The following is a 72,089-nucleotide window of genomic DNA, read 5'->3' as shown; positions in this document are numbered from 1 at the left end:
ATAAGTGAGGGTAAGTAATAAAATAAGTAGACCGTTTTGCCTTTAAGGGATGATGAGTTGTATGAATAGTAAATTTCGAGTACGAAATTTTATAAGGAGGGGAGAATGTAATGACCCGAGGAATAATGGTATTTAAATAATAAAGAGGGAGGCAAATGGAAACAGTAACAAAAGGACACATTCGTCGACGACATTGCACTTTGGGAGTAATAATTGAGGAATTTAATCAAGGATTTGTCGACGAATATAGGGGATTTGTCGACGAGGATAATATAGGGTCTCGTCTTCGTCGATGCAAATATCGAGAGGATTTTTTGGGCGACTCTGAATTTCATTGACGAAGGAGAGAGTTCATCGACGAATTTTCTGTTGACCTCGTCAATGAGGTGACGTGGCTCGTCGACGAAGCCCCTAGTATAAATAGTGTGAAACTTGGTTTTAACGCAGACAAAAATCAGAAATCAACTCTCTCTCTCTCTCTCTCTCTCTCTCTCTCTCTCTCTCTACGGTTCCTCCCTTTTCTCTCTTCAATTTCGGCCCTGTTAGTCGCTAGATCAACGATCTGCGGCCACCACGACGCTCCTAGGGAAGTTCTCTCCAAATCTTCCAAAGTAAATCGTTGGAGGAAGCAAGTAGAAATTCATCCCTGAGTTTGGGTAAAACTTTTTATTCGAAATTTGGTCTTTTCACAGTTGAAGAAAATGAAGTTTAATTATGAGAGTTATCATTTTCAAGGTACTGCTCAGGGTTTCCTACGGGTGTAAAACCAGTATTATATAGGGGCTTTTCAGTTGCCTGGTAAGAGGATAAATTAAAATAGTTATTTTTTATTGAAATTACTATTATTTAAAAGTAGAATAATTTTCAGAAAGCATGTGATTATATATGAGTATAATTGAGAAAATGTAAGTTTGGGAAAATACTGCAATTGTACAGGAAATGTTATTTTAGAACGGAATATATGGTTTTATTCAATTCGTGTGGCGTGAATATATATATATATATATATATATATATATATTATACCATGTTAAATTAGATTTACAAAATAAAGCATGTTTATTCATGTTTTCGACTCGAGGTCGTAATTATTATGTTAATGTAGGATTCAGAAAATGCTATTATTTGATTTACAATAAATAGAATATGTTTATGTACTATATGTTATCAGAACTTGGATGTTAGTTTAGTTCAGTTTCAAGAGCATGGTACCGTAGCTTATAGATCAGATATCTATGTTCAGATTGGTGCTAACCACCCCACAAGGGGGTGGGAGATGGATAGTTGATGTGGCTTTCAGTGTAGAGTTGTAGACGTCCAATTGGCAGTCTAGACCAGGGTGTGGTGGGCCCATCGTACTTACAGACATTTTTGACTCGGTAGTGGTCGGCCAGCCATTGTCGGGTCCCGCCTTCAGGCTGCACAACCTATCATGGAGGGTAATACATGACATTAGTTAGTTATACATCTTGGGTAGTTTTCAGTATTATAGATTATATTAGATAATACATGATTAGTATGATTACTTGGAAGTATGAAATTATATGTTTATCTAACTATATTACGATTTATATTTTATGGTATGTGAAATGTAGTATATGTACTCTAGCATTAAATATTCACATTGCCACACAGTTGATTTTAATTTATCTACCCTTACTGAGAGGTGTCTCACGCTAAGTTTAAATTATTTCAGGAAACCCGGAGAGATTGGCAGGTCAAGGCTGCCGCTAACTGAGTTGAGCTTCCCTACTAGAAGGGTAAGTTTTGATCTAGGATCAAAAGATTTTTGTTATAAGATCCTAAGTTTATTTTGATATTTTGGAGATTGTATATAAATACAGTATCTTTGGGAATATAGTAGACTGGTATTATGAAATTTATGGTTGATGAATGTGATTTACATTTACTGCTGCCTAAGTTCCTCTGTGTATGACAGGTGTCCCCGCTACCCATGGGTTCGGGTTGACTATTTTATTTATTATGTTTTATTATATATTAAGATAAGCAGGTCGTTACAGCATATGTATTATAGTACTAAATATTCATGTTGCCACACAACTGTACTTATTTATTTTCCCTTATTGAGAGGTGTCTCACCCCCAACATTAAATAACTTTTTAAGAAATCCAGAAATAGGAAATCCAGAAAGACTGGCAGATCGAGGCCGCCGATGAGTTAGGTTGGTGTTACCCCGTTAGGAGGGTAAGTATTGAACTAGGATCAACAGATTTTTGTTGTAGGATCCTAGGAATACTTTTTGGTATTTTTGGATATTTTGGAGATTGTATATAAATACAGAAACGTAGTGGTTTATAGTTAACTTTGGTATTATGTTCTTTATGGTTTGATGAATGTAATTTATTTTACTGCTGCTTAGGTTTCCGCTGCGAATGTCAGAGGTGTCCCCGTTATCCTCAGGTTCGGGTTGACTTTATTATTAATTATGTTTTAATATATAATAAGATAAACAGGTCGTTACAGAGTGAGAAAAATTTAGAAACAGTGAATCTATCTTCTCTAAGTTAGCATACCTCTTTTATTACTCGACTCCTCTTCTCTTAACTACCTTTGAGACAAGGGCCTCCCCTTTTCTAGACGTGGTGGGGGTCGTAGTTTCTTCGCGAGAGTGGGAAGCTAATAGTCTGCAATAGGTAGGACAGTTTAGTTCCTCTCCTAAGAGGAATACCTCGATTATGGAGCCCATGTGGAAGTAGGTTAAGGCTCCAAGACAAGCACCCTGGTCATGGGGCCCATGTGGAGCTTGGATGTAATGACCCCAAAAATATATATACGATTAAAGCATAATAATAATAAAACAATAAAAATGATCATTAAATTAATATCAATACAGAGGTGCTTTTTCTATAGGATCCCTGATTCCATGTTTGATGCCTAAGAAAGACCTTGTCTTAGCGAGTCTTTAGAGACCATTGCGACCTCAGTCGCTCCTTGGAGGTCGGCTTGGTCAAAATGGAATTCCATAGGATAAACAAGGTAGACACTGCTTGTACACATAAATAAGTACATATAAATAAAATAATATTTTGACTGACATAATTTGTAAAAATATATGAAATAATAATAATAATAATAATAATAATAATAATAATAATAATAATAATAATAAAATAGGTATCCTATGCGGGGCTCACATGACCGTGTGGAGCCCATATGAGTCATGAAGCCGTGTGGGGTCTACATGAGTCCCGAAGTTGTGTAGGTCTCATAAGACCGTGTGAGGACTATTGGAGTTACATAGGACCCACTTGGGTCTTGAAATTGTGTGGGGCCCACAAGACCATATGGGGCCCACATGAGTTTTCGAAATTCAAACTTAATTCGTTTTTAAATATATATACTAAAAACATAGCTTAAAAATAATAACAAAGATAATAATAATGATTTCACAAAAATAATTAATTAATTAAGTAAATTAATTAAAAATTAATTACATGGGAGTGTCGGCAAGAACTCTTATTTTCCCCACATGTACGCTCATCCCCATCCCATGCCCCTCATCGCAAGCTCATCTCATGCCCATTCTTTGCCCATTCCTTTATTTAAAAAAAATTATAATTTCACCCCTCTCCCCACACTTTTACAAATTCTATTTTCTTCCCCAAAATTTTCTTATAAATAGGAAGCTCTCAACCTTCATTTTTCACAAAAAAAATTTCCAAAGGAAGATAAGTATTAGTGAGTGAAAGGATTAGTGGAGGAGCGAGAATTTTTATTATAATTAAAATTCTCACTCACCCACTCTTTCCGATCTCATTTTTTTAGAGATCTTCGTTGTGATCGTATCACAAGGTTAAGTAAGAGGTAAGTAAATTTGATTATGTTAGATTTTTATTTAAAATTTATATCCGAGTTTATTTGTAAGTAAATTTTGATTATCTTAGTTATTTTCATAAAATTCTCCTGAATTTATTTTTACGCATATTTAATTATACCAATTTTATCTTTAATATACTTGAGTTTATTTTTGAATTAAGAAATGTTCTAAACCCCTCGAATAATTTACAACATTAATTTCTATTTAAGAAAATATTTTTATCACAAAAATTGTGTGTCATGAGTTTATTTATACGTTGCATTTTTCACGAAAATATGAGTACAGATGACATAAGTTGATTTTTTAAGTTGCGTATTTCATGAAAATATGAGTAAAAATGAGATTTTCATGAAATTATTTTAATTGTACAAATTATATAATAAGATGTTTTCAAAATCCCTTATGGCTTAGACGATACAGAAAATTATGAATGCTCGGTACCGCAACTTAAAGTTTAAACGGATCAGAGTGCACTTACACTGTTTACATAGTGTTTATATAGAGAAGTGGATTTCTCTTGAGTACACATCTGGTTTCGGGTCAAAACTTAATAGGGAAAATCTTACTTGATGATTATGTACGTTGATTTAATTTGACCGGTTAGCCAGCTAAGTCCAGTTTTTGGACCGTACAACCCAGTAATGGTTGTAAACATAACTTACGGCTAATAGAAACATGATTTACGGATAACAGAAACATAACTTACAACTAACAGGCCTAAGGATGATTTTTATAATATATGTATATACATATTTAGTTACGTATATAAAGTTATTAATGATTTGAAAGAAAAGTATATGTTTATATGAATAGGGCCATTTTTGTGCTTAAATGATGATCTAAAGGAAACGTGTAAGGAAATATATATATATATATATATATATATATATATATATATATATATATCTATATAAATAAATATTATAGTTACAATTTTAAAGTTAAAAGTCTAATTTAACAATTTCAGTATATAATTATAGAATTTTACTGTTGTAGTTGATGGTAAAAGTTTTATGTTGAAAATTTTAAATTCATATTTATTTTAAAAGCAATTTTGAAGTTATAGTATTAAATATTATTTTACAAAAGTACAATATTATGAAAGCTCATTTTGGCCACACACTAATAATAATCTTATTTACTTACTGAGCATCGTTTCACCCCAATCGTTATTTAAAATTTCAGATAATTTTGAATAGTATACCAGAAATCTACGGTAGCAAGTGCATGAGTGAGAGTAGAAAGAGTAGAGTAGAATAAAAATTTAACATAATACAATTTAGGATATGTTTTTGTATTTTATAATTTTAGAAATTTTCATTTTAATAGTTGAGACATATATTTGTAATAAAACTAATTAGTGCACTGGTAATAAAAATAATTTAGATTTATGTGCGTCTGTTAAAAAATTTATATGTAAGAATCCACTCGGGTTCGGGTCCTTACAATTAGTACCAGAGAATAGGATATAGGACTTGCATACTCTAGCATATAGATTTTACCAAAACTTAGGCATAAAACATGATTTGGGTAGGTTGAGTAGTTTAGGATATTTCTTTTAGTCTGTTATATTATTATACGTTAACAATAGATTTATGATTTTAAAATAACATTTGATCATTGTTTAAGAAAGGATCCTAAAGATACTAACATTGGAGAAAATGAGATTAATGTGAAGACTCACAAGGATAGGTAACAATCCTATATTCTCTAAATAAAATGGTAATATTATTGAAGACACGTTAATTAATTTAAATATGTTATTTATGTTTGTGAAAACACGTATACATATTGATGATCCATAATTAATTTCTAGATTAGATGCATTAATAATTTAAAATTTCATATTCATAATCAAATATATAAACATAATAATATAATAATATCCGAGATTTATTTATTTTCGCTGTTATTATTTTCACAAAAAATATAAGAAGTAACACATTAGACACTAGAAGGTTTGGAGGTACTACACATATAAGTAGATATGAACAAACGGTCTATTCTGAAATCTGACTTTATCCAAAATTCCTTTGCGTGTACAAGTTGGATATGAATATATATTTTTACATTACATTTCAATTCTCATCAAAATATTCAAACTTCATTTAGGAATATAGATTTGACGAAATCTTTAATTTTAATTTTGTATTTGTTTATAAAGAATTTAATACAATTTAAATGTTACTATATTATATTTAAATTAAAAAAAAAATATTCAAGTTCATCATTCAATTAATGTAGATTTCTTCTTCCAAGATAGTTAAGGAGATTAACTAGTCCTGACTAGGGTTGTCTACAGTAGTATATATTAGAGTAGAGCTCCTTATACAAAAATGTATGTAAGTGACTTGAAGCAACTTAATAATAATAACTAAATAAATAAAATAGTCTCATGGGTGGGAATCATCAGTTGTAGCTCACTTACCCTCGAAGCAAGGCCAAGGCATAAGACCACTTGGGCATAGTGGGGACTCGAACTCGCGATCACATGGATACACGACCGGTTCCTTACCACTAGGCCATCCACCCAAGTGGTGACCTAAGGATGAGATTAATTATAGTTAAAACATTAATAAAGATGTAGAAACGTAAACAGAACCTTGAGTTCGAAAATTTTGCAATACGCATTGTTCTCTCTCGATTTCTGCAACACACATCGCTCTCCCTCGATTTTTGCAAAACGCATCACTCGCGGCACGCGTTGCTCACTCTCGATTTTCTTGACACACATTGATCTCCCTCGATTTTTGTAAAACGCGTCGCGCGCTCGATATCCACGGCACGCATCACTCTCTCTCAATTCTTACACTATACATCGCTCTCTCTCGATTTACAGGACACGCAGTCATTCCCCTATAAAAAGGGTCTGCCCTCCTCGAACTCTAAGCATCACAACTTTCACCATCTCGAACAACCACATTTTGGTTTGTAAAGATTAGCTCTTCCCAACTTTTCTCTTAGTTATCTCATTACTCGTTTCATTTAACTGAAAATGTTGTCAAATCACCCAACTTCCCATGTTGTTGAAAGCAGTACTAGATCGTCAATCCAAAGGTGGAAACCCAACAAGGAACAATTAGATATTTTAGAGGAGGCCTTCCACAGCAGTCGAAGGGAACTCCCTTATGTGAAGCGGTCTATCTTGCTTGCAGCATGATTCCGACGACATGGTCCAATCGAGCCAAAAAATGTACGCTTTTGGTTTGAAAACCGTAGGCGTAGGCGGGGATCAGTTGAAGAGACCACCATTTCAACTACTAGCCTACCAATTATCCATCTTACCTCCTCCACCACTACTGCCCCGAGCAGTGCCCCAACCATTTTTTCAACCACTCGTACTCTCATCCCTATTGACAATATTCCATCTATTCTGTCTATGAAGCTTACAACTAACATCACACCAATGAGCCTTACCCCTTACAATAGCAACATCACAATTACCACATTAAGGGTTTCTAATAATGCTAGCCTACTCCACCATTGCCAAGAGATCAAATACGCGTTGAGACTCATGTACGAGCCACTGATGGCTCGTTACGAGCATCCCCACCAAAGGGCACAAGGGGAAAAGGGTGGCTCTTCCTCTCTTGTCGAACAAATAGGCATTCTCTCCCTTTTTTCGATCCAAGCCGGCAGCATTACAAGAGTTCCAACGCCGCCAAGAAAGACCCCACACAGATAGCAGTGATACCACTAGCACTTCAATAGATGTTGACATTGAGCTAAGGCTCAAAGGCCGGATTTTAGTTCATTTTTATTTTATTGTAATTTATGAGATATGTATGTATATATATATATATATATATATATATATAAAATTTCGTTCAATCCTTTTCCATATTTTTTGAGTTCTTCCACTTCAACCCCTATTAGACCAACGATTCTCACTTGAGTCTTTTAGACAAATATTTTACCAAATTGGTCCTATAATAAGACAGCCAAATCTTTTAAACCAATAGCACAAATACAATACTCATTTTAAATTAACAAATTTCGAGGAAGAAATTTTTATAAGGAGGGGAGGATGTAATGACTCCAAAAATATATATACGATTAAAGCATAATAATAATAATAACAATAATAATAACAATAATAATAATAATAATAATAATAATAATAATAATAATAATAATAATAATAATAATAATAATCATTAAGTTAATATCAATATAGAGGTATTTTTCTGTAGGATCATTGATTCCATGTTTGATGCCTAAGAATGACCTTGTCTTAGCGAATGCTCAGAGACCATTGTAGTTTAGTCACTCCCTGAAGGTCGGCTTGGTCAAAATGAAATTCTATAGGATAAACAGGATAGACACTACTTATACACATAAATAAGTGCATATACTTAAAATAATGTTTTAACTGACATAATTTGTTCAAATTTATAATAATAATAATAATAATAATAATAATAATAATAATAATAATAATATAGGTATCCTATGTGGGGCCCCACATGACCGTGTGGGGGCTCATATGAGTCATGAAGCCATGTGGGGTCAACATGAGTCACGAAGTTGTGTAGGACCCACACGACCGTGTGAGGACTATTAGAGTTAAGTAGGACCCACGTAGGTCTCGAAGTTGTGTGGGCTCCACAAGACCATTTGGGCCCACATGAGTTTTCGAAATTCAAACTTAATTCGTTTATATACATATATATACTAAAACATAACTTAAAAATAATAACAATGATAATAATAATGATTTATAAATAAATAAATAAATAATTAATTAATTAAGTAAATTAATTAAATGGGAGTGTCGGCAAGCACTCCAATTTTTCCCACATTTACCCCATCCCCATCCCATACCTCTCATCCCAAGCTCATCCCATGCCCATTCCTTGCCTATTTCTTTATTTTAAAAAAAAATATAATTTCACCAATCTCCCAACACTTTATAAATTCCATTTTTTCCCCAAAATTTTCCTATAAATAGAAAGCTCTCAACCTTCATTTTTCACAAAAAAGTTTTTAAAGGAAGAGAATGATTCGTGAGTGAAAGAATTAGAGGCGGAGGGAGAATTTTTGTTATAATTAAAGTTCTCACTCCTCCACTCTTTTTGATCTTATTTTTTAAAAGATATTCGTTGTGCTCGTATCACAAGGTTAAGTAAGAGGTAAGTAAATTTGATTATGTTATATTTTTATTTAAAATTTATATCTGAGTTTATTTGTAAGTAAATTTTGATTATGTTAGTTATTTTCAAAAAATTCTCTCGAGTTTATTTTTATGCATATTTAATTATACCAATTTTATATTTAATATACTTGCGTTTATTTTTGAGTTAAGAAATGTTCTAAACCCCTCGTGTATTTTACAGTATTAATTTCTATTCAAAAAAAATATTTTTATCACAAAAATTGAATAGCATGAGTTTATTTATACGTTGCATATTTCATGAAAATACGAGTAAAGATGACATGAGTTAATTTTTTACGTTGCGCATTTCAAGAAAATATGAGTAAAAATGAGATTTTCATGATATTATTTTAATTATACAAATTATATAATAAGATGTTTTCAAAATCCCTTATGGCTCAGACAATATAGAAAATTACGAATGCTCGGTACCGCAACTTAAATTTAAACAAATCAGAGTGCACCCACAATGTTTAAAGAGTGGTTATATAGAGTAGTGGGTTTCTAGAGTAGTGAATTTCTTCTGAGTGCATAGCTAGTTCCGAGTGAGGACTTAATAGAGAAAATCTCACTTAATGATTATGTACGTTGATCTAGTTTGACTGACTAACTAGTTAAGTCTAGTCTTCGGACCGCACAACCCAGTCATGTGGGTAAACACGACTTACGGCTAACGGACATAAGGGTGGTTTTTACAAAATATGTATATACATATTTAATTACGTGTAGAGAGTTATTGATGATTTGAAGGAAAAATATATGTTTATATGAACATACCCAATTTTGTGCCTAAATGATAATCTAAAGGAAACGTGCTAGGAAAAATATATATGTATATAATTAAATATTATAGTTACAGTTTCAATGTTAAAACTTTAATTTAACAATTTCAGTATATGGTTATAAAATTTTACTGCTGTAGTTGATGGTTGATGGTAAAAGTTTTATGTAAAAATTTTTATATTCACATTTATTTTAATAGTTTTGAAGTTATAGTGTTAAATATTATTTTACGAAAGTATAATATTATGAAAGTTCATTTTGGTCACACACTAATAATAATCTTATTTACTTACTAAATGTCGTCTTACCCCAATCGTTATTTTACATTTCAGAAAATTTTAAAGAATATACCAAAAATCTGATGTAGCAAGTGCATGGGTAGGAGTAGAAAGAACATAGTAGAATAAAAATTTAGCATAATATAATTTAGAATATGTTTGCATATTTTAGAATTTTAGAAATTTTCATTTTAATAGTTAAGACATATATTTGTAATAAAACTAATTAGTGCACTGGTAATAAAAATAATTTAGATTTATATGCGTCCGCTAAAAAATTTATATATAAGAACTCACTCGGGTTCGGGTCCTTACACTGTACATGACTCCTAAATGTAGCACCTCAGTTGTGGGGCTCATGTGGAGGTCAGTTAAGGTTCCAAGAGGAGTACCACAATTGTGGGATTCACATGGAGGTAAGTACCACAATTGTGGGATTCACATGAAGGTTAGTTAATGATATGAACCCACAAGCTCCGATTGCACACTATGATCTGCATGTGCCAAGCGGACCCATCACAAGAGCTAGAACCAAGAAGGTCAAGGAGGCTATGCAAGGACTAATCGAGAAGTTGTTTGAGCAAGAGTCAATGAGGGCCATGGATACTAAAGAAAAAGACTTTCTTGAAGAGCCTAAGATGCTAAATTGTCTAAAGGCATGTGAAGCTAGAACGTTAAGTCAATAAGGGCTGTTTGGGAAATTTTTATGGATTAAGCATGACATGTGAGTCGCACATGTTTCATTAAATGACATGACACATGGCATGTGACTTGCACATGTTTCATTAAATGACACATGTCATGTGACTTGCACATGTTTCATTAAATGACATGACATGCTTAAGGTTATGTGGGATTATTTTATTGGCTAGATTGATGTCATAGCTTATTTTTATTGGCCGAACTAATGTCATGGGTTTCTTTTATTTTCTATAAGTAGTCAACTCTTTATTGTATTAAAGGATGATTATTTTTGTTGAATAGAATTACAAGTGAGGCTTATTTCTCTTCAAGTTCTTCATTAAACTTTCACTGAACTTATCAAAGGTGCGACCTTTGTGGCGTTCATCCATTAATTTGATATTCTTGGTTTGTGCTTCATATCAAGCAATAGGTCAAGGATCCTATACCATGTCGAATCTTATTTTGGGTTTGGGGTTTTGATAAATTTGATTTGGGGTCTCCATACGTTTATTCTTGGGGTTCCGTATCACCCACATCAAAAAAGGATAAATCAGAAACATTGAAAGTTTCATTGACCTTATAATCACCTGGTAGATCCAACTTGTATGCATTATCGTTGATCTTTTCTACCACTTGAAAAGGTCCATCACCCCTCGGGAGTAGCTTTGTTTTCCTTTTAGTAGGAAACCTCTCTTTTCTCATATGCACCCATACCCAATCTCCCGGTTCAAAAGTAACGAACTTGTGCCCCTTATTAGCTTGAGATGAATATTGTCGGTTCTTCTTTTCCATGTGCTGCCGTGCTTGTTCATGGATCCTCTTCACCAAGTCAGCCTTGCATCGGCCGTCTAAGCTAGCTATCTCATTCACAGGTAGCGGCATCAAATCCAATTGAGTCAAAGGATTAAAACCATAAACAATTTCAAATGGAGAAAAATTAGTAGAAGCATGCACAGTTCTATTATAAGCAAACTCAAAAAGTGGTATGCATTCTTCCCATGATTTTAAATTCCCTTGAATGACCGCACGCAATAAGGTTGCTAAAGTCCGATTAACTACTTCGGTTTGACCATCGGTTTGGGGATGACAAGTAGGAGAAAACAATAGCTTAGTTCCTAATTTTCCCCATAAAACCTTCCAAAAGTAGCTAAGGAATTTAACATCCCTGTCACTCACAATTGTCCTAGGAATGCCATGCAATCACACAATGTCCCTAAAAAATAAATTGGCTATATTTGTCGCATCATCAGTTTTATGGCAAGGAATAAAATGTGCCATTTTAGAAAATCTATCAACCACCACAAATATAGAGTCCCTACCCCCTTTGGACCTAGGCAAACCTAATATGAAATCCATTGAAATGTCTACCCAAGGTTCACTAGGTACAGGCAAAGGAGTATAAAGGCTATGAGGTAAGACCTTAGACTTAGCTTGTTTACATGAAATGCATCTAGAACACACTCTCTCTACATCTCTACGCATATGTGGCCAAAAGAAGTGTTCATGCAGAATATCTAAAGTCTTTTGTACCCCAAAATGTCCCATCAAACCGCCACTATGTGACTCTCGCATAAGCAATTCTCTTAGGGAGCAGTTAGGCACACAAAGTTTATTCTCCCTAAACAAATATCCATCATTCCTATAGAATTTATGAAACGCAACTTTATCACATGCCTCATACACATTAGCAAAATCAGAATCTTTAGCATATAAATCCTTTATGTACTCAAAACCCAATAGCTTAGTGCTAAGTGTAGCAATTAAGGCATACCTGCGAGAAAGCGCATCAGCCACGACATTTTCTTTCCCCTGCTTGTACTGAATGACATATGGGAAGGTTTCGATGAACTCTACCCATTTGGCGTGGCGGCGATTTAGCTTACCTTGCCCCTTCAAATGCTTTAATGATTCATGATCAGAGTGGATCACGAATTCTTTAGGTCACAAGTAGTGTTGCCACGTCTCCAATGCCTGCACCAAGGCATACAGTTCTTTATCATACGTGGAGTAGTTCAATGCTGCCCCATTGAGCTTTTCACTAAAATATGCAATGGGACGCTTATCCTGCATCAAAACAGCTCCAATACCAATCCCGGAGGCATCACATTCAATCTTAAAAGTTTTAATGAAATTAGGTAAAAGCAATAATGGAGCAGAACACAACCTATCTTTAAGCATTTTAAAGGAATGTTCTTGTGCAGTACCCCATTTAAACCCCACGTTCTTTTTTATTACTTCAGTTAAAGGTGTAGCAATGGTGCTAAAATCTCTCACAAACCGCCTATAAAAACTAGCCAACCCATGAAAACTACGTACATCAGTCACAGATTTAGGTGTTGGCCAATCTTTTATTGCTTTCACTTTTTCCTCATCCACTTCTACGCCTTTAGCACTCACCATATAACCCAAGAAAATAACTTTTTCCATGCAGAAATCACATTTCTTTAGGTTAGCAAACAAATTTTCTTTTTTAAGAACATCTAGTACACCTTTCAAATGATCCGGTGATCATCAAGATTCTTGCTATACACTAGGATGTCGTCAAAGTAGACAACAACAAATCTGCCTATAAATGAACGCAACACATGATTCATCAAGTGCATGAAAGTACTAGGTGCATTGGTCAGACCAAAGGGCATAACCATCCATTCATACAAACCGTACTTTGTCTTAAATGCAGTTTTTCATTCATCACCCGGTTTCATTCTTATTTGATGGTAGCCACTTTTTAAATCAATTTTAGAAAAGATGTAAGAGCCATGCAATTCATCTAACATGTCATCTAGTCTAGGGATAGGATGGCGATACTTTACAGTGATTTTATTGATGGCTCTACAGTCGACGCACATCCTCCGTGATCCATCTTTCTTCGGTACCAGTAGCACGAGTACTGCACACGGACTCATGCTCTCCCTCACATGCCCCTTGGCAAGCAGCTCCTTAACTTGTCTTTGAAGTTCCTTAGTCTCCTCGGGGCTGCTCCTATAGGCTAGACGGTTGGGAATCGTAGCCCCGGGGATGAAGTCAATGTAATGCTCAATTCCTCTAATTGGTGGCAAACCATTGGGCACGTCCACAGGAAAGACATCCTTGTATTCCTGCAGCAAAGAAACAACAGCACTAGGCAAGGAAGAGATGAGTTCGTTAGTGCTCAAATATGCCTCCTTGTACATGAGTACAACTAGAGGTCTTTGTGCATAAAAAGCTTTCATACACTCTTTTTCTTTTGCATACAAACTCACTTTTTCCTCTCTCGTTGTTTTTCTCTCATTTTTACCACTCTGTTTTTTTCTAATTTCATAGCTCTCTGCCTCTCCTTTTGTTTTATTCTCAGCCTCTTTTTTGTTTTTCTCATCATTTTCTCTTTTCAATCTCACTTGATCTTCATACACTTACTTAGGAGTCAATGGTACAAGGGTCACACTCCTCCCATCTTTTAGAAAAGAATACCTATTCTTGAACCCATCATGAGTGACACGTCGATCATATTGCCATGGCCTGTCCAATAAGATGTGACTAGCATGCATAGGGACCACATCACATAGAATCTCATCAGAATATTTTCCAATTGAAAATACAATCAACACTTGCTTATTCACCCTAACCTCCCCACACTCATTCAACCATTGAAGTTTGTAAGGCCTAGGATGTTTTATGCGTTGCAACCGCAACTTCTCTACTAATGTGGTACTAGCTACGTTAGTGCAGTTCCCTCCATAGATGATCATGCTACACACCTTATCATTGATGTAACATCGAGTATGAAATATATTCTCACGCTGCTCATCATTTTCATCTTTCACGACATGCATGTTTAAAGCTCTCCTAGTTACTAATGCCTCACCATGGACAACATACTCAACATCACTAGAATCTTCTAGTGAAGGCATGGACTAATGATCACTCTCTTCATCATCAGTCCCAATAGTACCATCATCTCTCATAATCATTGCTCTTTTGTTCGGGCATTGTGATGCAATATGGCCAATCCCCAAACACCTAAAACACTTGGTATTTCTGTACCTACTAGATTGAGAAGAAGTTATACCTTTTTCATGGTTGCCCACTTTGTCTTTGCCTTTCTCCTTCTCTTCCTTGGATTTGGAAACAACCATTTCTTCTTTTGATTTTCCCCAATTCGGTTTCCATGTGGAATGGGAAGCCGAAGTTGTTGTAGCATGCTTGTTTCCACCCTTGTGTTTGAGTTGCCTCTCTACTTTCATTGCCATATGCACCATGTCCTCTAACTCCACATAGTGCTGCAGCTCCACTATGTTAGCAATTTCCCGATTCAACCCACATATGAATCGTGCCATTGTAGCTTCTCTATCTTCCTCAATATTTGCCCGAATCATAGCTATCTCCATCTCCTTGTGGTAGTCCTCCACACTTTTTGTACATTGGGTAAGGCTTTGAAGACGTTGGTGTAAGTCTCGGTAGTAGTGGTTTGGTATAAATCGCTTCCTCATCACCGCCTTCATTTCAGCCCACATCTGGATAGGTCTTTCCATGTTTCTACACCCGCTAAGAAGAATTTGATCCCACCATACTAGTGTGTAGTCAGTGAACTCCACAGCTACCAATTTCACCTTCTTTTCTTCGGAATAGTTATGACACTCAAAGATGAGCTCAACCTTCCTCTCCCATTCAAGGTATACATCCGGGTTATTTTTCCCTTGAAAAGAAGGAATCTTCATTTTGATGCTTTCGAATCGATGTTATCTCGACCCCTTGGCTCCCATTGAGGTTGTCGCTCTTGCCTAGCACCTCGATAAGCAAATCTGCCCATACCATCATGTTCATCATCACTTTCTTCATTGCTACCTATATCATGTTCAAATTCAGCAATCGGAGGAGTATGTGGCCTTCATCGCCTTTTATTGGATTGCCCTCTTCTTAGTCCATCAATTGCAGTGTCTTGTCTATCCAATCTATCTATGAACTCCCCAAAAACCGTATTGAGTCTTTCAAACTACTGTTGAATGGCTTGCAAGGTGAAGAATGAGTCTTGTGGAGGGTTCTCATTCTCGCTACCTTTGCTGGAGGTTTCAGCGCCAACCACCTTTCTACTCATAATTTCAAACCTGCAAAAAGGATATTAGAGAGAAAAAAAAAAAATTTCCTCACTCACTCCCTTACGTGTTTACCCTCCAAACAATGACACTCAACGCTCGTGTTTTTGACACAAATTTTTTTTTGGCTTTTTCCCTCAGATATGCTCACACACTCATGCCTCTTACCACTCAGGATTTCTCTTTTAGTTCTTTAATGAATTAATCCCAAACAAATCAAACGCAACTAAATCAATGAAAACAACTAAATCAAGACATGAAATAACGAAGGAAAGACAAAAAGAAGTCAAGAAAACAATAATGACGCAAGCGAAATAAAAAGAAATTCAACGGAACAAAATAACCAACTCGGCCAAGGATATATTCAAACACAAATCAGAATAATAAGTTGCTACCTTTTTTTTTTTTTTTTGAATGCAAAATACTGCCTTTTCTCTTTTTATTTTTTTTTTTTTTTTTTGAATGCACAAAATGGTTTTTTTTTTTTAATGTGCTCTAATCGGCCTTGTTGTTTTTCTTACAATTTCCAGTCATAAAAGATTCAATCTTGATGATGGACGATATTAAAGAAGAGATGGAAAATTTCGAAAACAAGAAAACAAGATAGGTAGGTTGGATGATAGAAGAATATGAAATAAGGATAAATGATTATAAGATAAAAGAATTTTCGAAAGCAAACAAGAAAAATAAGATAGATAGAACCTGATTTGAACCAAAGCTCTGATACCAAATGATACGGAACCCCAAGAATAAACGTCCAGAGACCCCAAATCAGATTTATCAAAACCCCAAACCCAAAATAAGATTCGACATGGTATAGGATCCTTGACCTATTGCTTGACGTGAAGCACAAACCAAGAATATCAAATTAATGGATGAACGCCACAAAGGTAGCACCTTTGATAAGTTCGGTGAAAGTTCAATGAAGAACTTGAAGAGAAATAAACCTCACTTGTAATTCTATTCAACAAAAATAATCATCCTTTAATACAATAGAGAGTTGACTACTTATAGAAAATAAAAGAAACCCATGACATCAATTCGGCCAATAAAAATAAGCTATGACATCAATCTAGCCAATAAAATAATCCCACATAACCTTAAGCATGCCATGTCATTTAATGAAACATGTGCAAGTCACATGACATGTGTCATTTAATGAAACATGTGCAAGTCACATGCCATGTGTCATGTCATTTAATGAAACATGTGCGACTTACATGTCATGCTTAATCCATAAAAATTCCCCAAACAGCCCTTATTGACTTAACGTTCCAGCTTCACATACCTTTAGACAATTTAGCATCTTAGACTCTTCAAGAAAGTCTTTTTCTTTAGTGTCCATGGCCCTCATTAACTCTTGCTCAAACAACTTCTCGATTAGTCCTTGCATAGCCTCCTTAACCTTCTTGGCTCTAGCTCTTGTGATGGGTCCGCTTGGCATGTACAGATCATCGTGTGCAATCGGAGCTTGTGGGTTCATATTAGTTAAGGCTCCAAGAGGAGCACGTTGATTATGGAACCCATGTGGAGGTCAATCAAAGCTCCAAGAAGAGCACCTCTATCGTGGGACCCAATAAGTACAAGGCTCTAAGATTTGGGATCCACTTCTAGCTTAGTTTTAGCCTCAAGAGAAGCACCTCGGTTGTGACACTCATTTCAAGCTCAATTTTTGACTCTAAGAGGAGCACCTCAATTATGGGCCCCACTTTTAACTTAGTTTTGCTCCAAAAGAGCACCTCGGTTATGGGGCCCACTTCTAGCTCGATTTTTGCTCCAAGAGGAGCATTTTGATTATGGAGCCCCCTTCTAAGTCAATTTTGGATCCAAAAGGAGCACCTCAATTATGGGGCCCATTTTAGCTCAATTTTGGCTCCAAGAGGAGTACCTTTTAGATCCCTCGATGAGGCCCACTTTTAGCTCGATTTTGGCTCTAAGAGGAGCACCTCAATTGTGGGGCCCACTCCTAGACCGATTATAGCCTTTACACGTTTATTTCAATTAGGAACAATTGAATTACTGATTTTACCTTATTAGAATAACATTTAATGTGTAGACTAATTTTCTGAAGGAATAGGAATAGTGTGTGTTAATTCTTGAGTGTGTGTGTGTGTGTGTGTGAGAGAGAGAGAGAGAGAGAGAGAGAGAGAGAGAGAGAGAGAGAGAGAGAGAGAGAGAGAAAGAGAGAGAGAGAGAGAGTTTGGTCTTGTGTTTCACTAGTAAGGGTGGGGTGGTCCCCTTCCCTTGTATATCACTTTGATTTTTGGATTAAAGGGGCCTCCACTTCATTTTATAAATGAGTTGAACATTTTCATGTTCAGTATATTCTACATTGTTTCCTACTCTTAATCTAAAAAATTAATATATATTCTTTATGAACATCCTTTTCTTGCTTCCCAAATAGGTAATGAGAAATCTTGATATTGCCTTTATCTAACCTAAGGTTCGTAACCTTAATCTCGTCCTCAAAGTTAACCTCAATATATTTGTAGCTCTGATAATTGATAATAAATTGAGTATAATTCCTCTTCTTAAAAAATGTCCCTATTCTCTTGTTACTTTAATCTTTTTTCCAAGCTATTCCACTATTTTCCAACTCTATAGCAAATCCCATAAAACTATTAAACAAACCATCCACTTTCAACCCACAATTTTCATTATAAAAGTCACTCTCATGTCAACTTCTCTTCTCTCCGTCATATACCATATTCTTCACCAACACCTTGGTTTCATCCTCACCTCTCCATCATTTCTTGCACCTTCCTTAGCCTCATCCATGGGTCTCTATAATTCCTCACTATTCATGAATGCCCCATCACAACATCATCATAATTTTATATCATCCACTTTTGGCTTTGTAATTGTGATTCCTCCCCCCACAACATATCTAACTACCCCCTTATCCTTATCTGAAACACAATTCCTTTGTGGTTCCTCATTGATCTCCTAACTTATCCTAAAATCATCTCTATCACTAACCAAGCATTTAATAACCACAATTTACCTTCCTGCTCATAAAATTCTTATTTAACTAAAATTTTCTCAAACCTTTGTTTAAAGCCCTTCCAAGTCGCATGAGCCTATTATACAAGATCCAATACTAGCTTATAAAATAACCATGGTCCAAATCCTCAATTAACCATATCATCATATTCAAAATGGCTATATAGTGACTGAAACCAATAAAAATGGCAAACCTCTTACCACTCAGGATTTCTCTTTTAGTTCTTTAATGAATTAATCCCAAACAAATCAAACGCAACTAAATCAATGAAAACAACTAAATCAAGACATGAAATAACGAAGGAAAGACAAAAGAAGTCAAGAAAACAATAATGACGCAAGCGAAATAAAAAGAAATTCAATGGAACAAAATAACCAACTCGGCCAAGGATATATTCAAACACAAATCAGAATAATAAGTTGCTACCTTTTTTTTGAATGAAAAATACTGCCTTTTCTCTTATTCTTATTTTTTTTTTTTTTTGAATGCACAAAATGGTTTTTTTTTTTTTTTTAATGTGCTCTAATCGGCCTTGTTGTTTTTCTTACAATTTCCAGTCATAAAAGATTCAATCTTGATGATGGATGATATTAAAGAAGAGATGGAAAATTTCGAAAACAAGATAGGTAGGTTGGATAATAGAAGAATATGAAATAAGGATAAATGATTATAAGATAAAAGAATTTTCGAAAGCAAACAAGAAAAATAAGATAGATAGAACCTGATTTGAACCAAAGCTCTGATACCAAATGATACGGAACCCCAAGAATAAACGTCCAGAGACCCCAAATCAGATTTATCAAAACCCCAAACCCAAAATAAGATTCGACATGGTATAGGATCCTTGACCTATTGCTTGACGTGAAGCACAAACCAAGAATATCAAATTAATGGATGAACGCCACAAAGGTAGCACCTTTGATAAGTTCGGTGAAAGTTCAATGAAGAACTTGAAGAGAAATAAACCTCACTTGAATTGTATTCAACAAAATAATCATCCTTTAATACAATAGAGAGTTGACTACTTATAGAAAATAAAAGAAACCCATGACATCAATTCGGCCAATAAAAATAAGCTATGACATCAATCTAGCCAATAAAATAATCCCACATAACCTTAAGCATGCCATGTCATTTAATGAAACATGTGCAAGTCACATGACATGTGTCATTTAATGAAACATGTGCAAGTCACATGCCATGTGTCATGTCATTTAATGAAACATGTGCGACTTACATGTCATGCTTAATCCATAAAAATTCCCCAAACAGCCCTTATTGACTTAACGTTCCAGCTTCACATACCTTTAGACAATTTAGCATCTTAGACTCTTCAAGAAAGTCTTTTTCTTTAGTGTCCATGGCCCTCATTAACTCTTGCTCAAACAACTTCTCGATTAGTCCTTGCATAGCCTCCTTAACCTTCTTGGCTCTAGCTCTTGTGATGGGTCCGCTTGGCATGTACAGATCATCGTGTGCAATCGGAGCTTGTGGGTTCATATTAGTTAAGGCTCCAAGAGGAGCACGTTGATTATGGAACCCATGTGGAGGTCAATCAAAGCTCCAAGAAGAGCACCTCTATCGTGGGACCCAATAAGTACAAGGCTCTAAGATTTGGGATCCACTTCTAGCTTAGTTTTAGCCTCAAGAGAAGCACCTCGGTTGTGACACTCATTTCAAGCTCAATTTTTGACTCTAAGAGGAGCACCTCAATTATGGGCCCCACTTTTAACTTAGTTTTGCTCCAAAAGAGCACCTCGGTTATGGGGCCCACTTCTAGCTCGATTTTTGCTCCAAGAGGAGCATTTTGATTATGGAGCCCCCTTCTAAGTCAATTTTGGATCCAAAAGGAGCACCTCAATTATGGGGCCCATTTTAGCTCAATTTTGGCTCCAAGAGGAGTACCTTTTAGATCCCTCGATGAGGCCCACTTTTAGCTCGATTTTGGCTCTAAGAGGAGCACCTCAATTGTGGGGCCCACTCCTAGACCGATTATAGCCTTTACACGTTTATTTCAATTAGGAACAATTGAATTACTGATTTTACCTTATTAGAATAACATTTAATGTGTAGACTAATTTTCTGAAGGAATAGGAATAGTGTGTGTTAATTCTTGAGTGTGTGTGTGTGTGTGTGTGAGAGAGAGAGAGAGAGAGAGAGAGAGAGAGAGAGAGAGAGAGAGAGAGAGAGAGAGAAAGAGAGAGAGAGAGAGAGTTTGGTCTTGTGTTTCACTAGTAAGGGTGGGGTGGTCCCCTTCCCTTGTATATCACTTTGATTTTTGGATTAAAGGGGCCTCCACTTCATTTTATAAATGAGTTGAACATTTTCATGTTCAGTATATTCTACATTGTTTCCTACTCTTAATCTAAAAAATTAATATATATTCTTTATGAACATCCTTTTCTTGCTTCCCAAATAGGTAATGAGAAATCTTGATATTGCCTTTATCTAACCTAAGGTTCGTAACCTTAATCTCGTCCTCAAAGTTAACCTCAATATATTTGTAGCTCTGATAATTGATAATAAATTGAGTATAATTCCTCTTCTTAAAAAATGTCCCTATTCTCTTGTTACTTTAATCTTTTTTCCAAGCTATTCCACTATTTTCCAACTCTATAGCAAATCCCATAAAACTATTAAACAAACCATCCACTTTCAACCCACAATTTTCATTATAAAAGTCACTCTCATGTCAACTTCTCTTCTCTCCGTCATATACCATATTCTTCACCAACACCTTGGTTTCATCCTCACCTCTCCATCATTTCTTGCACCTTCCTTAGCCTCATCCATGGGTCTCTATAATTCCTCACTATTCATGAATGCCCCATCACAACATCATCATAATTTTATATCATCCACTTTTGGCTTTGTAATTGTGATTCCTCCCCCCACAACATATCTAACTACCCCCTTATCCTTATCTGAAACACAATTCCTTTGTGGTTCCTCATTGATCTCCTAACTTATCCTAAAATCATCTCTATCACTAACCAAGCATTTAATAACCACAATTTACCTTCCTGCTCATAAAATTCTTATTTAACTAAAATTTTCTCAAACCTTTGTTTAAAGCCCTTCCAAGTCGCATGAGCCTATTATACAAGATCCAATACTAGCTTATAAAATAACCATGGTCCAAATCCTCAATTAACCATATCATCATATTCAAAATGGCTATATAGTGACTGAAACCAATAAAAATGGCAAACCTCTTACCACTCAGGATTTCTCTTTTAGTTCTTTAATGAATTAATCCCAAACAAATCAAACGCAACTAAATCAATGAAAACAACTAAATCAAGACATGAAATAACGAAGGAAAGACAAAAAGAAGTCAAGAAAACAATAATGACGCAAGCGAAATAAAAAGAAATTCAATGGAACAAAATAACCAACTCGGCCAAGGATATATTCAAACACAAATCAGAATAATAAGTTGCTACCTTTTTTTTTGAATGCAAAATACTGCCTTTTCTCTTCTTCTTCTTTTTTTTTTTTTTTGAATGCACAAAATGGTTTTTTTTTTTTTTTTAATGTGCTCTAATCGGCCTTGTTGTTTTTCTTACAATTTCCAGTCATAAAAGATTCAATCTTGATGATGGACGATATTAAAGAAGAGATGGAAAATTTCGAAAACAAGAAAACAAGATAGGTAGGTTGGATGATAGAAGAATATGAAATAAGGATAAATGATTATAAGATAAAAGAATTTTCGAAAGCAAACAAGAAAAATAAGATAGATAGAACCTGATTTGAACCAAAGCTCTGATACCAAATGATACGGAACCCCAAGAATAAACGTCCAGAGACCCCAAATCAGATTTATCAAAACCCCAAACCCAAAATAAGATTCGACATGGTATAGGATCCTTGACCTATTGCTTGACGTGAAGCACAAACCAAGAATATCAAATTAATGGATGAACGCCACAAAGGTAGCACCTTTGATAAGTTCGGTGAAAGTTCAATGAAGAACTTGAAGAGAAATAAACCTCACTTGTAATTCTATTCAACAAAAATAATCATCCTTTAATACAATAGAGAGTTGACTACTTATAGAAAATAAAAGAAACCCATGACATCAATTCGGCCAATAAAAATAAGCTATGACATCAATCTAGCCAATAAAATAATCCCACATAACCTTAAGCATGCCATGTCATTTAATGAAACATGTGCAAGTCACATGACATGTGTCATTTAATGAAACATGTGCAAGTCACATGCCATGTGTCATGTCATTTAATGAAACATGTGCGACTTACATGTCATGCTTAATCCATAAAAATTCCCCAAACAGCCCTTATTGACTTAACGTTCCAGCTTCACATACCTTTAGACAATTTAGCATCTTAGACTCTTCAAGAAAGTCTTTTTCTTTAGTGTCCATGGCCCTCATTAACTCTTGCTCAAACAACTTCTCGATTAGTCCTTGCATAGCCTCCTTAACCTTCTTGGCTCTAGCTCTTGTAATGGGTCCGCTTGGCATGTACAGATCATCGTGTGCAATCGGAGCTTGTGGGTTCATATTAGTTAAGGCTCCAAGAGGAGCACGTTGATTATGGAACCCATGTGGAGGTCAATCAAAGCTCCAAGAAGAGCACCTCTATCGTGGGACCCAATAAGTACAAGGCTCTAAGATTTGGGATCCACTTCTAGCTTAGTTTTAGCCTCAAGAGAAGCACCTCGGTTGTGACACTCATTTCAAGCTCAATTTTTGACTCTAAGAGGAGCACCTCAATTATGGGCCCCACTTTTAACTTAGTTTTGCTCCAAAAGAGCACCTCGGTTATGGGGCCCACTTCTAGCTCGATTTTTGCTCCAAGAGGAGCATTTTGATTATGGAGCCCCCTTCTAAGTCAATTTTGGATCCAAAAGGAGCACCTCAATTATGGGGCCCATTTTAGCTCAATTTTGGCTCCAAGAGGAGTACCTTTTAGATCCCTCGATGAGGCCCACTTTTAGCTCGATTTTGGCTCTAAGAGGAGCACCTCAATTGTGGGGCCCACTCCTAGACCGATTATAGCCTTTACACGTTTATTTCAATTAGGAACAATTGAATTACTGATTTTACCTTATTAGAATAACATTTAATGTGTAGACTAATTTTCTGAAGGAATAGGAATAGTGTGTGTTAATTCTTGAGTGTGTGTGTGTGTGTGTGTGAGAGAGAGAGAGAGAGAGAGAGAGAGAGAGAGAGAGAGAGAGAGAGAGAGAGAGAGAGAAAGAGAGAGAGAGAGAGAGTTTGGTCTTGTGTTTCACTAGTAAGGGTGGGGTGGTCCCCTTCCCTTGTATATCACTTTGATTTTTGGATTAAAGGGGCCTCCACTTCATTTTATAAATGAGTTGAACATTTTCATGTTCAGTATATTCTACATTGTTTCCTACTCTTAATCTAAAAAATTAATATATATTCTTTATGAACATCCTTTTCTTGCTTCCCAAATAGGTAATGAGAAATCTTGATATTGCCTTTATCTAACCTAAGGTTCGTAACCTTAATCTCGTCCTCAAAGTTAACCTCAATATATTTGTAGCTCTGATAATTGATAATAAATTGAGTATAATTCCTCTTCTTAAAAAATGTCCCTATTCTCTTGTTACTTTAATCTTTTTTCCAAGCTATTCCACTATTTCCAACTCTATAGCAAATCCCATAAAACTATTAAACAAACCATCCACTTTCAACCCACAATTTTCATTATAAAAGTCACTCTCATGTCAACTTCTCTTCTCTCCGTCATATACCATATTCTTCACCAACACCTTGGTTTCATCCTCACCTCTCCATCATTTCTTGCACCTTCCTTAGCCTCATCCATGGGTCTCTATAATTCCTCACTATTCATGAATGCCCCATCACAACATCATCATAATTTTATATCATCCACTTTTGGCTTTGTAATTGTGATTCCTCCCCCCACAACATATCTAACTACCCCCTTATCCTTATCTGAAACACAATTCCTTTGTGGTTCCTCATTGATCTCCTAACTTATCCTAAAATCATCTCTATCACTAACCAAGCATTTAATAACCACAATTTACCTTCCTGCTCATAAAATTCTTATTTAACTAAAATTTTCTCAAACCTTTGTTTAAAGCCCTTCCAAGTCGCATGAGCCTATTATACAAGATCCAATACTAGCTTATAAAATAACCATGGTCCAAATCCTCAATTAACCATATCATCATATTCAAAATGGCTATATAGTGACTGAAACCAATAAAAATGGCAAACCTCTTACCACTCAGGATTTCTCTTTTAGTTCTTTAATGAATTAATCCCAAACAAATCAAACGCAACTAAATCAATGAAAACAACTAAATCAAGACATGAAATAACGAAGGAAAGACAAAAAGAAGTCAAGAAAACAATAATGACGCAAGCGAAATAAAAAGAAATTCAATGGAACAAAATAACCAACTCGGCCAAGGATATATTCAAACACAAATCAGAATAATAAGTTGCTACCTTTTTTTTTGAATGCAAAATACTGCCTTTTCTCTTCTTCTTCTTTTTTTTTTTTTTTTGAATGCACAAAATGGTTTTTTTTTTTTTTTAATGTGCTCTAATCGGCCTTGTTGTTTTTCTTACAATTTCCAGTCATAAAAGATTCAATCTTGATGATGGACGATATTAAAGAAGAGATGGAAAATTTCGAAAACAAGAAAACAAGATAGGTAGGTTGGATGATAGAAGAATATGAAATAAGGATAAATGATTATAAGATAAAAGAATTTTCGAAAGCAAACAAGAAAAATAAGATAGATAGAACCTGATTTGAACCAAAGCTCTGATACCAAATGATACGGAACCCCAAGAATAAACGTCTGGAGACCCCAAATCAGATTTATCAAAACCCCAAACCGAAAAAGATTCGACATGGTATAGGATCCTTGATCTATTGCTTGACGTGAAGCACAAACCAAGAATGTCAAATTAATGGATGAACGCCTCAAAGGTAGCACCTTTGATAAGTTCAATGAAAGGTCAATGAAGAACTTGAAGAGAAATAAACCTCACTTGTAATTCTATTCAACAAAAATAATCATCCTTTAATACAATAGAGAGTTGACTACTTATAGAAAATAAAAGAAACCCATGACATCAATTCGGCCAATAAAAATAAGCTATGACATCAATCTAGCCAATAAAATAATCCCACATAACCTTAAGCATGCCATGTCATTTAATGAAACATGTGCAAGTCACATGACATGTGTCATTTAATGAAACATGTGCAAGTCACATGCCATGTGTCATGTCATTTAATGAAACATGTGCGACTTACATGTCATGCTTAATCCATAAAAATTCCCCAAACAGCCCTTATTGACTTAACGTTCCAGCTTCACATACCTTTAGACAATTTAGCATCTTAGACTCTTCAAGAAAGTCTTTTTCTTTAGTGTCCATGGCCCTCATTAACTCTTGCTCAAACAACTTCTCGATTAGTCCTTGCATAGCCTCCTTAACCTTCTTGGCTCTAGCTCTTGTGATGGGTCCGCTTGGCATGTACAGATCATCGTGTGCAATCGGAGCTTGTGGGTTCATATTAGTTAAGGCTCCAAGAGGAGCACGTTGATTATGGAACCCATGTGGAGGTCAATCAAAGCTCCAAGAAGAGCACCGCTATCGTGGGACCCAATAAGTACAAGGCTCTAAGATTTGGGATCCACTTCTAGCTTAGTTTTAGCCTCAAGAGAAGCACCTCGGTTGTGACACTCATTTCAAGCTCAATTTTTGACTCTAAGAGGAGCACCTCAATTATGGGCCCCACTTTTAACTTAGTTTTGCTCCAAAAGAGCACCTCGGTTATGGGGCCCACTTCTAGCTCGATTTTTGCTCCAAGAGGAGCATTTTGATTATGGAGCCCCCTTCTAAGTCAATTTTGGATCCAAAAGGAGCACCTCAATTATGGGGCCCATTTTAGCTCAATTTTGGCTCCAAGAGGAGTACCTTTTAGATCCCTCGATGAGGCCCACTTTTAGCTCGATTTTGGCTCTAAGAGGAGCACCTCAATTGTGGGGCCCACTCCTAGACCGATTATAGCCTTTACACGTTTATTTCAATTAGGAACAATTGAATTACTGATTTTACCTTATTAGAATAACATTTAATGTGTAGACTAATTTTCTGAAGGAATAGGAATAGTGTGTGTTAATTCTTGAGTGTGTGTGTGTGTGTGTGTGTGTGTGTGTGTGTGTGTGTGTGTGTGTGTGTGTGAGAGAGAGAGAGAGAGAGAGAGAGAGAGAGAGAGAGAGAGAGAGAGAGTTTGGTCTTGTGTTTCACTAGTAAGGGTGGGGTGGTCCCCTTCCCTTGTATATCACTTTGATTTTTGGATTAAAGGGGCCTCCACTTCATTTTATAAATGAGTTGAACATTTTCATGTTCAGTATATTCTACATTGTTTCCTACTCTTAATCTAAAAAATTAATATATATTCTTTATGAACATCCTTTTCTTGCTTCCCAAATAGGTAATGAGAAATCTTGATATTGCCTTTATCTAACCTAAGGTTCGTAACCTTAATCTCGTCCTCAAAGTTAACCTCAATATATTTGTAGCTCTGATAATTGATAATAAATTGAGTATAATTCCTCTTCTTAAAAAATGTCCCTATTCTCTTGTTACTTTAATCTTTTTTCCAAGCTATTCCACTATTTTCCAACTCTATAGCAAATCCCATAAAACTATTAAACAAACCATCCACTTTCAACCCACAATTTTCATTATAAAAGTCACTCTCATGTCAACTTCTCTTCTCTCCGTCATATACCATATTCTTCACCAACACCTTGGTTTCATCCTCACCTCTCCATCATTTCTTGCACCTTCCTTAGCCTCATCCATGGGTCTCTATAATTCCTCACTATTCATGAATGCCCCATCACAACATCATCATAATTTTATATCATCCACTTTTGGCTTTGTAATTGTGATTCCTCCCCCCACAACATATCTAACTACCCCCTTATCCTTATCTGAAACACAATTCCTTTGTGGTTCCTCATTGATCTCCTAACTTATCCTAAAATCATCTCTATCACTAACCAAGCATTTAATAACCACAATTTACCTTCCTGCTCATAAAATTCTTATTTAACTAAAATTTTCTCAAACCTTTGTTTAAAGCCCTTCCAAGTCGCATGAGCCTATTATACAAGATCCAATACTAGCTTATAAAATAACCATGGTCCAAATCCTCAATTAACCATATCATCATATTCAAAATGGCTATATAGTGACTGAAACCAATAAAAATGGCAAACCTCACCTCCCCTCCCACCCCCCCCCCCCCATATAGTAAGTCTTTTGATCATACTACGATGTGATCAGGCAACCCTTATGTGGTATTATATGGTAAAATATTCTTTCATGTCCTTGGCTAATTATAATACAATAAAAAATCAATTAGAACAAGTATTAAAAAAAAAATTATTTGAAGCACATTCAACCCCCCTTTTGTGGGTCATATGAAATACATTTTCTATCATATAGTGTAGCATTCACTTAAATGATACTAAAACCAAAATTTAGAATGTAATAAGCACATTAATTAAAGAAGAAAAATACATGTAATGAATGTTCTTATAAACAACCGGACTTACAATAAAGTTAAGCATTATTCAAGCTTAATGCATCTAATGACCTTAATTTATGTTCAATTGTTACAATGTTTTTAAGATTCCCAAAATTAAGCATTATTCGAGCTCTTGAAAAGGCGTAAGAAGTATTATAAGGCAGAGGAGAGCATGTAGGCAAGACAATAAATCAACTAGGAATTAAAGACAAGAATAGGAAGGAAGATTTAGAGAATTAAAAAACTACATAATAACAAAATAAAAAGTGAAAAGAAGAAAAGTAATGTTCCTAGAAGGAGTGCAACCTAGAGTGACAAGTCAAACACTTTACTCCTATTGGATACTTTTAAGGGCCGGACAAATATTTATGCAATTTCATGTTGACTTGAGACTACAATGGCTAGAGACATGACACCTAGATAGATATTGAGAATTCCACTCAGGCAATGTTAAAACTGTTGCCCCTATAGAATGCAATATAGGCGCTAATCCTACAAGATTCATTAGAAAGGTTTTAGGGGCAGCAAATCAACATTTAGAAGAAAAAAAAAACCCGAAGAAAACATAGAGAACTTGATTGAGACATCAATATGATGTCTAGGAGACTTGTGAGAGTAGAAATATATCTTTGTGGAAGGTTGTTGCCAAACCTGCACACACAAAGGAGTTGGTTAAAAATAAGGAGAAAGCAACTCCCAAAGATCCCACAATAACATGTCATCTCCTTTTTTTGATAAAGATCTTGAAGGATTATAATCTCTTAAAGAGGATAATCTAGTTGTAACCCTAAGAAAGTGAACCGTAGCCTAAAAAACCTTTTAAGTTGGGAAACATTAAATGTTGGATGCCCTTGAGCAATAGGAGCTAGCAAATTCGAACCATTAACTATGTTGCCAATTTTATCTTTGATTTGAAAGGATTTATATATTTGGGAATTAATTTTGAATGGATTGAGATGTAACTTCATATTGCATGATAGGTAGCATGTTCAATAAAACCCCAATCACCAATATTAATTAAGACCCTCCCACTTATATATTTATCTACATTTTGTTTCATCCTAGGCTTTTTTGTTAAGATGATACTTATACAACTTCACCAATTCCACTTTATATCATAAATCTTTATCGTACCCCTACACTGTATAAATAATTGCTTGAAAAGTTGCTATATAGAGAGGACAAAGATAATCATATAGTTATGGCACCTTCAAACATTGTAATCTTAATGACTATATGTGGAGTTGAATGTCACCAATTGACCAAAAGACGCTAGGCAAATAGTCCATTTAGTATGTTGTTCTACTTCTATACACTTTTAAGTATGTTTCAAGGCATTTATGTAAAACCTCTAACTAGCCACTGGACTGAGAATAATAAGTAATAAATGAAAGCTACTCTTTGTAGCTTGAATAGATGTTTCTGGAATTAATTATGTAAGAAATATAGGATCAATGTCATTTATAATTCCTTGAGGTAAACAATGCAATTTTTTTGTACACTTGCTCCTTGAATGTGCTATGTATTGATGTGCCAAAGCTTGAAAATGAGCATACTTTACAAATATGTATAATACTACCAAAATAATTCTTTTACTTGAGATTTTGGTGCTTCAGTGATGAAATCTATACCGATATTATTAAAATTGACTTGGAATATAGGAAAAGGTTGTGGCAGTCGTGGTCACATTCTCATTTTATTTTAAAGGTAGATCTAAGACGTGCACACGCAACAAGTTAACATGTTAAACCCTTCATATAAAAAATAAAGAAATTTATTTTTGTCATGTTTAGTTTGCGGAATGGAAATGTCATAGGAATGAAATCAAATGAAAATTTGAGTATAAAGAATGAAGAAATCAAGTAATAAATTTGATTCCAATACCAAACATACAATTAATTATTTTTGCCCTTGAATGCCTTCCAAATTTAAATCTTCTCACCAACTATAATAAATTGGAGAAAATTGATCACTAGCTTGGATGGAGTCTAGAGCAAAGCATCTTTGAGCCATTGTTGCTAAAATTTTGCTCTAATACAACTTTGATGCCTTCATTGATCCTTTAATTATAGATTAAGTACTAATAGAAGAAGAGGAATTCAGTTATAGAGTCGAGAATTTTTTTTTTATTTTAAAAAAAGCATCGATAATTCTCTACATGTTGTCCATCTTTGAATATAATTTCCATTCTTTACTTTTGGTCCAAAACAAATTAACATGAGAATGATTCTATGAGCATCATATTCCTGGATCATGAAGATCACGAACCAAATGCCGTATACTAACTGATATCCAATCAACTAACTTAAGCTAACTTATTAATTTGTTCCTTCACCAATTAAGAAGAAATCACTAATACTATTTGAAATTTGACTCACAATACTTGCATTTTAAGCTGCAATAGTGGACGCTTTACAAGTAGGATTAGATGCAAGGCTTGTGAGCCAAATCTTGTCCCCTACAACATCGTCATCTTCATTTCTGTGCCACTCCCACAATGCATGTGTCTCATTTACCACCTGCAACTGCCCATGCCCAAAGCTTGCCTCCCTGAATACTGATATTTTTGGTTTAGGTTGTATGTATCTGCAGATAATGTCCACAACCCAACCAAGGAAATTTTTTTATTAAAAAGACCAACATGTAATATATATATATATATATATATATATATATATATATATATATATATATACATATATCTAATTATTAGAGACTAATATGCATCCCGAAAACGTATCCCATGTATGCACACTTGTGGGATCTATTCGCGTGCCTATTTGAGGTAAGATTTCTAGTTTTTCTTTGGGAGATTGGCCAAATTGCATACCTTGGGATACTAAAAATTGAAAAATTAACAAAATATCATGTCATCCAAAATGTATTATTGCCTCAAAGACCAACTTACTCTGTAGCAAGACCTTCGCGGTTACCACCATCCCCTATTGTGATATGCACCGAACCACAATTGTCTTCTCGATCATTGTAAACTCTTTTCTAACATTCACATTCAAGAGTTGATTTAATATATACATTTACATATATATATATATATATATATTAAAGAGGATATATATGAATGAGAGAAAACTTACAAAACGTTCGTAGGCATGGACATGGCCAGCAAAAATGACGTCAACTCGAGCTTGATAAAGAAGCTTTTCCATGGCATTTTTCATACCCACACATTCATACTCTCCTTGATGGGCACTATTAGAATTGTACCAGGGGGCATGGAGGAGCACGATGAGCCATGGCGTCTTCTTCCTGTCCACCTTCCTGAGGTCGGCTTTGAGCCATTCAAACTGGTCTGACCCGGGGTCGAAGTCGGTGTACGAGCCTAGCATGATGACATGGACGGTGGCGACGTTGAAGGAGTAGTAGAGGTTGGAGGTGGAGCTGCTCTCCAGGAAGGGCATGCGCCACCGGGAGTTGAAGGAGGTGAAGCGTTCGGAATGAAGGACGGGGATCCTCTCCACCTCGTGGTTGCCTTGGGTCACCATCCACGGTCGTCGACTCGCCAGCGGCTGGACCAGCTGCCCGAACGAGTCCCAAAGCCACTGGAAGGTGTCGGCGTACGAGAGATCGCCTGGAAGTAGTAGAATATCGTAGTTGGATGCTGCAATATGTTGTAGGGTGGAGTTGGTCCAGTCCGTTTGCCCTAGATCACCTGCATATGTGTATATAAACAATGCTCATCATGGTCAAATAAATTATTTGATTAATTTGAGTTGATGAACTTTAGGGTTTAGACCATATACTATAATAAACCCCTGTACTATATATTAGAAAGATTTAAGCCGAAAATTCATGAAATAATATTTTCATTTGTTTTGTCAAAGATAAAAGAAAAATACTAAGCATAAATTAATCTGGCATCCAACTTGCTACTTTTATGGTCCCACACATCAAACATATATTCTAACAAATATCAAAAGCATTAGACCCGACAAAGCAGTTGAGATTCTGCGGTGGATTAAGCCAATTATCGAGTAAGAAAAATGCGCACAATCTATATCTGTCTCAATTAAATGTTGGATTTATAGCGGTTCGGATAATCCTTAACAAATTGCAGATAATTCGTCAATTCCATCACATGTATAATGTTTTTTTTACCACGTAATGGGAAATTTATTTCGTAATATAATAACTAAAGTTATTTTTGAAATTATAATTTGGTAAATTGTTAAACATTTAATAACCACATACAAAATTATAATTCCTTTAATTTTTAATATCATGAATTTAAGGATTTTGTTTTGATCATGAGAATTCGGTATTTGAGTTTGAGTTTGGTGGGGATGTGAGATAGACATAGAGACACATATAGTAGTGCGAGAGTTAGGAGTGTAGGATTGGGTCTTGGCCAATTGGACTTATAATGAGGGGGTTGATGCTTACTAAGCATGGATGTATGGAATTATCTATTGATTTGTGCATTAATTGTTAACGGATTGGTGAACATCTATCGGATAAAATAAAAAATTTGTCAATCAACTTGTTTAGGGGGGAATAAGAGATTTTAAAATCATATTTGACTCATTTAATGTGTGGATTGTTGTCACGGTCCAACTATTTTCACATTGTTATAAAAGAGTCTTGCGGCGCGAGCTAAAACACTCTTATTTAACTAGCCAGCCTATCATTTACCAACATTTATCCATGAAATACTTTCATTAGCATTCAATCAAATGGCAGCGGAAATAGTAAACATTCATATTGAAAGCAATGACAAGCAAGCAGTAAACATATAATCTATGCAATTCATTAATAACACCTCCATTGACATCGTGTGTTTAGTGAAAGAGGCAAATAGGCTAAACACGTTGACAATAGTTAGTGAATTTTACAATGATTGATGAACACTTACCCTCCCCTAAAGAGGTTTTTATGTAATTATCATCCTGGCACTAGGAAACATCAAAGTGACCGAGGAGTCATATGACCTTATTTGGCATACAAAAACACTACTAGCAGAAAATAACCCTACACTAGTATTTATATGATGGAAACCCATCCCAAGCACACAAGACAAACGGTCACAGGCAAGCATAATGCCCTGAACAAGCTTAGCTCGTGACATTCTCCCCCACTTATGCGGTCGACGACCTCGTAGACTTTGGCGGTAGGTACACTTCAAGTTTGTCCACGAACGATTGAATATCTTCCACATAAATCCAGCTGATTTCTTTGTCATCAAAGCATGTCCCCTTTACTAAGAACTTCTGCCGCTTCGTCCTTGAGGTACTTTCTGTCTGCAAGGATCTCTTCAACGTCATAACTGTCAGGTTGCACTGTGTTCAACTCTACTTTATTGGACTGACTTTTGCTCAGGTCATTGGTGTCGGCGTTGAACAGCTTGAGGCAGCTGATCATGACATGAAACTGCAATCTTCTCCCCTGATATGCCCACTTATTCATCTGCTTAGAAGCTTTCTCTAGATAGGCTCAGGAAAACTCTTCATTCTGTCTCCATTCTCTGGTGAAGATGTACGCCCTGTGACTCTTTTGTCTGTACGACTCACCAACTATGTGAGGTAACAACATCTATTGGCCTATAACAAGCTCAAAAGTGCTCTTGTTGGTTGTTGAGCTCCTTTGGGTATTGCCACAGAATGGAGCCACATCAAGTAGTTGCACACCATTCATCTGGTTGTCGTTGACAAAATGGCACAAGTACTCTTTCAGTAGCTCTCTGAATCTCTTCATTTGTCCGTTAGTCAGTTGGTGATAACTCGAAGAGATGCCAATATGTGACCCGAATATCCTAAAAAATTATGTCAAGAAGTTGTCACTGAACCTTAAGTCTTGGTCACAAACAATAACTTGGGAAGAACCCCAATATCTCACAATAGTCACAAGGAACAATTGTGTCGTCTCCTCTTCCGAACAGTACTTTGGTGCAGCCATGAAAGTACCATACTTCTTCCACTCCCCCTTGTCTTGTTGGCACGTGAGACAAGTTCTGGTATAATCAACCACATCATCCCATGTGTGAGGCCAATAATACCTCCCTAGTAGTCCTGTCATTGGAGTCCTTCTCCGCGAATACCCCTCAACGAACTTCCTATAATATCTAGTAAGGCCAAGAAAGGAACGCAACTCCTTCACTGTCGTGGGGATCTTCCGTTCTTGAATCATCCTTACCTTCTCCATACCCCTCTGCATATAACCTTTTTCAATCACATGACTAAGGAATTTGTTGCTCCACTGAGCGAAAGAGCACTTCTCTTTCTTCAAATCCAGACTTTTTCCCCTCAGCCTGTTGAACACCTTTTGCAGATGCTCTTCATGTTTCCTCTGAAACAACACTGATACTCCCAACGGTGCTTTGGAAGGGCGAACACATCCCGCTTCTAAACCATCAAGTCATTTCCCCAACTCTACTATCTCAAGAGGTGCCATCCGACATGACCCTTTAGCAGGTGGTCTCACTCCTGATAACAACTCGATCTCATGCTCCACAGTCCGTCATGAAGGCAAATTATGAGGCAGCTTATCCGACAACACCTCCTTGTACTCATCCAACACCGCTTGGATGGTCGTAGGTACCAGCTCTTGGCCTACTTCTTTGTCTACCACCACCGTGGCTAGACATGTAAACTCACCCTGACCCAATCCCTCATTGAGTTGCATGTCTGAAACGGACTTCCTGTTGTCTCCTTTCGTTGCAACGACTTGCACCATACACGAGTGATCTTTCATCAAACATAGGGAATCAGCCGAAGGCATCAGCACTACCCTCGTCCCCCTTAGGAACTCCATTCCTAGAATGACTAGAAAGTCATCCAATGGCATCGCTAAGAAATTCACATGACCTTCCCACTATCCAAGCTTCAAAGTCACTTGCTAGGCTACTCCCAAAGCAGGCTGGGCTACAAAGTTAATTGCTTTCATGCATCCTGTATCCTTCTATAAGGATAAGTTGAGTCTCCATGCTTCCAATTGTGAATTAAAATTATGAGTAACCCCCATATCCACCATAGCGCGGGTACTCTTCCCATTTATCCTCAAGTCCACAAACATGAACCCTTTTGCTCATGTAACTTTCGGTGCTTTTGCCTGCTTTTCCAATGCGCTCACAAGCCGCACTGAACCCACCCTCGAGGCATCATCCTCTTCCTCCTCGTTTTTCACCACTTTTCCCGATGTGGAAGCTTGAAAGGCACTAAGTAATCTCTTGTGTTGACACTCACTCACTCTATGAGATCAACCACACAAGTAGCACGAAATTTTATTCTTCCCCTTTCCATTGGGTGTGTTGAACCCTTGAGACGACGAAATTTCCTTTGAGGTTGATGATTTAGAGTCGGCTCCCCACTTTTGGGTTTTCCTTTCTTGAAAAGCTTACCAATATTTCCCTCTCCGCTAAACCATTTGGATGAAGCGGTATCATCACCAGCGTAGTCAGTCAAGCGTTCTGCAACAACTTGTGCAGTAGACAAGTCTTGAACTCTTTGCCTATGAAGTTCTGTCCTTGCCCACGGTCTCATCCCCTCAAGAAAATAGAACAACTTGTCCTTCTCTGACATATCCCGAATATCCAACATCAAAGAAAAAAATTATTTCATATATTCCCTGATTGACCTCATATGCTTGAGATCTCTCAGCTTTCTCCTTGCATTATTCTTAACATTCTCTGGAAAGAATTGAGAATTGAGCTCTCTCTTCAAGTCTACCCAACTATCGTTTACACAACTTCCATTTTCAATATCTTTGTACTTGGTACGCCACCACAGTTTGGCGTCACCAATAAAGTTCATGGTCGCAGTATCCACCTTTGCCTGTTCTGAGGTCATCCTCACAGTGCGAAAGTACTGCTCCACATCAAACAAGAAGTTCTCTAATTCCTTGGCATCACGGGCACCCCCATACGTCCTGGGTTCTGGTACCTTGGTCTTGCTAACTCTTGGAGTGTTAGAGTTCCTCACAGCAAGAACTATCAGATTCAACTTTGCATCTAGATCCACTATCCGAGATTGCAAAGTTTCCGCTGTATGGTGAAAGTCCTCTAACATCTCACCTAGCAAACTTGCTAGATGCTTTTGTGATCCCATCACTTCATCAACAAATTCTCTCATTTGGGCCACCTCCGCGACCACAATGTTGGTTGTTACCTCAACCTGTGCTTCTAGCACGCAGATCCTCTCAGCATTGTTTGGTGCCATGGTCACTTACCAAACCTTTCCAAATCCCACAATGAAGGTAACTGAATTCTCGTAGCAACTGAGCCTTGGCTCTAATACCAAGTTTCACGACTTTGACTCTGATACCAAGTGTCACGGTCCGACTATTTTCACACCGCTGTGAAAGGGTTGTGTGGCGCTAGCTAAAACACTCTTGTTTAACTAGCCAGCCTATCATTTACCAACATTCATCCATGAAAAATTTTTATTAGCATTCAATCAAATGGCAGCGGAAACAGTAAGCATTCATGAAAGCAGTGGCAAGGAAGCAGTAAACATTGAATCTACACAATTCATTAACAACACCTCTGTTGACATCGTGTGTTTAGTGAGGGAGGCAAGTAGGCTAAACACGTTGACAATAACTAGTGAGTTTTACAATGACTGATGAATACTTACCCTCCCCTAAATAGGTTTTTATGTAATTATCATCTTGGCACTAGCAAACATCAAAGTGACCAAGGAGTCATACTGCCTTATTTGGCATACTAAGACACTACTAGCAGAAAATAACCCTACACTAGTATTTACATGATGGAAACTCATCCTAAGCACACGAGACAAGTGGTCACGGACAAACATAATGCCCTGAACAAGCTTATCTCATGACAGTTGGTTATGAATTGGTTTAAGTGGATTGAATTCGATTAAGATTAATAAATTTTTATTCATTTTTGTTAGGTCTAAAAGGCAGTCTCCTATAGATCGTATACAATACAAATGCATCCCAACACCTCACATTTTCTAAAGTGCAACAAAAAAAAAAAGGTTTGAGAGAACTTAAATTCTTAGGAATTCTAGAAAACAACTTTTTTGTAAACTCTTACTGAATATTTGGTACGTTCTTATAGAATATAATCATAATTTTCACTTAATTTCATTATATCCAATTCAAATTTTCATCTCATATATTTTCTACCTCAGTCCATTCCATAAACCAAACATATCATTACTCCTTATATCCTAGCCCTCCTTAAAAGAGCATTATTTTCTTTTTTCTTTTAATCCATGCATGTAAAAGATAATTTATATCCTATTTATGAGCAAAAGAATTCTCTGCGGTTTGGTTTTGCATTGAAGGTGAAGGAGGCCATCTAGGGGTCTAGATCATAGCTGTAGAACTCATAACAAATAAAAGAAGGGCATCCTAAAGCATGAAAGGTCATTTGTAGTATGCTCCATAGCTCGGCGAGGATAGCAACAAAAGTTGCTCTTCTTAGTAGTGTTCTTGGCTCTTGAGTGGTGCCAATACTCTTTGAAAGCGAGGTCTTTTATTTTTTCTATTTTTTAATAGGTAAAACCATTTCCTAGATCTTTTTCTAAGTATAGAAAACTAAAATTAGCTAAAAAATATCCCATTCCTTAATTTTATGCCCAAAATATAATCCTAATGATCAAATTAAGTACAAAATTATCTTTTTAAAATAATTTTTCAATTAAAAGTCATAGAAATATAATACCAATTTGAAAATTATACAATTTAAATATGTTCACGGACTTGACATACACATGCAATAACTATATAGAAAAACATCCAAGGAGTTGCAGACCAAAAGGTGTCCACAAATGCTCCTTGTTGGGAATGCTAAAGTAAAAGGCTTCTCTAGCATTAAATATATAGACAACTCATTTTAGTGAAAACAATGCATCTTATGCATGTATAGGATAGATATTATCATAGGGGCATTGTCAAAAAATTTGCAATAGGATGGCCTCTAAATAAAGGAAACTATTCTGAGTTAGGCTTGAAAAGATTTTGGCTTAGATGAACTCAAGTAAGATTGATTCAAGCAAGACTAGCTTTGGGTTTGGAATTTGTTAAAAGGCAAAATTAGTGTAGAGCTTAATAACTCTTTGAGATTGAAACAAACTCAAGATTCAAGATTCATCAAATGCTACGACATAAGGTTAGACATTATAGGCTATAATATATTAAAGTTTGAAGTTTTTTTTTTTTCAAATATCTGTTGTGATATGTGACTCAATTATGGAGTTGAAAGCATGCACAAAGGAAAAGCATGAAGGAAATCAAGTAGCAGCAAGGGAAACCATCAACGGTTAGAGTCTTACCATCAACAATTTGGAGCATTATTTCAAACAATATACATTCTGTCTGAAACAGTTGATGGTTTGGCTCGGGATACCGAACACAGATTTCAAATTTGAATAAGGGGACATTAATATGGTTAGGGTTTGGATGGAAAACCTCCAGGAACTTTATTTATATGTCATTTGTGATATAATTAGAGTAAGATGGTTGGTAAAATGGTTTAGGGGATTGATGTATTGTTCATGTAATTTTGACAAGAAAATAGTGAATCTTTGTCGTTTGCTCTTGTGGATGTAGGCATTGCCGAACCACGTAATTCCTTGTGTTATTTGTTGTTATTGCTTTCATATATTTGCTATGGTTGTGGATCGTTCTTTATATTCATCATTAAGTGACGCATTGTGTTTTTGATCCTAAATATATTCCGTTGTGCAATTCATTTTTTTTTAACAACAAATTGGTATTAAAGCATTGTTGTAATGACCTCTGGAACTTCGTTTGTAAAATTTGACAATGTCAAATTTGATGAAACTGGAAACTTTGGCTTGTGGCAAAAAAGGGTGAAGGATCTCTTAGCGCAGCAAGGCATAGTGAAGGTCTTATATGAAATTCAATCGGAAGGCATGGGTGAAGCAACTTGGAATGAATTGGAGGCAAAGGCAGTATCAATCATTCAACTTTGTTTGGCTGATGGCGTGTTGTATCACGTCATGAATGAGGATTCTCCAGCAGCAATTTGGAGGAAACTGGAAGGCCGGTATATTTCTAAGTCTTTATCGAACAAATTATTTCTCTAGCAAAGGTTGTATTGGCTTAAGATGGTGGAGAGTTCGGATTTGAACCAACTTATCATCACATTCAATCAGATTGTGAGTGATTTGATGCATTTTGATGTAAAGTTCAACGAGGAAGACAAGGCGCTGATGCTATTTAAATTCCCTACCCGTGTCTTACACATATGAGAATTTGGTTACCACCCTGACATAGGGCAAAGAAAGCCTGCATTTGGAAGAGGTGACAAGAGCATTGCTTGGTTTTCATCAAAGAAAAATAGCTAGCAATGAAGTTTCACATGGTGAAGGGCTTGTGGTGAAGAGTAACTAGGAACATAGGAGACGTAAGTCCTGGAGTGGATCTCTCTTGTAGTCTGAGAAAAGGAAGGACATAAAGTGTTTAGGTGACGTAAAATTGGGTACATAATACCAAAATTTCTAGAGTGGAAGAAAGGGAATGCTAAAAATTAGCAGGGTCCGTCAAAATCCGCAAATGTAGTGGAAGGAGACTCAAGAAGCAGTGATGATGATATGTTATATGTTTCATTGAGTTCAGGGTACCTCATAGATTCTTGGATCCTAGACTCCGGATGCTTTTATCACATGACAGCAGATGGAAAATGGTTCAACAACTACAGGTTAGTCAATACTGGTTCAATTTTGATGGAAAATGATATTTCATGAAAAATAATTAGTATTAGAAATGCCAAAATAAAAATGTATAATGGTGTCGTGAGAACCTTATGTGATGTAAAACATGTACTAGATCTAAGGAAGAATGTAATTTCATTGGACACTTTAGATTGTAACATTTATAGTTACAAGTGTGAAAGTGGGGAAATGAAAGTGTGTGAAGGCGACTTGATGGTGATGAAAGGGCAAAAGGTAGGGGGAATTATCCATGCACTATACGGTATCACAGTTGTAGGTGGAGCTACAGCTGTAGAATCTGAGTCAGATGTTATATGGCATATGCGGTTAGGGCATATGAATGACTACATGTATTCAAATGTTTGGGTACCGGTGATGATAGCTTCTTGGGGTAGACATATGTATTTCGTGGGTTTATCATGAAAGATCTTGATGTATCTCATGTGGCACAAGTCTAAGGTGTTTACCAAGCTTAACTTGTGGTTGAAGTGGAGAAACAAACCAAGAGATAGATCCACAAGTCAGACATTAAGACTGAGTATGCTAGTTTTGTTCAAGGAGTTTTGTGAGCAGAGCAAGTTATATGCAGGAATTGTAGGGAACTTCTTGGTGAAGTCAACTAATATGGTGCGTTTCTCGTTTAACTAATAGCCAAAGGTATCACTAGATGGGAGAGTTACAGGAGAATTGTTGGCAGGTTTGCAGTAGACTACTCAAGTTTGAGTGGATGTCCACAGGTGCACGTTTCTAGTGAGGTAGGATCTAGACTTAGTGTTATGTCTTGTTGTGTAAAACCTCCAAATTGCACAATGAAATATATTTGTATAAAGGATTAAACACACAGTGCAACACTCTAATGGTGAAAATACAGAACAATCCACAACCATGACAAATTAATGGAAACAATAACAATCACAATAATACAAGGAATTACGTGGTCCGACAATGTTTACATCCACGAGAGCAAACGGCAAGGATTCACTATCGTCTTGTGTAAATTACAAAAACAATACAATCCTCTCAACAAAACTCTCAACAACTAACAACCATCTCTAAATACATCAGATACGACATATGTATAGAGTTCTCAAAGGTTTTTCCTCCAAACCCCAACCATATTAATGTCCACCTTTAAAATTTTGAAATTTGCGCTAGGTGTCCCTAGCCAAACCATCAATGGTTTCAGACAGAATCAAATTGTCTAAAATACTTCTCCAAATCATCAACAGTTAGAGCCTCACTGTCGACGGTATCTTTTGCTACTACTCGATTTCCTTCATACTTTCCCTTTGTGTATGCTTTCCACTCAGTATGTGAGTCATATATCACAATAGTCTCTACCTTGGCGAACATATGCCCCTTAGGAGAAATTGAAAACATGAACCCTCTGCTCCACCTTGAACATGACACGTTAGGTTGGGACCACCTCCCATCTAGCAACTGGAGACAAACACCAAGTCCAAGCAAAGCTTGAACTTGCCTATGGCAGCTTCGGCTTCTACCACCAATCTCGATTCAATTGTCGATGTTACACCCGAAAAATTCACCCTAGGCTTCCATCAAGGCCTTCCCACAATAATAAACACAAAAACTATTGCAAGTGTTCTATCACCAAAGCGCCCTACATAGTTTTCAACAAATCTCACAATTGACGTCCACTTTGTTACCGGCTAAAACACCCCATTGCACCATCATGGGGGATCTTTGACATATCCCAGACATCACAGTTCGTCCTTGGGTGCCGAGCGGTAGACATTTCACATCGATTCTCCATAGAACCCTCACCCCTGAGATGGCAAACAAAGTCTCCCTACAGTTTTGTCCACAAAACCAGCCTGAGATAACACTAATCTCCTTGAAGCTCTGCCTATGTGAATCTTCAAACCATGTCCCTTCTTGGTCATACCCAACACATGCATGTCAAAAACTTTCAACAAAGTTTCCAACTGATTAGCCTCAGTCAAAACCTTCCTAGCCAATAACATGTCATTCACACACAACAAATACATCACTCCATTGCATCCTATCACCCTCTTCCTCACTGGAAGTCTCACCAACTCTCACATCTGATTCTTATGCAGTACTTCCATTTCCTCTACCATAACACTTATCCATCTATTTATTACTTTTTGTTGTGCACTGCAACTTGAAAAATAGTAGGAACCTTTTTGCTGGTAGTAATGAATGTATAAAACATCAAAATGTCAAATTTATACTTGAGTGGTGGTCTGATAGTGCACCTAGGCCCACCGTGATCCTGCTAATCTCCCAAGATGAAACTCCCTGCAATATGAACAATTTTATCTCTTCTTTGAGTATGTTACTCCACCAACATCACATGCCCATTTATGCTGTGATATTGTTGACCTGAGATAGAACTCCCTACATTTCTGCCCATAGTATCTAACTCCACATGAATTACATGTTTGCTGCTACAACTGTTTTCTAGAATTTGTTTCTCTTCCTTTACCTAAGTACGTTGCCCCATGACTTTCTCACCAAAAGCTATGTCCTTGATCACCTCTTTGTTTGCTATAGGATCACCTAACTTGCACCCACATTTCTTATATCCTAGAAAGATGTATTGTCCAGACATAACACCAAGCCTAGATCTTCTATCACTAGAATAGTGCACTTGTGGACATCCACTCACACTCGAGTAGTCACCACAAAACCTGCCCACAATTCACTTGTAACTCTCTTATCTAGTGATACCTTTTGCGATCGGCCACACGAGAAATGCGTCATACTCACTAACATCACCACGAAGTACCCTGCAAGCCCTGCATATAACCTACCTTGCTCACAAAACTCCTTGAACAAAACCATCGTACTCAGTCCCTATGTCTGACCCGAGGATCTCTTTTCTCTTTTTTCCAGTCTAGTTTTCCACCTTAACCACAAGTTAAACCTGGTAAACACCTCATGCTTGTGCCACATGAGATAAACTGAGACCCTTTATGATAAACCCACGAAAAAAAATATGTTTACTCCTTGATGCTATCCTTACCGGTCCCCAAACATCTGAATTAATGTAGTCATTCATATGCCCTAATTGCATATGCCACAAAACATCTGACTCAGATTCTATAGCTGTAGCTTTACCCAGAACTATGATACCCTACAGTGCATAGATATTTCCCATTACCTTTCACCCTTTCATCACCATCAAGTCACATTCACATACTTTCATTTCCCCACTTTCATACTTGTAACTATATCTGTTACAATATAAAATGCCCAATGAAATTACATTCTTCCTTAGACTTGGTACATGCCTTACATCGCATAAGGTTTTTACAACACCACCATAAATTTTGATTTTGACATTTCCAATACCAATTATTTTGCATGAAATATCATTGCTCATCAAAACACAACCAGTATTAACTAACATGTAGGTGTTGAACCATTTTCTATTAACTATCATATGATAAGAGCATCCGGTATCTAGGATCCAAGAATAATCTGAGGCACTCCAAACCTGATGAAACACATAGTATATCTTCATCACTGCTCTCTAAGTCTCCTTCCACTACATTTGTAGATTTTGACGGACCCTGCTGAGTTTTAACATTTCCTTTCTTCCACTTCGGACATTCCGGTCTTATGTGCCCACTTTTACCACACCTAAAACACTTTATATCCTTCCTCTTCCCAGACTACAACTGAGACTTACGTATTCTATGTTCTTGGTTACTTTTCACCATAGCCCTTCACCATGTGAAACTTCATCGCCAATCATTTTTCTTTGATGAAAATTGAGCAATTTTCTTGTCACCTCTTCCAACTTCAGGCTTTCTTTGCCTCATGTTAGAGTGGTAAACAAGTTCTCATATGCGTGAGATGCAGGTAGGGAATTCAATAGCATCAACGCCTTGTCTTTCTCCTCAAACTTTACATCAGTACACATCAAATCACTCACAATTTGATTCAATGCGTTGATATGTGGGTTCAAATCCGAAGTCTTAACCATCTTAAGCCAATACAACATTCGCTTAAGAAATAGTTTGTTTGATAAATACTTAGACATATATCGGCTTTCTAGTTTTCTCCAAAATGATGCCGGAGAATCCTTATCCATGACGTGATACAACAAGCCATCAGCCAAACACAGTCGGATGTTTAATACTGTCTTTGCCTCCAATTCATTTCAAGTCGCTTCATTTATGTCTTTTGGTTGAATGCAGTATAAGACCTTCACCATGCCTTGCTGCACCAAGATATCCTTCACCCTTCTCTGCCACAAATCAAAATTCCTGATTCCAACAAACTTGACAACGTCAAATTTTGAAGATGAAGATCCAAAGGCCATGACAACAATGCTCTAATACCAATTTGTTGTGTAAAACCCTCATATTATATAGGAGAATATATTTGTATAAAGGATCAAACACATAATATATCACTCTAATGGTGAAAATACAAAACAATCCACAACCAAAAAAAATTAATAAAAGCAATAACAATCACAAGAACACAAGGAATTATATGGTTTGGCAATGCCTACAACCACATGAGCAAACGAAAAAGATTCACTATCTTCTTGTGTAAATTACAAAAACAATACAGTCCTTTGAACAAAACTCTCAACAACTATCAACCATCTCTAAATACATAAGATATGACATATATAGAGAGTTTCCAGAGGTTTTCCCTCCAAACCCCAACCATAATAACGTCCACCTTTCAAAATTTGAAATCTACGCTAAGTGTCTCGAGGCAAATCGTCAACGGTTTCAGAAAGAATCAAATTGTTTGAAATACTGCTCCAAATTGTCAATGGTTAAAGCCTTACTGTCGACGATTTCCCTTGTTACTGCTTGATTTCCTTCATGTTTTTCCTTTGTGCATGCTTTCCACTTAGTATGTAAGACACATTTCACAACAAGTCGAGAGTACATCTTTCTGGGGTAAAAGAAAGGTGAGTTCAAGTTGGGTGATCCTATGGAAAATAAGGTGGTGATCAGTGGAGACATAACTTTTGGTAAGAAAGTTATGGGTTAGCATACTCAAGTAAGGGAAAAGAAACAGATGCTAGAAAACTGCAGCAGCATCAAACATGTAATTCAGGTGAAGTTAAATACTCAAGGTAGAAATGCAGAAAGTTCTATCTCGGGTCAACTATATCACAATATAAATAGGTGTGTGATGCAGGTGGAGTTACATACTTAGGGCAGAGATGACATTGCTTATATTGCAGGGAGTTTTAGCTCGGGAGACCAAGAGGATCACGGTGAGCCCAGGTGCACTATCAGACTACCACTTAGGTATAAATTTGGCATTCCGTGTGTTTTATGCATTCATTACTACCAACAGCAAGGTTCCTACTATTTTTCAAGTTGCAGTGCACAACAAAGGGAAAAATGGATGGATGAGTGCTATAGTGGAGGAGATGGAGTTACTGCATAAGAATCAAGTGTGGGAATTGATGAAAAATCCAAGATGGAAGGGGGTGATAGGATCGATGTAAGGGAGTGATGTATTTGTTGCATTTGAATGACATGTTATTGGCCAGGAAGGCTTGTACCGAGGATAATCAATTGGGAACTCTATTGAAAGGTTTTGATATGAAAGTTTTGAGTACGACCAAGATGGGTCTTGGTTTGAAGATTCGCATAAGCAAAGCTGTAGGGAGATTAGTGTTATCTTAGGGTGACTTTGTGGACAGAGCTGCAGGGAGATTAGTATTATCTCAATGTGGCTTTGTGGACATAACTGCAAGGAGACTTTGCTTTTCATCTCAAGGGGGTTCTATGGAAAATCAAAGTAAAATGTCTACCACTTGGTACCCAAGGATGGACGGTGATGTGCGGGATATGTCAAAGGTTCCCCATACTGGTACAATGGGGTGTTTCAGCAGGCAACTGAGTGATCTGTTAGTCATGAGATTTGTTGAAGACTATGAAATAGGCTTTAGTGATAGGAGGCTTATAGCGGGTTTTGTGTATACTATGTTGGGAAGGCCTTGTTGGAAGCTTAGGGTGAAGTCTCAGGTTGTTACATCTACAATTGAATCAGAGTTTATGGAAGAATTCGAAGCTACCATGGGCAAGTTCAAGCCTTGCTTGAACTTGGTTTTTATCTCTAGTTGCTAGACGAGAGGCGGTCCCAACCTAACATCCCAAGATCAAGGTGGAGCAACGAGTTTATGTTTTCAGTTTCTCCTAAGGGGCGTATGTTTTCCAATTAGGTGGAGACTGTTATGATGTGTTGCTCACATGCTGAATGGAAAGCATGCACAAAGGGAAAGGATGAAGGAAATTAAGCAGCAGGGGAAATCGTTGACGGTAAGGCTTTAACTGTCAACGGTTTGGAGCAGTATTTCACACAATATACATTCTATCTGAAATCATCAACGGTTTGACTCGGGATACCCAGCGCAGATTTCAAATTTGAATAAGGGGATGTCAATATGGCTGGGGTTTGTAGGGAAAACCTCTAGAAACTCTATTTATATGTCATTTTTGACGTATTTAGAGTAAGATAGTTGGTAAAATGGATGAGGGGATTGATATATTGTTTATGCAATTTCAAAAAGAAGATAGTGAATCTTTGTTGTTTGCTCTCATGGATGTACGTATTGCCGAACCACATAATTCTTTGTGTCATTTGTTGTTATTGCTTTTATATATTTGTTGTGGTTGTGGATTGTTCTATATATTCATCATTTAGTGCTGCATTGTGTGTTTGATCCTAAATGTATTTCGCTGTGCAATTCATTTTTTTCACAACAATATCAAAGTCAAATAAAGGTACAAAGTGGTTTATAGCAAAAATGAGCAAATGGATTCGAGTTTGTTTAAGAATAAGATTAGCTTTGGACTACAAGGGTGGCTAAGGACTATAATTAGCTTAATGCTCATAATTTGTTCAAAACCTATGATTTCCTTAGAACCACAAGGCGGCTTGAGGTTGAATGACGAGCTTAGGGCTAGCTTAGGATTCGCTTGAATGCAAATTTAGCTTAATTATGCTAGAATGAGCCATGGACTCAAAAACTATGCCAACTTGGGGCGAAAGGTTGGCTTGGGGTTAAAATGAGCTCAAGGCTTGAGATAAATTCATAAACATGATTAACTTAATTAGGCAAGAAGGAGTGCAAGTTATGACTCCATTAATTTAGAAATGACATAATGCAAAGGACAAAATGTCCAAGAAAAATATGATTGCCATATTACTTAATTTAATAAGCTTAGTACGAGTTTTAGTTTTGTGACGGCCCTTAGCATAGCCATTATTAGAGTCTTCTTAATTTCCTTGGCTTCTAAAGAAAATAATGGAGTGACAAAATGCTTCATGGTATCACCTAGTCCAATATTTGTACCCTAGTCATTCTTCCCACCAAGAAACAATGATTCATCTTTCCACTTCTCGATGGAATTAAAAGTCTCAGGTAGAATGCTTTTATGTTACCTTCTCATGCAGAAACAGCACAACCCACTCTGATAGGAAAGCTTTTAATATAAAAAGATTTTGAAAGTCAGGAATTGTCATTTAAACATTGACCTCAACCCAGAGACAATCAAAGACTAACAACATGTATGCTAGCTATTTAGGGCAAACTAGTAAGGTGGCAAAGCAGGTGACAAAAAACATGCTTAACAAATTAATGTTTTGGGGAAGCTTTAACCTAACCATAAGGCATTAATGAAAAAATTTGAACTTACTAAGATCAATGTTTTATGCCTAATCAAAAGAAAAAGGGAGGTGATGAAAAGTATAGTCCTCAAGAAGGAAATATAGTTCCCAAATGACATTCCAGTTGATTTCGACCAAGGAGTACTTGTGATATAAAGCCTTAGGCATCCTAGAGAGCCTCCAAATGTAGGAAGAACCCTTAGCCTCTATAACATCTAATCTATACTTGTATATATGGAAAACTTTATTTACATATAGTCCAATGCTAGATGAGTTAATGGTAAGATGAAAAAAAATACTATATTTAAATCACATTTAAATGTCATAGAGACAATATGGATTGAATGAACATAAATATTACAATAGATTCACTTGGAGTTACCAATTGCACAGAGACATAAAATCCAATCATACAAAAACCACCATGACAATAGTAAACTAAGTCATAAATTCAGCAATTGACATTTGCATCCATTAAAATGACAAACCCTTTGAGATGACATGACATCCAAAAAAAATCTAAAAAAGTAATAAGCAATGACCTAGTAATTAATTAATCTCATGCCCATAGCCCTTAAGGTATGGGTATGCGTGTGGGTATGAATTGATAAGGGAAGAAAATTAAGATCAAGAAATCTAACTTGTAGATGGTCAAATCTAATCAAACCTTGATCAAGCTAGGTCAAGCTGGCAAGGAACGTTAGACCAACAAGTTGGGCATACTGAATTGATGACCTAACAAAGGAAGGAATATCTAACAAGATTTAGGTTGCCAAACCAATCTGTTCCCAGGTCAACAATACATACAATGAAACACTAGTTGTCACTAATTGGTATTTCATAATAAAAATAATCACAATTGCATTGCAGTAGATGCCACATAAATGATAAAAACGTGAAATACACTCTACGAGCAAGTATTTCCAAAAAAAAAATATGTTCATTCCCACATAAGAAGATGAACAACACTATATTTCTAATACAAGAGGTGTGGGAAAAAAAATATATTCTATTCGTGCTCCAATAATCTTCTCAAAACCTAAAAATTAAACTTAGACAACATATAAGGACTGGGTTTGAATTCAAGCACCGTGTAACCTTTTAATTGGTGGTGGATGAGAATAAATTTTAATTAATTAAGTATTGCTTACAATGGTGAGAAAATTTAGCAAATAAAGTATTAAAGTAAAACTTGACTCGTGAGACAACTCGAATAATTACGATATCATAGCACACAATCACACCCAACTTTTCATCAAATCTCAAAACAGTCAAGATGGCTCTAATTTAAATATTGAGTTAATAAATTAGCCAGCTACAGAGGGACATTTGATCAAACACATGGCAGGCAAAATGCATAAGCACGGTGACTGACGACTGACGAGCGTACCTGCGATGGCAAATTTGATGGGAAGCTGCGCCGGCGGGGTTCGGAAGCTGAATTCGCCGGCGGTGTTGGGTAGGGATCCGCAGCGGTAGTAGTAGACCGTGCTGGGCTGCAGGGGGCCGATGACGACGTCGTGGATTTGGCCGGAATTATAGAACATATACTTGTAAGAAGTGTAATTCCCAGTTGCAGTGACGTTATATTTGCCGGAGGTTGTACCGTAGTGTACCACTGATGCATTTGCTACATCCTTGTCATCTTTCGTAATCCATGATATTCTCATCTTGTTCTCCCCGACTAAAGATATATGCACCTGCAAATTGCAATCACACCCCCCCCCCCCCCCCCTACTTTTAGAAAGTTGAATTTCGGAACTTAAATTTTTGGTAACGTGGTATTTTAGCCCTTTAATTTGTAAATTTGATTTGGAGACCGTAAATACATACTTGTAAACACGGCTTTAATATTATTTTCAACTTTAACCTCCGTTTGAAATTTGAAAAATATATAAAAACAAAATAAATGAAAAATATCAAGGAATCCACATGTTTGATTATCGAGAAAAGTAAAAAAGAAAATGAAAAATATATCAAATTTACGAACAAAATTTTAATTTTACCAAATATTAATATTTAATTTTTTTTTATTTTTAATCATATAAAATAAACTTTCATTTTTAGTAAAATTTAATATACAAGAAAAATATAATGAAAAATGAGTTTTTTTTTTTTATTATTTTTCTTTCCTTTTTTTTTTTCTCAAATAAATTTTTTTATCCAAACGAACCATTAATGTATAGAATAAAGATGAAAATAAAGTGTGGGATCAAGCATAATTATGCAACCCTAGTGAGCTAATATGTAGTTTAACAAATATTATGACAATATGTCATGGCTACAAAGCCAATCCTAATTATGTGTTTCAATATATGTAAAATTGTTTAACCCCTTCTAACATGTAGGTTTGAAGAGACAGAGAACAATGGTCACATTTTTTTTTTTTTTTTGTCAAAAGGCTTCAATAAGATCTAACATAAGATTTTATGAGAACTTAATAAAAAAGGTTTGAAGGGAAAAATATTTCAAACCATCTTCTTCTAAAGCCAATTTTGAATCAGATCCTATTGTGCTAGATCTAAAAAGAGTTAAAAGAGGTCTAGAATCACAACTAAAAGTGATTGAAAGACAAATTAGTCTTTATCAATCTAGAATTAGGTAGTGTGAGTGGCAGTTAGAACAGCTCCACAAAACTCTAGGATCAGAATCAGACGGCCAAGATCTCATTAATCTTCAAAAATGAAGGAAAATTAGTCTATCACGAATAAAATTAGAGAAATAATGAAAAGTTATGAGGACAAAATACAATCTCTCAGCAGGGGAGAAGAACCTCAATTGTCTCAAGTCAGAAGCAGTATTTCAGAAAGATATGTTGCTAAAGACTATGAAGATGCACAGGAACAGGAGGTTCAGCGTGCTCTCAAAGACATTGATGAAACAAAAGTTTTGTCAGACATAATAGAAGATATCCAAAACGCTCAGGATGAGTTCGATAAACTTCTACATAGTGAAAAATGGATAGAAAATGAAGTCTCGGAGATTCAAAAGAGAATTAATAAAAGGCTTGATGAGGTAGAAGATCTCAAGGCTAAGAAACTAGCCAGTGTCGAAAAAATTCTTGCAAGAACTAGTACGGGTTCAGCAAGGGGTGGATCTGCAAGAACAGAACCATCAAGTTATCGGGAAACAATGCAAGTGAGTTTTCCAGAAGTTTCATCTTGGGATGCAAAGCCAGTATGGCAGCCCCTAAGAATGGAACCACAACCATGGGAGTGAAAGAAGTTATCTTTCAAGGACATGCTCTAAACCACGGCAAAACAGCAGGAGTCTATTTTAAATTATCCAGGCAGAATTCAGGAGGAATTCAAGCCAAGGAAAAGTGTTCTAGAGGGAGTACCCCAGAATGGAACAATTCTTAGGCTCAATTGCGAAAAGGATCCCGCAGTTGCGATTGGTGATTGGGCTATGGATATTAGATATCATATCCTTAGCAGAGGAATCGAATCTTGGTCAGTGGAACAAGCATATAAATTTGCAGTAGCCACACTAAGAGGAAATGCTGGAGATTTTTGGGAAAAACTTCAAAGGAACTCATATGTGAGTACCATTATCATAAACACCATCAAAACTCCAGATGAAGTAATTGCTATCATAGCAGATTTCCTCAAACAAGAGTTTATAGGATATTCGCTAGTTGATAGAGGTGACGAGCTAGTTGAAAAGGCTAGAATGGCTCTCACAAAGATTCAAATTTGTGACATATGTTACTTTGAAGAGTTTCTTTTTGAATTTCAATATTGGTATTATAAGTTCGGACCATAAGACCAAGCATATGCAAAAGAATTCTTCATTAATAAATTACTCGGTAATTGGCCAAAAGTGGTAAAACAAGTTGTTAAGCAGAGACTAGAGAGAGACATAGAAGTATCAGATACTCTCGCAGTTAGAGCGAAAAAAGTAAGAAAAATAATAAGACTTTACTGTATGCAGCGACATATGTTTCAAGATGTTAGAAACATGCCTTATATGAATCCAGATTGTTGTCCCAAGACAAGTGGGGTAGCAGGGAGATATGGCTGTAACCAGAGACCAACTAGATACTCAGAACGAGTAGAAACTAGTTTTGCAGGAGGAATTTGCCATAAAAAGATTAAATCATCCAAAGTCAAAGGAAAGACTTGGAAGAAATTTGGAAAAAGGAAGAGCTCTAGAAAGGGGTAGAAAAACCCAGAGAAAAGATATCTTAGACCCAGTAGAGTTAGAGAAGATGTCAAGGAATCGTTCAAGAAGAAATATGGACAATATCCTAAGTGTCCGCAAGAAAAATCTCTGAAGAATTGTGACTGTTGTTGGTTTTGTGGCAGGAAGGGCCATAAAGCTAATAATTGTCCAGAAGCTGAGAAGAAGAAGGGTAGCCTCAAGAGTATCTTGATGGAGAACTCTTCAGAACTTCTTTATGAACGGATTTGGGGATAAAAGATAGACTCAGATGATGAGAGTATTTATTCTATTTTCTCAGAATACTCCAAGTCCGAAGATGAAGAAGAAGACTCAGAAGATGAATCTCCTTATAATCTTAAGCTAAGTCAGTTAATTCTAGCTATGATGAAAGCAGTAGATAAAGCACTAGAACTCATTTCTCTAATAGAAGAAGAAGAAGATCTAGTGCAAACTACAGAAACTAAAATTCCTTCAGAAAGTAGGGATTGTTAGGAATGGAGGATGCCTCGAGCCAATGGGGCCGAAACATAACAAACCTCATGGATACCTTACAAAGAGACAGTAAAGGTAATCGAAAAAGAGGTAACGATAGAAGTATCCAGTATGGATGCAGGAACATTTACAGTTCCATTACTCACCACACAAGAAGTTCAAAGAGCAATGGATAAAAAGGCAAGATATGTCCACTATGAAATTATCCAGGTTGGGATAGATCCATTAGTCAGAAAAGGGCAAGATCTTCCTATCCTTATTGTAGTTATGGATAGAAGTATTGGTAATTTTAGTAGATCCTTTCTAGGGGGAGCAAGGGCTAACAACCTACATTCAGGAGCAACTTGGATAAAAGTAATACTAGATTTACATGTTGACATTCAGGATAAAAGTGTGGAAAAAAATCTATAGATTAAAGTTAATAAGACAGACTAGAAAAATATGTTAAAATGTAGCCTAGATAAGAGGTGCACTAGACACATTTCCATATTATATTTGAAGTTTTATAACACAGGGAAACCAGCCCTCAGAAGGGGAGTTAGCAGATTCACTCAACTCTTCGAGACAAATCAAACCGACTCAGTTAGAGGATTACAATCAGAAGTCGTAAATCTAAAAGCACTAAGTTGGCCACATATTTGGGTAACCCCAAGATCAGAAGAGAGATTGAAAAATCTTTTTCCATAGTTAATACGACAAGAGGCAAATAGATTAATTATAATAGAACCTCTAAGTGATTATACTCCTAGTAGAGCGAGTGTATCTAGAGAGGAAAATATTAATTCAGAAACCAGGTCAGAAAAATTTAGACCATATGAATTAAGACCTTCAAGTAGTAGAGGGTAGTTGGTCAGAAAACTATAAGAATATAGATCTATGCAGATGAAGAAGAAGAGCAATCTCATATAGCATATATAAGAACATCCATTTTAAGTGCCAAAATTGGAGAATGGGCAACACTAGCAAACATTTCTATCAGTAAGGTGGAACGTGCAACTCTTCTCGATATTGGATGTACATGGTCTTGTACGAGAATCAGATTTCCACAAGTGACTTGGGAATCAGAAAATCTTTAGGTTATAATTGGTAATAGTGCATTGCTCTAGATAGGATAAGTTGCCAAAAATGTGAAGATAAGGATGAATGGCAAAGATTATGGGGAGCAAATTCTTTGCTTAATTCCAGAATTACCAGATGATTTTTTTTTTTCGGGAAGTAAATTCCTTAGGAAATATCAACCATTTACAATATTTTCAGAAGGAATAATCCTAGACAACCATTTCATTCCAAAGTCCTCAAGTACTATTATAAAGAATTATATGGTAGTCGAGGAAGGAAAATCTAATTATTAGGAGAAACTTGATAATTGGAAGGAATTGGTATCAGGAAGTATTTTAAAGGTAAATTAATCAGAAGAAAAAAATAATCTTGAAGAAATCAAGAAGATGCTTTCAGAAAATTGGTCGGGGAATCCGAAGGCATTATGGCAAAAAGTCATGCTAGAAGCTAATATTGTGCTCAAAAATCCTGAAAAAATTATTAAAAGTAAAGGGATTAGTTATCCAAATGAAATGATAAGGGAATTTGAGAAGCAAATTCCAGAATTATTGAATTTAGAACTCATTAGGCACAGTATAAGTGAGCACAAGCGTGCTGCATTCATGGTAACAAATCATGCCGAGCAAGTACGAGGAAAAGTCAGGATGGTTATTGATTATAAAGATCTGAATAGAGAAACAAGTGATGTTGGGTATAATTTATCTAATTAGGAGTCTCTTAGAAATAGAATAAGAAGGGAGAAACCCTAAGTTTATTCTAAATTTGATCTCAAATCAGGATATTGGCAAATAAAGGTCAAAGAAAGAGCAGTAGCTCTTACAGCCTTCACTATGCTGATTGGGCTTTTCGAATAGCTAGTCATTTGGATTGAAGAATGCCCCAGGAATTTTTTAGAGAATGATGGATAAAACATTTGAAGGAATGACTAGATTTGTTGTAGTATACATTGATGATGTTATGGTATTTAGTAAAAATACTAAGGAATACTTAGAACATTTGAGGCAGGTGGCACAAGTGTTTAGAAAAGAATGAATGATTCTTCCAGAAATAAAAACCATATGGATGCAATCTCAGATTGAATTTTTAGGTTTAAAAATTTGAGGAAGCGAAGAGGAACTTCAGCCACATATAACAGAAAGGCTATGTGAGTTTCCTAATGAATTCAAAGATAGAAGGCAGTGTCAATGCTCTCTAGGAGTATTGAATTACATTAGAAAATTTATAAAAAATTTGGAAGAAAATGCGGCACTAATTTAATAAAAGGTTTCAGTAAAGAATCCTTGGAATTGGACTTTAAAGGATACTAAAGTAGTGAAAGTCTTAAAAAAAGAAGCTCCGAATTTTCCAAAGTTAGAATATCCAGACGGTACAGAATTAGATATAATTTTGGAAACCGATGCTTCAGATATAACATGGGGATGTGTTTTAAAAATCAGAAAGATTAATAAAATAGAACACCTCAGCAGGTATTGGAGTGGGTGTTTTAATGGAGCAGAACTTAATTACCCAGTTCACGAAAATGAGTTGTTGGCAGTCCTTAAAGGAATTAGGGCTAATGAATTTTTCTTCGGTAAACCATTTATCGTTAGAATAGATAGTTCCTATGTAAAGTAATTCATGGGAATTAAGTTAAAACTATGTATTCAAGCAAGATTGGTTGGATGGAGAAATGAGTTACAATATTACTCCTTTAATGTAGAACATATTAAGGGAAGAGATAATATTATTATTGATACTCTAACCAGATATTTGAATTCTTGCAAATCTAATGGCAAGTAGTAACACTAGCAGTAGCAGCCATTTCAAATGTCCAATTTGTACGGAAAGGCATAAGGTGGTAGATTGCCCAGTTGCCAGATTTGTTGACAAACAAAGACAGATAACTTTCAAATCCAGAAAGGGAGAAGGAAGTAGCAAAGAAAGAAGAAGCATTTCTCAGAAAAGAGAATGTCTAGTTCCAGTTTTGGAACAAAGCCATATGAAGAAGGGAAGCTCATTTAGGAAAGATGAAAAGCCCAGTGACAAGAGTCATATTCAGTGTTTCATTTGCAACCAATATGGACATTATAGCACCCAGTATGTCCAAAATCCTAGAACCAGGAGGGTAAAAGGAGAAGGCATACAGAAAAATGACTCAGTTGCTATCAACAAGAATGTTTCAAGATCCAGTAAGGATAGGGAAACAGTTGAAGTTGATTTGGTTATCAAAGATTTTCTGGGAAGGACTCCAGAAATCTCAAAAGATAAAAGAAATTTTTTTTCTAGAAGGGATAATCAATAATTCAGCAATTCCAGCAAATACATCTTTTTCATTTGGTTTAAAAGAAGTGGTCGAAATATTGGAAGAATTTGAAGCCATTATTTTAGAAAAATTCAGAACTGTAAACAAGGGAAGTACAACAGAACTCATTCATCAACAGATCAAACTTAAAGTTGAAATGGATATCTAGCTTAAGAAATACAACTTCACTACCAGAGTGATAATGAGTATTTTAGAGTATCCAAAATTAAAACAGTTTTGGATGAGAAGTGGATTGTGTATTCCAAAATTACACATTTCCAGAAATATAAACCCTGAATTGTTAATTGTAGTACAAAAGACCTTAAGGACAGGAGAAGTCTAGTTTTTTGGATTCAGCAAAATAGGACAAGCTTTTGATTTCCTGCTATCAATGGTAAAACATGTATTAAATTTTACTAATCCAAGAAGGTTATGGTGGATTGGATACATTAAACCAATTGAGCTGAAATCAGGAAGAATTTTTTTTGGAATCTTTTTCCAAAAGATTAGAAGGACGGAGCAATCTCAAATTTTCATGAAGAAGAACTGGACTGAAAGGATTTCCAAAAACATAAGAAATTATATGAATTGGTTCAAAATTTGTGGGAAATTTATCTTCTTGAAGAAATGATGGCTTTGCATTGTTAATTTTTCGCAGATCATGAAACTTTGATTGCTATTGAAGGAAAGTACCTCCAGAAATTTGAAGAAGAAAATTTAGCAGAATTGGCAATTGGAGCAAAAATAAAAATTAATCAAATTAAAAATTGGGAGCATCATCTTCCTTCAACTCAGACCATGAAGAGTGATCTTCAGATTGTACTTGTAGAGTTAACAAGAGAAAAGCACGATGAAGAAATTATTGAAGCTTTGAAAGATCTCTAAAGTAGAACGAGATCTTTGCCAGATGTACGATTCATATAATAGTCCAGGTGTCATCATATCCTAGGCTAGACTGAGCAAATTACTCAGAATGGTCATGTTAGACATTTGTCCAAAACCATGTCATATCCTAGGCCTCGCAGAAAGGACAATTCGTAGGGTCATATCAATTACTTTTGTATTTGTATTTTTATATTTTAATCAAAATTTACTTTATTTAAAGTTGTCGGTATTTTGTTTTGTTTTGAAAAGGTGAGTCAGCAAAACATGTGTTGTCCCCTCCTTTAATTAAAGTAGTTTTTACTTTATGTCAACATCAGTTTGACATCTACTTTTAAGTAAACAAGTTGTGCTTATCCATTAGTAGTGTTTGCCTATATAAGGGAGCTTTGACCTTTGTGTTCAGGGAGGGAAAATTAAGAAATATTAATAGAAGTCTATTCAGTTCTAAAACATTTCCCTTTTTGAGTCTTTCTTTCTATTCCAAACATTATTGTGTGAAGGTTGAAGCTCTAAGGAAGCCCAAGGAAGCTCGTTGGAAGGAGCATTCATAGAGATTCCATTTAGACACCAAGTATAATAGTGAGATATGAAGGACTACCTGATACAGTTTCGTGTAGGGTTGAAAAAGAAGGATCAAGATAAGGTAATAAACTTTTATTAATTAATTTTCCTTTTCCCTTTGTCACTCTGGTCATTAACCATTAGAATGTCTCATCTAAGGCATAAAAGAATTACTTGTCCTCTAAATAAAAATAACAAAAAAATATTTAAAGAAAAAAAAATATTTGGTAACTTAGATTGATGTTTGAAATGACTCGAATAGACTCATGCTTCGATAAGCATAGATAATATATGATAAGTTTATAATATTAAAAATAAATCTAAAGTCATGAAAAATAAAATAAAAGATATGTGTTATAAAGTGAGTTTGATTGCCTTTTTCCACATTATTATTAGCCGTTAGCCCTAAGGTTTCATTAACCATGTTTTGATGATAATAAACTTTTTGGAATTAATGGCTTTGTGTTTGAGTTGTTTTCTACAATATTAACCATTGAAGTTGAAATAAGTTGAACAATTGATGGAAAATATTTGAAGACTTTAATTGATTTATTTGTAATTTTTTCTCTCTTTAGTAATGCGATTTAATTCGTAAAATCATGAGAAAACATAAGACATAGCACATTTGGACTTAAATGGGAAAAATGAAAACAAAAGTAGACCGAACCCAACCTTTATGCCAAGAGCGGTTGATCGGTTTGATAAGTTTTGCCTGCAATGGTTACTTTTCTCTCTCTAAGGGCTAGTAAGCGGCTGACCTGACCCTATAACTTGTCAACTAGACTACATTATGTCAAAATGCTCTAATGAATAGAAAATGGTTAGTTTTTATCCAAACTCCATATGCATGCTCTCCTAAGTCTTGAGAATGTTAGAGAACAAACATATACTAAATATCAAAAGTGCTTGCTTTCATTCTCTCTTAATCTTTCTTTAGGTCTTATTTTGCTTACATCTAAGAGAAGAACTCTTGAATTTCATTTGTTTATCATTTGAAAGTTTCTTGTTTAAGCATACTTTCTTTGTAAAATTGATTGTATTTGGTTTATTTGGTCTCTGTTCAAACAAGGATTATATTTGGTTTCCTTGGTCTCTGAAAAATAAAACGATGTATTATTTTCTTTGGTATCCGTTAACTCAAAGGGAGTTATTGAAATCTCAAGGTGGTTTGCCTTGAGAGAGTGAACATAAGCCAAGTGTTGAACTACTATAAAAGAGTATGCAAATCTCTCTTTCCCTTCTCTTTGATTTAATTGTTTTTATATTTGTGTATTTACTTGCTTGTTTTAATTTACTTTAAATTTTATATGAAAAAAATATTAATTTCATTAAACCTAATTGACCCCTCTTGGGTTGCCTTTGGACCTTCAATTATCAAAAAATATTCTTTTTATATATGAGAAAATAAAATTTAGATTTTAGATTTAAATTTTATTAAATAAAACATAATATAAAGTTACATTAAAATCCTAACAAATTTATACAAATCCCAATTCATGTTTTAAAATCAATAATCCCAAAAATTCTTATAAAAAAGAGTTGGATTCTTTCAAAGAGTTATTTAATTTCCCTCTATTATCATGTTGTACTTTACTCTTCCACATGTATTTTTCCATTTATAGATTACACTTGTCAATCATGCTTTTTACGCTTCCACAGAATAAATAGAGGGCAAGAGCACTGGTATGACATGCAGACCCTATGATGACATGCACGAGTCCACATGGCAGGTGATCAGTGGGTGCCACATTAATCACCTATGAGGAACACTTATCACCTGTGAGGTGGGCCTCCACTGTTGCACCTACTGATCACCTGTTATTGGACCTATCTCAATATTACTGGACTGCATCCTTCAGCATTTTTCAGAACAAAGACACATATAGTGAATAATTAGAGCATAAGAGTAGTATTGTATGACACGTAAGTCCTGTGATGACATGCACAGGTCCATGTGATAGGTGATCAGTGGGTATTACATTGGTCACCTGTGAGGAACAGACATGCGATGTGTGCCCCCATTATCGCACCTAATGATCATCTGTCACATGGACCCATGTCATCACTAGACTACATTTTTCAGCATTTTTTCATAACAAAGACGCGTATAGCGCAATCAAATTGCTAAATAATACATTATTATTATTATTATTATTATTATTATTATTATTATTATTATTATTATTATTATTATTAATTTAGAGAAAAGTAGATGCCTCTAATAATTAAATAAATTGACCAATCTTGAAAATCTATTTTAGAATTAAATGGTGTGAAATAGTTATGAAAAATAATGTTATTAATTTGAGTAAATATGTAGGTTAGGTTTATTTGATCGGTGCATCTAAAAATGTTCTTTAAAATACAATATATATATATATATATATATATATATATATATAATTAACTAGCCACAATATTAATAAAAAAGTTTTTTAAATTTATGTGTCAACATATTAAATAATTTTATTTAAAAAAACTTATTTTAAAATATCTAGTAAGGTTATTAAATTTTTTCAATTGTCATCTTATACTAGAACTATGTTACAAAACAAGAGGTAATCTCTAATCTCGTATCCTTTGTCACCTTTCTCAAGATTCAAACAAAAAAATTTCAAACTTTAACAACAAAAAATATCTCGTGAGAGACAATAAGGTCATTAAACAAATATAGACATATCAGATGAATTACGAGATTAGATACCTATATGCAAAGTTTTATATATAAAAAGGCAAAAAATAATTTCTCAGTTATTATTATTATTATTATTATTATTATTATTATTATTATATAGTAACCAATACACTCGAATAAAATTGATCTCCCGTCTGTACCATTACTTAAAGAAATAAAAAGGAGTTTTAATATTTTTTTCTCGTTGGTGGCAGGAGGCCCTTGTTACCAAAAAAAAATTTAGACAAATAAAATTTACCTCTTCTCTATATTACTAATTAAAGAAATAAAATATTGTTCTTGATATATTTTTCTCCTCATTATTATCTCTAAAATGCCTTTCTTTTCTATAAATCTAAAATTTAAATAAAATCACAAGATTATGTTTTATATATAAAATGGTAAAAATTAAATACTGAAGACCAATAACAATAATCCATATGATAATCAAGTAAGTTAAACTTGAATAAAATTGATCTCTGCTTTTAATAATCTATTTGTTCATTATTATTTCTAGAATTTTTTCTTTTCAATAAATATAAAATATAAATTTGAGTCTTATAGTTAAATTTGTGTAAATTTGAACAAAATCCAATAGAATTTCATACTATATTTTGTTCAAATCTAGACAAATCTAAATTTAAGATTTGAAATTCATGCTCCCAAACGTAAGGTTATAATTACTCTATTTTTAGGAGAGATCTTAGATTTGAATTTATTTGGATTTGAAAAAATGTAATATAAAAGTGTATTCAATTTTGTTCAAATCCACCCAAATTCATATCCAAGTCCCGAGATACATGTTTTTAAACGCAACATTACAAATTTGTGGCATAATATAAAGAATATATATCATAAATAAATACAAATATTTTGGTTAGGTTGGAGTAATTATTGGTTCATAAATATTAAAAAAACAAAAATAATTGAAAATTAAAAAAAATTGTTAAAAAAAAAACCCAAAATTAAACCAAACAAATTATTAATAAAATTTAAATTAAATTCAAATTAAATTTTCGGTTTTGAAATATTTTTATATTGTATGATAATCTAATGACTCATTCAAAATTTAATTAACTGTAATTAAAAATGCCAGTTTTCATGGGTTAAAAGACTAAAAGCCACTCTTATGTTAGTCCAAAATTCATCGTACGTTACGCGGTCAGCATCACGAATGCTGCGTCTCAAACAACGCCTGAAAAACAAAAATCCTTAGACTGAGAACTCATAAATAAATCAAGAGATCTCGACTCCGCGTCGCCGTTGATACTGCCACCAGTGACGCTGCACTCTCACCGGCGACGACTGACTGTGGCCACTTTCTTGGCCTTAAGCGCACGCGGCGCCGCCCCCCAAACTCCTGCTCGATCGCCCGTCGTCACCTCATCTTCTTTCTCCTCCGGAATAAATATTTTGTTTTGTTTTGTTTTGTTTTGTTTTGTTTTTTATAAACACCGGACCACCACAAAACCACATTATGGGACACCAAATCTGGGGATGGTTAGCAGAGCCCACCACCAATAACATCCCGAATAAATTCTTGAGTCTGACCGACTCAAACCCTCTATTATGTGATAGACATAATTCTGTTCTGTACAAAAAACAAACATGCAGGAGAGAGAGAGAGAGAGAGAGAGAGAGAGAGAGAGAGTGAGAGAGAGAGAGAGAGAGAGAGGGACGTACCTGTTGGGAAGAAGGATCCGGCGACTGAAAAATGGAACGAGTCTTTCGCGGCGGTGGCCTTTCGTAGGAAAGAAGACCGCCAAAAAATCCGGCGAAAACCAGTGTAAATAGGAAGACAATAAATTGTCTTCCCATTGCGAAAGTGGCTGAGATTTAGAGAAGTCAAGGGCGAAGATGATTATGTATGAATGAGTTCGATGAAACAACAATACTAATGTACTATATAAGCCTTTTTTTTTTTTTTTTTGGGTTAGGTAATTGACTCTTTTGTCCTTTGCATGTATCCGGCAAGCAATGGCATACGGGCATTCACAGTGGTACTCTGTTTTGGCCGTTGTACTTAAATCTAGTCCGTTTATCTCTCCCTTTATTCTTTTTTTTTTTCTTTTTTTTCTAGGTATATCCAGAATATACTTACAAAAATAAAACTATTTTTTGGAACTTACTAATTATAAAATATTTTATTATTACTTCAACCCATACAATTGACACTTGTATTTTAGGTGTGCATTTCAATGACGTGAATACATTAAAAATATATGTAGATTAATATGTCCATATTAAATGCAATAAAATCAACAAGATTTTATATCAAATAAATAACAATTACAATAGAATAGTAAAGATTAGCCTATGAGTCACGGGATTACCGCTATCGAAAAATAGTATTACCTACTTATGTGCAAATGACATCGACAAATGTCATTTCCAAAATAAAATATGAATTTGCTCATATATAGCAGTTTCGTTCTGCCGACACGTCAATAGAGAGATAGGGTGAGCATTCCATATCGATATTACAACACTACCTCTTTTATATAGAGATACAAACACCCTTCTATTAAAGGAGACATCTCTTAAAAGACACTTATTATGAATACACATGTCTTATAGAAAGAGGTATTTCTCAAATAATACTTATTAGAATATGTACCTTTAGAATAAAAAATACAGCTAGTGTGAATGGGTAATTTTGAGAAGTTTTGGAACTTCAATCTCTAAAATTTCTAATATGATATACTGCATTATGTTAATTAGTCGGTCAAAATATTAATGTGATCACCGAGTTCCATTCATGATAATATATCAAGATTATTTATGTTTTACAAATGTTTCCTAACATGGTATATTTTCTCATAAACGCACTATAGAAAATAGGTTCAATGCCAACAATTTTTTTACTAGCAATTTGAAATAACCACTGGTATAGAGGATAATGGGCCAATGATTCTTACTAGTGGATTAAACTGCACGTGCAACCCTATTTTTAGAAACCACGGGTATAATATTTAGTTTGCGCCAAATATCCTGCCCAATGTACCATGAAAATAGAATTGTCAAAATGATGCCATCTTGAACCTTTGAAATGACACCGTTTTGCTTTATTTCCTAATACTCAAATTCACATAACCTAGCTTGTTAGTTTCCATTTCTATTTGCTCCATAAAATACCGAACTGCTTTAGAATCGCTCGAATATGGCCGACCGCTGAGTAAGATGTGAAACCACGTACATTGACATCTCCATCTCCATTAAACAATTGCATACTCTATCACCATCTTCATCGACCTCCATCTCACACCCCCTTCATCTCCATCGAGCCACTCCATCTCCATCTCCATCTCACAATTGCAACATCTTCATCTCCATAAAACATGTTATTAGGGTCAAGTTTTTGCAAAATTGCACATAGATCTTCGTAATTTCTAGAAAGTTAGAAGACTGAAACGTTTCCGATTTCAAGCGAGTTATTATTCTATTCCTATACTATTCCATTTTGTGAATAAAATGAAATTTTACTTATTTATCATGTTATGATGGAGCAATATTCAATCAATCCCTCTGTATGATCGATCAATTGCTCTTGATTCAAATAATGCATCATATTGAAGCAATGAGAGGGTTGCTTTGACAGGTTTGGGACATCATGTGGAGGTAGTTTTGGAATGTAGAGATGCAATTCAGATAGAATCTTCTTATCATAGGGCTCATCATCGTTTGGCAACACTAGATCCCACATAGATGGATTATCGTAATCATACGGCATGGTCGGCCTAATCGTATGAAACAACACCGGATGAGCGGGCATGTCCTCTGTAAGCCGTGGGGTAACATGCGAGGACTGCTCTCTAATGGGTGGCACATTAGAACGTGTCGGGGGCAATTGCACATCCTCAAGAGTCACCCTTGGTGCTATTGTCTCATCCCAAATCGTTTTGTGCTTACTCAGTACAGCTCGACCCCTGGAAGAAGACTCTCCCCTTGGCGGGTTTTGAACCCTCTACCACTTTCAGGTTGCCCAAAAATTCTTTCGCGGAGGCATTGACCAATAAAGAGGAAACCCTACGATTTAAGTTCAAAACACAATTTTTTTTCAAAGGGGCATCCTTAACAATAACATTACGAGAAAATATTCACACCTACTTATTAAAAAAGTTCAACATAAATTTAATTTCAAAACTCATTTATTAAACCAAATAAAATCATTAGGGATGGCTTAGGTGGTGCACTTCATTTTAATATATATATATATATATATATATATATATATATATATATGAGTATAATATATTAATTCATAAATAATAAGATAAACATTTAAACTGTTTAGGGTGAGTTTGATGCCCCTTTTTTGTGTTGTCTTTTTTAAAAGATAATGATAGGTATAACTTTAGGTGTAGTTTTTATAATTTCTAAAAATCAACTTTTAGTTTTTTAGAAATTTCAAATTAAAAATTGAAAAGCTAAAAGTCACAAACAAATTATTTTTTCTATTTTTGTCCTTAATTTGCTTCTAATGAACCAAATTTGTAGGACTTTAAATTTTTAAGCTTATATAGAGCCAAAACTTTGATAAGTTGGTACCTAAGAATTGATCATGAGATTTAAGACACACATAATTGATATTTTAAAAAAAAATAATTCCGTAATTATTAACACAAGAACTTAATAATAGTATATAGCATTTAAATTTTTGTAATTTTGAATCATATATGATATGTCCAAAAAGAAGAGGATAATGCCAAAATTTTGAAAATGCATAATTGATCAAGTGATTTAAGAGGCATAGTTACTATTTTTTTTTTTTTAAAGAAATGATCCTGTAATAATTGCTTATACTTGATAGAAGAATTGTAGACAATGCATTGCTAGTGAAATTAATGGAGGACTACATTTTGCACTCGTGGACTAAATTTGGACCTTAGATTAATGATAAGGTTGTTTTTTGTTAACTGGTTGATCATGGGTTTGAGTATAAAGTGTTAGCCTAATAAGGCTTTCACCTCTTGTTTTGATGGTAACAAATGAAAGAAAGGTTTAATGTATTGTGTATTCAAGTAATGATGTTTCAGGAAACTCAAAAAGCCAAAACCAACACAGCTTCAAGGAACTATCAAAAGATCACCAACAGCTCAAAGGTGTATAATGTATCATGAAGTGATCGAAAAGGGAAGCTCAAAGACAGCTAAAGATGGAATAAACTCAAAGCTCAAGGATAACCATGAAGTTTTAAAGAACAAGAAGTGTTTATATTTTTAGGAAATCTTCATGTAAGTACTTCAAAGGTAAATATATCATTGTGAATGAAAAGAAGTTCATTAGGGGATTTAAATGGACTTTAAGACTTTATTTTAAAACCCCAGAAAATGTTTTTCAAAAGCAAGAAAGCAAGGTGAAAAGAAAAATCAGAAAAAGGTAACTTCGGGCGACCGAGGTGAAAACTTTAGGCAACCGAAGTTTTGCTGAATAAATTTGAAACAGACAGTATGTCTTTAGAAGCCTGGCCCTATATCTTCAAGCTACTGAAGTGACTTCAGAAGACCGAAGTTGCACTTTAGGCAACCGAAGTTCAGCAACGGGCAGATTTTTTAAAAGTGCTTGATTTCAAAATTAAATTACTTGAGCCCTATTCTTTTTGGAAACTTGGAGGGTACTCCAAATAAACTTGGGCAGCACATTTAAGAAGGATTTCAAGTCTATAAATACATGGTTTATGATCTTCACAAATAACAACAAGCATTGAACAATCTTTCAAAAGCTATCTTGCTATCTGCTCTAAGTTCTGACTTGCTGCGAATTTCTTAAGAAATCTCTGAGCTTTTCACATCTTCTCTAAAGCTTAAAAACAGAATTATTGATTACATTCAAGAGAAGGAAACTGTTGATATTTATATTGAGCTTCTTGCTTCATTCCGTTGATGTTTTTCAATTGAAATATATTAGTTTTTCAATTGTACTAATCAACTCTATCAGATAGCATTCTTTGTATATCTATTTGATTTGTTTCTTGTAGATATTGACGGTTTAAGGTTATTTGGATCGTTGATCAAGGGACACCCTTTATATTTGGGAGTATAGTTTTGAATCCTTAAATTTGGATTGGTGAAAACTGAGTGAAATTTAGTAAGCCCTACTGCCAAACACAATCTAAGATTCTTTTTTGGTCCGCGAAATATGATAGGATGAGAATATAATAGCAAAGTTTATAATGATAGGCTAAGAATATAATCACAAAGTTTATAAAGTATAATAATTTGACAAAAAAAAAGACACTCAAATAAGAACTTGAAACTCATATGCGTAATGACAATACATTTAATTTTTGTAAGCAATTAAGCTAACTTATTATATCTCAATAAGATGTCTTTCTTTATGCTGTCATATTTCATTCTCTAAAAAAATCATAAAACTAATTGTTTGGGGGAAAAACTTGTCTATAATTCGATTTGGGCCGGTTTAACGAAGCATTTGTCCCTCAAAGTTTTAGTTACAATATGATGTGAGTGCATGTTTCTCATGTTAAAGTTCTATAAGATTGGATTAAGTAGAATAGTATTGAAACTAATAAGATAGGATAAGCAATATCCCGTCTCATACTTGGTCTACAATCTATAAAGAATACGTTAGGCATCAGTATCCTCAACTTAAGTTGGTCAATGGGGAGTAAAGGGGAGATCGCCTAATTCTACCTCGTGGTAGGGGTTTGTAGACACCATATTTTTGCCCGAACCAAATATAACAAAGACGTCGCTCTCTTATTATCATTATTAATATTATTATTGTTAATATTATCATTACTTTGAAATATTATTATTTTTACTTTATCATTATTATTATTATTATTATTATTATTATTATTACTCTACTATTATTATTTTTATTCTTATTTATTTATTTATTTATTATTATTATTATTAAAAGATAAAAAAAAAAGAGGGGGGGGGGGGGCTCTCTTTAGGGTTTAGAAAAAAAGCCTTTAAAAAGGCATGAGAACACACAACCTGGGGGGGGGGGGGGGAGGCAGCCCTAAAATTAAAAAGTTTTATCTTTCTATTGATCACCCATCTCTTCCCTCATTGCTCTCTCCCTCTCTAACCTTCACACACTCCCATCTCCGCTCCCTCATCTCTCCCTCTCTACCTCACCACGCTACAACACCACCCTCACTCCATCCCCATCTCAGCATCTCCCTCTCTGCCTCACCACGCCCAGCCACCAACCATCCTCACCCTGCAACTCTTAGCCTCTAGGATCTCCGGCGACAACCATGACTCGCCCAACAGCAGCAGCGTTCATAGCCCTACAACACCTCCATGACCTCACATGCACCCCTCATCTCTCTCGTTAGCCTCCTTCCTCCACAGACGACTCAACCCCACCACTCAGCCACCACCACACTGTAGAGGTACACACGCGCTCTGGGACCTCGTGACAGATTGGCGTCTCGAGTAGGGAGGTTAGAGAGTCAAGCCAGTAATTAATTAGAAATTATCCTGAGTTCAAATTTAATAAATCTTTTAGTTTCTCCTTATTTTGTGAACATTAATTGTAAATAGTTTATTTCCATTTTTTTTAAATAAGCATAGTAATTGCAAATATTTTATTTCCAATTTTTTTAGATAAGCATATTAATTGCAAATATTTTCTTTCCAAAGTTTTTTTAGATAAGCATAGTAATTGCAAATATTTTATTTGCAATTTTTTTTAAATAAGCATAGTAATTGCAAATATTTTGTTCCCAAATTTTTTAGATAAGCAAATTTTATTTGTAAATATTTTGTTTCCAAATTTTTTTCTTGCAAATATTTTGTTTCCAAATTTTATTAATTGCAAATATTTTGTTTCCAAATCTTTTTTATAAATTTCAAATATTTTATTTCCAAATTTTTAGAATAAATGTGTTAATTGTAAATATCTTGTTTCCATATTTTGAATAAGCATGTGATTGATTGTAAACACTTTATTTTCTTTGTTGTCTGAATAAACATGTGATTAATTGTGAATATTTTGTTTCCTTTGTTATTGAATAAGCATATGTTTACTTGTGAATATCTTATTTGAATAAGCATGTAATAAAGGTGGGGGTAGAGGGATTAGGCTAAGCTTATAAATTTACGCACTTACACTAGCCTTCTACCCGGGTTTCACCCTTTAAGATTAGAAAGGAGCACAATACCATTAGCCCTCATGGGACAAGGTCCTTGGGGGCACGTGAACCCCAAGGACATTGTGTGAAGATAGGGTTCAGGCTGGGAACCTACTGTTAATAGGTTCAGAGCCTACCCACACATACTTGTCTATAGTTTTCCCTATTTAGGATAGAGCCATGAAGAAACCTACTGTCAATAGGGTCAGAGCCTATCTATACATACTTGTCTATAGTTTTCCCTATTTAGGATAGAGCCATGAAGAAACCCTGTAAAATAGGTGTATCTACTGTGGATTGGGATAGAAGCCACATCCTTCTTCACATTATGTAATCGAGTCTTTTGTATATATGGTTTTAGATACTTTGTAATATGTCTTTCTTTTTGCATCCATTCTAGGCATCCATACCACTTAGCCAACATTTTGGAAAAGCTCGACAATGAGAGCATGACCCATTCTTTCAAAAATTAGGCACTTGGCCCAAGCATTTTAAAATATAAGTCGGTCCAATCCTTTTCAAATAACTTGGACCCTACTTTTTTAAAAAAAACAAGCCCGAGCCCAACCATTTTCTAAGCAAACAACTTGGCCCAGGCTTGATTTTCAAAAAGCCAAACCCGGAATTCAAAAGTGGGCTTCGGCCCTATTACTGAAAAATCCAAGCCCATATGTTTAAGCAATCCAAGCCCATATTTTGAAACACCTGAGGTCCAAGTGCACATTAAAGTCCACAAGCCCACATTGAACCAACCCAATGGGTTGACTCGCTTGGGTCAACCCCAAACCCAAATAGTGACCTGATCCTTTGCAGAGTCTAGGGTACATGGACCATTACCAGGGCGGAATTGAATTAAAATAGTGGTCCATCAATGGTTGACTTAATCATGAAACCTTTCATTAGTCGATAGGAATTTTTCCAGAATTCTGACAAAGTAGTTATTTAGGTTACATCGCATTCATGCACTTCACGCATAGTCATGCACGATAGGCTGCATGCATGTTCATACCTATATTTGCATGTATTTTTACACTAGTTACACCTATGCATAAACACCCATTGCATAACATAATCATGCATCCCATGCTTAGTTCCATAACCATGCATGCACAATTCTCCAATAAGTCGGTGATCACATCCCTATTTTCTATAAAACCAGTTCACTAAGGTGGTAGAATCAAGATCCAAAATCCCCACATTAAGAAGAATAAGACCATCTTGCTGCATCCTTATAATACTAGGCAAAAGGTAAGAGAAATGAGCGAATAATTGGAAATAGGGTCCTGGGCATAGAACAAGGATAGGAAAAATTGACTGAGAAAATGAGCAAAATCCTGAAATTATTGATGAACAAAGGAAAAACGGTACAAAATGATCCTCAGACAGATATAAACCCCACTCATCCTCTAGGGTTCACCCCGATTCATGGACAAACGTCAACTCCACCACCTGTTGTCATGGAGGGTCCAACACCGAATATCTCTCCATTCATCCCCACTGTGCCAGCACACAGGTTCCCAACGACAAAAACACCCCCGGTAGTAGCTTCCGATATGGGGATGAACTGATCTGAGGCCGAGGGTCGTTGTGACGTGCTGGAGGAGCGCTTGAAAGCCATTAAGGGATCTAATACATTCGACTTCGTTGATCCTAATAACCTATGCCTTGTGCCAAAGGTGATCCTGCCACCAAAATTTAAAGTTCTAGACTTCGAAAAATTCGATGGAACCCACTGTCCTCAAACCCACTTGTGCCTCTATTGCCAGAAAATGGCTGCACACATAGACAATGAGAGGTTGATGATGCATTGCTTTCAGGATAGCTTGAATGGAGTGGCTATCAGATGGTACATTCAGTTAGATCGAGCTCGAATCCGTACCTGGAAAGATCTAGCGATTGCTTTTATAGCTCAGTACCACCATGTGATAATAATGTCTCCTGATCACATGACCCTACAAAGCATGCAAATGAAACCTAATGAAATGTTCAGAAAATATGCGTATAGATGTAGGTACATTTCCATCCAAGTGATCCTTTAGTGGAAGATAGGAAGGCTATCTCCCTATTCATGAATACATTGAAAGATCCATGCTTTGGGCATCTCTTAGGGGCAACCCCCCATGACTTCATGGATATTATTTTTATAGGAGAAAGAATTGAAACGGCCATCAAAGTCGGAAGAACCAAAAGTAGTGGCGCAGAAACCAGTCCAGGCAAGAAATGGAAAGAAGGAAGAAGACACCCAGATGATTCAAGGGCGACAATACCAAAGAGGTCATAGCCAAGGGCCTAGAAGAAATCTTGTTAATCAGATAGCGCATACAGGCGCAGGGTCTCAATTTGTTCCTTATTGGCCTACAATCACACGAAAAGATGTTTAGACACAAAGAAATGGTCCTAATAGGATGGAATCAATTCCTATGTCTTATTCAGAATTCTTCCTCTAATTGCTCGAAAGAAGGCTCATTTCAACTATCCCTGGTGTAATCATACGACATCCCCTACCACAATGGTATGACCTAGATGCTAGGTGCGCGTATCACTCCAATTCTCCGAGTCACACCGTGGACCGCTATTTTACATTTAAGCACAAGGTACAATCGTTGAGGGATGCCAATTGGTTGGTCTTCGATGATAAGCAGCCAGGGATCCAGAGTGATCCCCTACCCAATCACAGGGAAAGAAATGGTTAATATGTTGTAAGAAGATCTGAGACCTGAGGTCAGGCAAAAGAATTTGTCAATTATGGATCTTGGAGTTCTTGTACGAATCTTGAAGGGATAGATTTACTCTTTGACCGCAGGAGTAAAAACACACAAGGGGCAAGTTTTTGATTATCTAGTTTATTTCATGTAATGATGTCATTTTAATTCCCTATCTTTTGGTAGTCTGTCGACACTATTGTCTCGGACAATTTCCCTTTCATCAATAAAATGAATTATACATTTTCTCATATCACTTGTGTCATGATTTTAGTTGCCAAAAATTTATTTGTTGATGTTTCATGCAAAGATAAGGAAAATGATGATACCAATATTCATAAGCTAGAAAGTGATGTTAATTTTGATAACCAAACACTGGATGTGACAATCCGAATAAAAATGGAATTTAAATAATAAAGAGGAAAGGAAATTATTAGAGGACTCGTCGACGAAGTCAGGATTCGTCGACAAGGGAAGAAGAGAATTCATTGACGAAAACTGAATTTCGTCGACGAGGAAATACCGAGAGAGGTTTTGAGCGGACTAAATTTCGTTGACGAAATAATTAAAGGATTCGTTGACGAATGATGTGGCACGTCGACGAATCCCCTGTTCTATAAATATCAAAATCCAAATTTTTAACTTCACAATTAAGCTAACTCTCTCCTCTCTCTCTCTCTCTCTCTCTCTCTCTCTCTCTCTCTCTCTCTCTCTCTCTCTCTCCCCTTCGGCTCTCTCTCTCTCTCTCTCTCTCTCTCTCTCTCTCTCTCTCTCTTTCTTTGATTTTGGGTCAGATTTATGACAATCTGAAGTCACCACGACGCTCCTAGGGAAGTTCTCTCCAAATCTGACGGAGCGGATCGTTGGTGAAAGCAAGTTGGAAGTCATCTCTGAGTTGAGGTAAGCTTTTTTAAGTCAAATTTGATCTTACGGTAGTTATAGGAAATGATATACACGTAGGAATACTGAAGTTTAATACTGGGAGTTTTCAGTTTCAGGATATTGATCAGGAAATCCTACAGGGGTTAGACCAGGATATTTTAGGGGCTTTCTCAGTAGTCAGGTAAGGGAATAAACTAAAGCAGTTATTTTTATATAAATTATTATTATTTATGAGAAAAGTTATTTTCTAGAATGCATGTATTATGTCTATAGATTACGCAGGAAATGTACGTTTGAGAAAAATACTGCTACTATGTTGAAATGTATATATATGTATGAGATGCTAGAAATTATGATTTTTAGAATGCAATGCATGGTTTTATACAGCAAATATGTGGCATGAATATTATTTTATGTGGAAAATTATTATGATATGATAATGATATGAATGAAGTATGGTTTGAGAAATTATAAAAGTATACAGTACATTAAGATGTTGAAAAATACATGATAAATTGATTATTTTCAGAATGATGTATTTATGTATGATTCTGGCGCGAGGCTGTGTATATAT

At 35.5% G+C, this 72,089-nt stretch overlaps 1 protein-coding gene across 1 annotated transcript; it reads right to left on the bottom strand.

The window, feature by feature from the left end:
- Nucleotides 1–30,512: 30,512 nt before the first annotated feature.
- LOC131158140 (probable purple acid phosphatase 20) lies at nucleotides 30,513–61,700 on the bottom strand. The gene is made up of 5 exons (XM_058112787.1): nucleotides 61,505–61,700; nucleotides 49,096–49,405; nucleotides 31,500–32,074; nucleotides 31,313–31,401; nucleotides 30,513–30,990 (listed from the first exon to the last, which is right to left on the bottom strand). Exons 1-5 carry the CDS (start codon nucleotides 61,637–61,639, stop codon nucleotides 30,795–30,797), a joined length of 1,305 nt encoding a protein of 434 aa, XP_057968770.1. The 5' UTR covers nucleotides 61,640–61,700; the 3' UTR covers nucleotides 30,513–30,794.
- Nucleotides 61,701–72,089: the final 10,389 nt, after the last annotated feature.

This window comes from Malania oleifera, chromosome 1 (assembly GCF_029873635.1).
Source record: "Malania oleifera isolate guangnan ecotype guangnan chromosome 1, ASM2987363v1, whole genome shotgun sequence".
In the NCBI taxonomy this organism is placed as follows: Eukaryota; Viridiplantae; Streptophyta; class Magnoliopsida; order Santalales; family Ximeniaceae; genus Malania; species Malania oleifera.
The sequence above is the reverse complement of the archived record's forward strand: the minus strand, read 5'-3'. Positions and strand labels throughout refer to the sequence as shown.

Excerpts from the sequence above, each read along its gene's own strand:
- LOC131158140 (XM_058112787.1), bottom strand. The coding sequence starts at position 61,639 with ATGGGAAGACAATTTATTGTCTTCCTATTTACACTGGTTTTCGCCGGA. Across the intron at positions 32,075-49,095 it reads CATCAAATTTGCCATCGCAG|GTGATCTAGGGCAAACGGAC; the intron begins GTACGCTCGTCA and ends ACACATATGCAG. Across the intron at positions 30,991-31,312 it reads CGCGAAGGTCTTGCTACAGA|ATACATACAACCTAAACCAA; the intron begins GTAAGTTGGTCT and ends CATTATCTGCAG.